The sequence below is a fragment of the Epinephelus fuscoguttatus genome, linkage group LG8, assembly GCF_011397635.1.
Source record: "Epinephelus fuscoguttatus linkage group LG8, E.fuscoguttatus.final_Chr_v1".
NCBI classification, from domain to species: Eukaryota; Metazoa; Chordata; class Actinopteri; order Perciformes; family Serranidae; genus Epinephelus; species Epinephelus fuscoguttatus.
The window spans coordinates 42504672-42576760 of NC_064759.1; positions in this window are offsets into that span (position 1 = coordinate 42504672).

A 72089-nucleotide genomic window follows, 5' to 3' on the forward strand; every position below is an offset into this window, starting at 1 on the left:
ACCTTTGAATGGACGTAGCATTTCTGACAGCAAGTGGTAACTGGTTCCAGAGGTAGGAAAAGGCTCTGCTGCCAGCTGATTTGTGAGTTTTGGGAACAGTGAGGTAACCAGCATCTTGTGAACAGAGGGGACGGCGAGGAGACTAAGGGATGATTAGGTCAGAAAGATAGGGTGGGGCCTGACCATGTGAGGATTTGTAGGCCAACAGCAGGACTTTGAAATCGGACTGAGCTGGAGCAGGTAATCAATGAAGGGATTTAAGAACTGATATGCTCAAATTTTCTGGTATGGGTGAGGATTCTGGCAGCAGCATTTTGAACAAGTTGGAGCTTTTTAGGAGTGCATGCGGGTAAGCCGGAGAAAAGGACATTGCAGTAATCACGTCCATGAATCAGGGCTTCAGCATCGGCTGTGGTGAGCATGGGATGGATCTTGGAAATGTTACAGAGGTGAAAGAAGGCTGTTTTGGAGATTTCCTGAATGTGAGCATTGAAGGATAGACTAGAATCGAGAAGGATGCCCGGGTTTTTGACAGTGGGACTTATACAACCATTAAAGTTGAGGGTGAGGTCAGAATGAAGGGAGAATTTGTTTTTGGGGCCAACAATGAGCAATTCGGTTTCATTGGGGTTTAGTTTTAAGAAGTTATGTGAATTCCAATTTGTGACAGCAAGTAGACTAGATTCAAGGTAAGTGATTTGTGAATGATCATTGGGAGTGAGCAGTATGTAAATTTGAGTGTCATCCATGTAACAGTGAAACTGAATGCCATAGTGGCGAAGAATGGGTCCGAGAGGGAGCGTGTATAGGGAAAAAAACAGATGGCCAAGAACAGAACCCTGTGGAACACCAAAGTTGACTGAAGAATAATCAGACAGAGAGGTTTTATATGAGACACATTGAGTTCTGTTAGCTAAGTAAGAGGTGAACCAAGAAAGTGCAGAGTCACAGATGACGAGGTGGGTTGATAGATGGTTTAAAAGGATGGTGTGGTCAACAGTGTCAAGTGCTGCACTGAGATCTAGCAGGAAGAGGACTGATGATGAACCAGAGTCAGAGGATAGTAATAGATCATTTATCACTTTGGTGAGGGTGGTTTCAGTGCTGTGAAGTGACCTACAGCCAGACTGATGGGGTTCAAAGAGATTATTGGAGTTGAGGCAGTAGGTTGTTTGAAATTACTTTTTCCAGTACCTTGGAGAAGAGTGGAAGGTTGGAGATGTGTCTAAAATTGTCAAGATTAGGTTTCTTGAGCAGAGGTTTAATAACAGCTGATCTGAAAGAGGAGGGCACAACCCCAGAAGAGAGAGGGAGGTGTTAATGATAGTGAAGCACAGTGAAGTGTTGTGAACACAACCCAGGAAGTCCAGCAAAACTCCTCCCTTAGCTCCTCCCCCTGCCCAGGTGCAGTATAGACCTCAGGCCTCAGCTGGCTCAGTTCAACCTTTTGCTGGTCCCTGGTGGTGGTTGCCTGCTGTAGGTGGTGAGTAGGGCCCCCATTTTGTGTTTTCTGGTTGATTTAAAGTTGTTCCCCCACTAACATGTGCCTTTTTCTGTTTTAGGCTCACCTGCTGCTGTTCTGTTTTTGTTAAGTTTGCCTTTTCTTTCCCTATTTCCTTTCTTTTTGGACCAGCTTCATCTGTTTTGGCCTTATTTACTTATGTTGCTCATTTTGTATGGTTTTGATTTGTTCTTTTGGTCCAGATTTATTAGGTTTGCTTACTTTACATACATTTGTGTTTGACATCTTTCTTGGAGTGTATGTTTTGAGATATTGTTTAATTATCAATTGGGTTGTTGGTGTTGTTGTTGGTTTTGTTAACTTTTGATTCTCTTTGTTTCAGAAAGTGTCTTTTTGTTGATTTTCAGTGCGGACTGGGTGTCCTCAGGTGGGAGGCTGGGCACCATGGTGAGAACCTCACTCCTGTTGCATGCAAGTAGGCACTGGGGCTCTTTTAGTACATGTTTTGTTGTAGTGTTTGTAGTGTTGCCCCCCAGACTAGTGAGACAGGGTACTTTTCCAGTCGTCTGCCCCCACTGAGGCCTCAGCCCACTGATTTTAGTTTATTATACTTATTTCATTAGAGTTTTAGTAATGCTATAGTTGGCTTCTTTCAGATTGTTTCTGTAAATAAAATATATTTTCTTGTACCTACCTGGTTTGCAATCTTTTCTTTCAGCAGTTCCAGTTTCCCCTTTTTTAGGTTTCCTTTACAGCATTATAAATAAAAATGTGTTTTATTTATCTACTGTCTCTGCCTCATCAGTATTGACCCTGTGCCCTTATAGAATTTGGTTTTCATATCCTGGGGCGCAAGTCCCCAGGTGGCGTTGTCGGTCCCTAAGTTAGTTTCCTTCCCTCCTTAGTTATTTCTATTTTTACCCTTTATTTACATTTATAAAACTCCACTCCTTGCCACATAGGCAACAGTTTTTTTAGTTTAGCTGGAAAAGATAGGTTGTAGACTTAGCAGATAGCACCAGAGTAGAGAGGGTGTCCAGGGATAGCAGGGTTCAGCAGCCATTGTGGGTAAAGAACTAGTAATCTGATTTCTGACATTGTTTTGATTTTTAAATCAATGTATAGGCTACGCATTGTAGAATGCAAAAATTAATCTAGGCCTGCAACAATAACAAATGAAAATTTGAATGTTAAAAAATAACCATTCATTTCCAGATAATTTTATGTTGAAGCCTTATGGAGCCACTGGACAGGATCTAAGGAGTCGCATGCGGAGCCACAGGTTGCCACCCCCTTACATAAACAAACCATTGGGTTGAATAAAGATTTTGTAGTAATGAGAAGATTATACAGTTCACAATCTTTGTTTATAACAAGACTCCATTCAAGCTGTCTGACAGTGAAGAAGGAGACATTTGTGGTGTTGGTTGCAAAATGCACAACAAACACACAGTCCATAATCTAGGTCCATTAACAATCAGATGAAGTCAACTTTAAAATTCAGCCATTAAAAGATTAAAAACCTTGAAACATTTACTGCCCTGACCTGTATTTAGTATTTCTGTGTTTTGTGAGGCTATCTTGGAGAGAGACTGAATGCTCTGTCACTGTAAGGATCTTTGAGTGTCAACCTGCCTGTCTCTTTCTGACTGGCTGGATTCGTTGGTGTGGCTGGGGGAGTATCTACTGCTGATTAGCCCGTTTCCAACAATCCTGCTTTTTAAAATGACCAGGTTTCAACAGTCCAGGGACAGCAGGCTGACACTGATACATTGGCTTTGTCCTCTGCCACCAAACACTTCTGTAGGTGCTTTATGTGTTAAATCTTAAAAGATATTGTCAACCCTAGAGCCCTAGTTGGTTAAATAAAATAATCCAAATTTTTGTGAGTAGCACTGAGGCCACAGGGATCAGAAGTCATTATCTTTGTACTTTTTTCTCTAGTTTTGATTTAGTTTAGACACTCAGATGTGGTAAATCTGAATCTGAAGATAATATGTGATGTGTTCCATGGTCATGATTGTTAAGTGTGCTCATCATAGCTGTAGTTGATTGGTAAGTAGCTTCTTTGTTTTGCATCCAGTTGCCGGTTTTTCTTAATGGATGACCTCACAACAAGTCCAACCCTTGAAAAGTTGGATTGATGTACAAAAGCTGTTTTTTGTGTTCCCGGTCCAGCTCTCACCGGGAACAGGTCCAACTTACTGCCAGCAACAACATCCAGAGCCTTGAGAAAAGCAGGGCGAATCTCAACCCCCCCCCAGGGATCCGTCACCGCGGAGTTGCTTCACTACCTCGACGACTTCTGCCCCAGAAATTGGACGACCCATCCTGAGCCCCCCGGCTCTGTTTCCTCACTGGAATACGTGTTGGTGGGATTGAGGAGCTCCTCAAAGTATTCCTTCCACCGCCCGACAATGTCCCCAGTTGATGTCAGCAGCTCCCTGCCCCCACTGTAAACAATGTGAGCAAGTTGCCACCTTCAGGGGGGCCTGAGGCGCTGGATGGTTTGCCAGAACCTCTTTGGAGCCAATCAATAGTCTTTCTCCATGGCCTCACCGAACTCCTCCCACGCCCGAGTTTTTGCCTCTGCGACTGCTGCTGCGCTCCGCTTTGCCCGCTGGTACCCATCAGCTGCCTCCGGAGCCCGACAGACCATCCATGCCCTGTAGACCTCCTTCTTCAGCCTGACAGCTCCCCGCACCTCTGGTGTCCACCAGCAGACCCTCACTGCTCGTTTGGGCCTGCCAGGTCTGCGCGGCGTCCTCCCCTGCCATCCGAACCAACTCACCACCAGGTGGTGATCAGTTGACAGCTCTGCTCCTCTCTTCACCCGAGTGTCCAGAACATACGGCCGCAGGTCAAATGATATGACTACAAAGTCAATCATCGACCTGCGACCTAGGCTGTCCTGGTGCACATGCACCGATAGGCATCCTTATGTTCAAACATGGTGTTCGTTATGGCCAAACTGCGACCCGCACAGAAGTCCAATAACTGAACACCGCTCAGGTTTAGGAAGGCAGGCCGTTCCTCCCAGTCACGCCCCTCCAGTTCCTACTGTCATTGCCCACGTGAGCGTGGAAGTCCCCCAGCAGAACAATGGAGTTCCCCGTCGGGGCACTATCCAGCACCCGTCCCAGGGACTCCAAAAAGGGTGGGTACTCTGAACTGTTGTTGGGCGCATAAACACAGACAACAGTCAGGACCCGTTCCCCGACCTGAAGGCGCAGGGAAGCGACCCTTTTGTCTACTGGGGTGAACCCCAGCGTACAGGCAGAGAGTCTGGGGGCTATCAGAAAGCCCACCCCGGCCCTCCGCCTCTCACCCGGAGCAACTCCAGCAAAGGAGAGAGTCCAACCCCTCTCAAGGACTTGGGTTCCAGAGCCGGAACTATATGTCGAGGTGAGGCTGACTATATGTAGCCGGTAGCGCTCAACCTCTTCCACAAGCTCCGGCTCCTTCCCCCCCCAGAGAGGTGACATTCCATGTCCCAAGAGCCAAATTCCGTAGCTGAGGATCGGACCACCAAGGCCCCCGCCTTGGTCTGCTGCCCGATCCACGCTGTACTGATCTCTTCCGGATCCCTCTGCGGGTGGTGGGCCTGCAGGGGGACGAGCCTGCATGTTACTTATGTAACTTAACATTACAAATTTAACACGACATATTTCACATAATTAATGTGACATACATGAGACGTCATTTTGGTAAAATAAGTATATTGGTATTTGGTTTCACAGAGGGCATGAACAGAGGTCTCCTGGATGAGGAGGAGGACAGTTTCTTTCTTTGACATCTCTGTCCCATTGAATGAACACAAGGTAGAGATTGAAATTATCTTTCACAATGTTTTTAAAAGCTTAAAAAGAAACGGTGGTAAGAGTCATCCCAACATGCAGTTTCATCTGAACACCACACAGTGATTACACAACCCCTGAATGATTATAGAGTATCTGACATGGAACAGGGTTTGTCAAGCATCAGTGTCCCCATAAACATTGTAACGTATCCTCTGGGGACCATAACTTTCCATTTTAAGTTTCACAAAAATGGGGCTATTAGTTTTGAGATGTCATGCACATAGAGGACCATTTAGAAGCATGTGAAAACTTTGCCTTTGGGAAAATTTATATTGTTCTTCTACTTCTGCGTTAAGATTAGACATAATTAACTGTAAATAAACATACCTGTGCAAGTTTTGGCTACGATGTGGTAAGGTAAGAAATACCTGAGAAAAACGTCAGAGAAATGCAAGATATAACCTGTCAGAGCATTCCTTGTTTCAGGAAACGATGTGGTTTAACTTCCATCCTGGGGTATTTCCACTGAATAGAACTTCCTGAAACAAATAGGAGGGTGTTGGAGGGTGTGTTGGTGTTGATGATGAGTGAAAATAAAAGTGTTACCTGTGGTTAACCAGGTGTTATTCTTAATAGTCAGGAGCTAAATAATTAATGATTTTGTGAGTTATAGTACATTTTCTTTATAACACAGAATTATTATCTCAATACATGGGTTTAACATGAGGGAAAGCAGTAGGGAAGTCTGACAGAATGGGTTTGGCAGGGTTTTCTTGCAATTCAGCTTTGTGAAAAAGCTGTAATGGCACAATGTGTTGTCTGAAGGGTTGTCCAAACAACCATCCATAACCAGAATAAATACAGAACACAGAAAAGTTAACAACTGGATTTGACATGCTGTGGTGATCTACAAAAGCCTTCAGTGAAATGAAACCCAAACATTTACGCAAATGACTAATTGCTGATGAACAGTGGTGCCAGTAATGACTCAGCTCCCTGTGTCAGACACATTTACTCTGCCATTAAACTGGTTCCAGATCTGCACAAACCCACATCCAAATAGTTGTAAACAGTGCTTCCTATAAGCCAGTCATTAGTCTTGCCACATCACAACCTGGCATGTCCATTCATGGGAAAACTGAGGCGCTGTGGCCATGGTTTGAAAGAAAAAGCTGAAGGGCATGACACTCCACCCTCCAGCAGCTACCTTAGCAGCTCTTAGCTGTTAGTCTCCGGCTGCTCTGAGAGTTTTTAAAGAGCTCTGCCTGAAAACCACCCACTGAAAATGTAGTCAGCCGATGTCTTTTTCAGCTGCAATTCACTTTTATCTTTTTCTAATCTCAATTGTTACTGCACAACAAATACTTCAACACATAACATCTAGAGTCACAACAGATTACAACTAGAGATGATTTTTTGATGGGATCACACCAGCTGCCATGCAAAACTGGTGTGTATGGTGAATTGGAACATATGACATGATAGGTGGGTTTGCCAAAACAGGTGAGCTAATTTCCTAATTCCTACCCCCCTACTTCTAGCACCCTGGCTCAGACCACACTGGCCATCATTGTGATCTCAGTTCCAGCCTTTAAACTTGCATAACTGCATCTTGCACAGTTGTGATTCTATGTGTTGACAAAAGCTTTCCTCAGACAGACATGGGAAAACACCTGGAAAAGTACTCAAAACTTCTCCTGTGGTGATTCCAGCTAATAGGTATCTTCAGGACCACATTTTGCCATGATGCCACACACACACAAACACACACACACACACACACACAAACAGACTGACTGGTAAAGTGAAAATAGAACCTGCCACGTCGCGGCTGTTAACAGCACAGTACCATTGCATTTTCATGTCAGAGTTTTGATAGTATTTGTTTCACCCCATTTCTGATGTATTACATTGTATCCATGAAGCATCCCATACTGGTTTAGCTTCTCCTATAGGAACAGGTCAACAATAATATTTAAACTGTTAAAAATCTGCAATAGTGTCTTTTAAAACTGTAATATTTGAATCTAGACAATAGATGAAGGTCCCGCACACTGCTCTTGCTCAGCATCACAACTTCTTGGTTATACAAACGTTTTGGTCGCTCCGGACCTTTATCAAGAGTCAAGAGCGGTGTGAGGGATCTTCCTTTTCAAGACTCAAGTAATACTTTCTGTGCGCCTGCATCTGAGACAACTGGCTGTGCAAATATCTCCCTCTGAGCAAAACTGTAGTATTTAAACTACCTTTAGTGCTCTCTCATGGACTGTGCAAAACCTCACATGCTTATCACAGCTGCTGTGAGTCACTTTGGAGTGTGTGATCTGAAGGAGGTGCAGTGTGGTTTAGCAATGTAGGGACCTAACGGGAAATTCAAAGGACATGACAATGGGATTAGGTGAGTCAACAGTTGTCACAAGGTTTGTAGTCTCAGGTGCACAAGGAAAAGCAGCCCACGATTGTCCATCTGAAAGGATTTTGGATGCAGCCTTCTCAGATTCCTGCAAATGATCTCATCCCAAGTCATTTCATATTGCCACTTTGTCTGTGGTCTTTCATATCTACATATTATGCGCTAGGCATCCTCCTGCATCTGCTGTTGACATTCCGGGATGCTGCAATCAATGACAGGACATCAACAAAAGCACATGGTTAGGTTTGGCAGCACAGTGGTGGTGGTAGAGGTGGTGAAGATGAGATGAGAAGAAGATAGAGAAGTGCCAATGATCTGGATGAGTAGAGGAATGAGCCTTTGTTGAACTTGTCCTAGACTCTGGATACAATGGCTGAAGGTGAATGGGGTGGAGAAGGGTGCGACAATTCTGCCAACAATGACAGCTGAAAGCAGCAGAGGAGAGAACAAATTTAAAATTTTGCAGTAGCATCCTGATTGGCTCATAGAGACTGTGGCAACGCTTGATTGAATAACTAGAAGAGTGAACACCTATAGTCAGCTGATTAGAGGAAGCAGTGGGAGTGGGAGGGAGAGAAATGTGAATGGAGGAGCACAAAGAAAGTCTCCCTGATTGAATTTACCCTGACCTTCATTTGATGAATTTGGAATGAGCACAGGCAGATGGTCAGACAAGCAGTTCATTTGAAGCATACTGAGACCTTGAACCTGAATCCTTCAAACTACATGTTTAGGAAATTTTGGTAAGGTCATTTGAATTAGAATTTGTTGTTACTACAACTTTGAAAACCATTCCCTTTGGCGGTTCAGTGTGCAGATTTAACTTCAGTTCAGGGTTAGCAATGTGGTTTGACTCATTAGCTAATTAATGTGAACCATGGCAGACACACCCCTTATATGCAAATTCTGTTGGTGTGTTTGAAGATAAGAAGGATCTTTACTGAGCCACTCAAGATTGTTATTGTACCCTCTCATTCCACACAAGTTCCCTCCATCTGCTGGCTGTGCCCTCATTGACCCGTCCTTTGCTCTCTGTGTTATCTGAGGAATGCAGAAGACAGTATGACAATCTTGCCCTGTGTTGTTACTTTTACACAGTACACCACATGAAAGTACAGTGACATTCCTTCTGATAGGGCGGACTGTGCTGGTATGTGGAGCTGCAGTTGAACCATGTGCAGAATGTTGTAGTAGTCACCTCGCCTGACTTGTGATGTGGGTGTGTCTGCTGACTCATAGCAGACCAGGCTTTCACGCCATCGTCTATATACAGTAATTCTTCCAGTAGGCTTCCATCAGACAGCAGCACACTCCAAAGTTGGCGCCAGACGTTTAGAGAACTGCTCATTCTCTTTCTGTGCTTCACTTCACTCAAATCACCTCTTTCTCTTTTTTTAGATCTCATTCTTTCAGTCTAAGAGGGTTCACATTGACAGAAATGGCAGAAAACTAAATAAGGATTCTATATTTAAATGGAAGATTCTTTTGGATGTAATTTTGCACTAACTGTCTAGACTCATTTTAATACAGCTCACTTAACTCACTTGTGTTTAAAGCAATCTGGTCCGCCTCAGTTACATCCAACCATGTCCTACACCTTACCATCCTGTTCAGACTTTAGAGTTATGTGTACATTTTCTATATTATTACATCATAACTGGCAGAGTAGCCCTGTCCAGCCTCAAAAGCTCCTTTGAATGCATCTGGGGAATAAAGCCTTGTTTGTCCAAATTTGGTCAATGTATGTGGCCAAATTTGGTCATTAGTGCTTTTCAAGATACTTGATGGTTCCCCTCCTGGTGTGTCAAGTCTGCCTGTTCATAGAAGCCTTCTGTTGTCTTTTAGCAAGGACGTTCAGTCATAAACTCATGAATTTTCAAATGGCATTGGCTCACGTGACCTAGGTATGGTAAATCACGATTGTTAATGATGACCTGCATTGTGTCATCTTCTTTACAAACCAAATCCTATGCCATTACATTAATAAGTAGAGGGGCACTCAGACAGCACAGACCTCCACCAAGGCCAAATGCCCTATCTCGTAATGTTGAAGGTGCAATATACGACTTTTAGAACATTTAAAAAGTAGTAAACTACTTTTATTATTATTATTATTATTATTATTATTATTATTATTAATTTCCCTACTGGCTAGCTAATCACTAACCATTCTGCACTGTGCACTCCCACGCTGGGTGTACACAGGAGACAGGTACTCAGACAGCAGTGCTCATAGGGGACAGTATGAACATCCCTGTGTGAGCACACTGTCAGCTCTTTTGCTGTTGTTAGCAATGTTAGTGTGTTAGCACCACTGATAACCCTGGTTAACACCTGTAAACCAGTGTTGGGCAGTAATGCGATACTAGTAATGAGATGGGCCCAGAGTTGGGCAATAACATGTTACTAGTGGCACATTACAGCCCAAAACTGGTTTATAGGTGTTAACACACACTAACATTACTGTAATGCGTTACAGTAATAATATTACTTTTTCCAGTAATGAGTAGTGTAACTACTAATGAAATTTCAGTTATAATATTACAAAAACTCCAAAACCAAACAACTCGTTACAGTGTTACTTTTGTAATCACATCACTACTGACTTGAAATACAACAGTCACATCAGCAGACCCATTTTCATAATCACTGTGCTGCGCACACACATTACAAAGCAGCAAGCTAGTTGGAAATGCTTACCTTAGCGGCTCGAAATATTCCCATTACTTTGTTTTTGTCAGGAGGAAAGATGACAAGAACGCTGTTGCTGCAGGTAGTTGGACTAAAACTTTTTCCACTGCAAAAAACACATCCCCAAACTTTCGGTCTGAAACACCTCGGATACTACAGTTGACAACACAACAACGTAAAGCTCCAGGAAGTACACCCCACCAAAGGTAAGCTGTCCTCGGCTGCGGAGGTTGTAGCCCTGCACTGGCTAAACAACCAAAACTGGATTTTAATCGTAGATAGCTGCAGCTATAAAGTTATGAAGCTTGTGGCTGGAAATTGTGGTGGATGAAATGTTGCTCCACAAGTGACTCTCCGTCTTTCTGGCAGAGCCTTGGAAAAATACTGGTCACAAGCAACAGAAAGCACCAAGGTAAAAAGAAGCTACCTACATACGCAACTACCAATTACCAAATACACTAATTATATGGGGTGTAACGATAAAGTAATATAATAAGTAGTGTAACAAATTACTGTTGGCATGGCGGCACGGTGGTGTGGTGGTTAGCACTCTCGCCTCACAGCAAGAGGGTTGCTGGTTCGATCCCGGGCATGGGAGCCCTTCTGTGTGGAGTTTGCATGTTCTCCCCGTGTCAGCGTGGGTTCTCTCCGGGCACTCCGGCTTCCTCCCACAGTCCAAAGACATGTAGATTGGGGACTAGGTTAATTGATAACTCTAAATTGTCCGTAGGTGTGAATGTGAGTGTGAATGGTTGTCTGTCTCTATGTGTCAGCCCTGCGATAGTCTGGCGACCTGTCCAGGGTGTACCCCGCCTCTCGCCCGATGTAGCTGGGATAGGCTCCAGCCCCCCCCCGCGACCCTCAAGAGGATGAAGCGGTTAGAAGATGAATGAATGAATGGAGTCATAAGTAAAGTAATATTACTACTTTTGAAAAGAGTAACAAGTCATGACTTATATATTACCTGTTTGCTCTGTTGCAGTTGTTAGCACTGTTAGTGTGTTAGCACAGCTAATAACTCTGGCTAACTCCCATTAACACTGTTAGCTCTGTTGCAGTTGTTAGAACTGTTATTCTGCTAGCACTGCTGGTGCCGGTGCTGGTGCTGCTGATAAATCCAGCTAATTAATTTATCTGCAGAATACAGTGGAAATATAAGTAAAACCATGGTCTGTGAGTTTCTGCCAAACCAGTGCTGTTAAAATGCTGCGCAGTTAAAGTGGAAACACACAACTTAATAAGTGATCCATTCATTTTGTTAACAAGGGGGGCGGGGTCCCCCCTCATCCCCCCTCAAATTGCCTACTGTGCAACTGACAGATCAAATGATGGCAATCCTGACTAACCCAACTTTAAATTAAAAATATGACATGGCTATGAAATGGAATGAGTAATATCAAAAGTAAGCCTGAAATCAAACAAGTCAAAAGGGTTAATCTAAATCAAGTCACTGCTAATAATTTCAGATCAGAAAATGAACCCCACAGCTTCGCTTTGTGATTATGGATTAAATGTTTGGTATTTGGGTGCATTGCAACAGTTGGGAAGTGTATGTGTAACTCAAGGGGACCATGCAGACCATGTGATCATTTACAGGCATAAATCTCTATGAATAAGATAAAGGAGAGAAAAAACAAAACAAAACAAAACAAAAAAAAAAAACAAAGAAAAACTTTGTCAGACAGATGTTATGATGGCAGTTTTATTTTTGTTTGAGCTCTGGAGAGCCAACAACATTTTCACTCTGTGTGACAGTCACACCTGCATATTGTAACAAGCACCCAACTATGCAAACAGGAGAGAGTACGCCTACGTCAAAGAGCTACTGTGGTGAAGGCCAGCTGTTACATAACAGTGTAAAAGTCAGGGGAAACTCATGATCCAGACTGAGGAGTTTTACGTAAGTCAGAACAGGTGACGAAGGGGCACAGGGTAAGCAACAAGATAGCATACTCACAGGTATGTTTAACTGACACAGTAACCACAGCTCTGACGGGTCAAACCTGGGGATGAGAGAGTGATCGAAAATACAACTAAGCTTACCTTACTACTGTGGAAAAAAAGCATCCTCCCCAATTCACTGATAAACAAATGGTCCCAGAAAGTCATATCAGTCATTAGCTACAAACACGTATGGTAAGATACAATAGGAAGTGAACTAGCTAGCCACATACCAATGAATTAGCAGCTTCACCCTGAAGTTGGGTAATATGTCCATCCTAGCAAAAGAACCAAAACACTTGTGATGTGCAGGCCAGAGTTTTTAAAACCTGCACCAACCCAGCCCATTATGAGAACCAATTTGTGCCCCCAACCCCAAAACATTTGTATTAATGATTCATCCAGACCTGACCCACAAACCTACAACTGTAGATGAAAGTTCCTGGTAATGTCAGTTACAAGTACCAGGCTGCTGCACCCATAAACAGCTATATTTGCCATGAAATACAGGAAAGAATGATGAGACATGGAGACGTGTCTGGACTTTGCTGAATCCTCCTCAGTTATAATTATTCACAATTCACAATCATAACACATTCATGTTATACTGTTTGCATTGATCTTTTATACTTTTAATCAGCATTTACTACTACTGCACATTTTCTGTCTTTTTTAAACATATTTCCATGTTAATAAAACACATGTAAAATAAACCTTCAAACCTCAAAACAAGTATTTGTCTCCCAGTCCAGTTCTCATATCTCTAAATGAATTTTCCCAATAAGTTTGGCTAGTTTTGCATCTTAAATGCACTGAAACACAGATACTATTAAGTATCACTGGACTTTTGCTAGACAGTATTATGAAACATATTTACATTATCACTAATTATGTTTAAACGTACACTTAAACCAGAAACAGTGGTGAAACACATTCACATTTACACTTTAAACCAATTCTAACACTACACACTACAAGAGTGTACTGCCATTACTGTGACTCGCGGCAAGCAGCCTCTTTACAAAAACTGAAACAAATTCATTTTACCATTCATTTTACTTTTCTACTTGAACTTAAATTACTTTTTTTCAACATTTGTTAACAAACTGCAGCACTTTCTGTGGGTTTTTGACACATCACTAACCTGAAATACAGGAAAGAGACCGGGAGACGTGTCCGGACTTTGCTGAAGCTTCTTCAGTTATCAGCAGAGCAGTGGTCATGGCCATCTCGCACTGCCATCTACTGTCGTAAAGCTGCTATAGCAAGTTAGTGACTTTAACTTAAATTAGGTTACTCTTTTACAGACATAAACGCAGTATCTTCAAAATAAAAATAAGGTACAGATAAAAACTCCAAACATTCACAATACATAATACACAATAAAACAAAATGAATTGCATTCACATAAATGTGAACACACATTAAGTAGGCATCACATGTCCATTGCCAACCCTGTCTTGATGTTGGCTATATTGTACATTATTTTTAGTAAATATCGCAATAAAAAACATGTGATTTCTGTTTAAAAAGTACAAACACAGTAAGTGAAGACAGTGAGTATTTACCTATCTTTTAAGTGGCTACAATTCCAGTATGATCGCAAGCTGATAACCTATGTGGTTTGTTTACATAATATAGTGCTGATTTAAAGCAGCTATGTGGAACTTCCCATTTTCGTTGATTATAATGCCCCTTTTGGTCGAAGCAGTATGACACCCACAGCCTGGTGTCGTAAATTTCTGACTGCAGCCTTCAGCTTCATTCGTAAAATCTCAACTGCAACTGGCAATTACCGCATGCATTTGTTTTGGAAAGCGAGAGGAAAACATAAATGTTCTGGTGTAGCTCTGAATTTCTTAAAAACTGAGGACAACTGTCTGCTGTATATTTGTGTTCATGGTCACAGTCACAGATAATTTTGTGGCGTTTGTTGTAACATTACTAGACAAAAGCAGTTCACATCAGCTAACGTTACATTTAGCTTGCTTATAACTTCCATGTCGTCATATATTGAAGTGAAACAACATCTAACAAGTTGCGGTATATTCTCTAAATAAAAACAAAAATTACATACCTGTCGATTAGGAAAAGGGCCAACTCGGGATCAGTTTTAAAACCTTTCAAATCTCTCAGCTCTCTCCACTTGGTGAATGCCGAAACCGAGGTTTACACACGTTTGGGCTCGAGCCCTATCACTGTCCCGTTTAGCCTTCTTCTGTTCTTCTGCTCTTTTTCTTTTAGATGGTGCTCCTTCTTTATCTGCCATGCCATCGAAAGTACAACCAAGGCCTTATAGACACATCTGGTAAAACTGTTATGTGTTCAGCAATGCCCGTTGAGTACTGCTTACTCGAAGAATCCTCTCTGTTAACACGGCTCTTCTTCTCTCAATTTATTGGCGGATCACAAACAACTTCCAGGTGCATACCACCACCACCTACTGTACAAGAGTGTGCAATGTGTCCGAAATCATTCACTACTCCCTACTACATATCATTTGGCATGTTTCTTAAATCCTACTCGTAAACACGGCTTCTTCTGTGTTTTAATGGCTGCCGGCCGCTGCGGACGTGCAGACTTACTTCTGCCTCCGGGTCCCGTATTCTGGTTTGTTGACTTCCGCTGTGTCCGACCCGAGCCAGGCTACGCTAAATAGCCATATAGAGAAAGGCTTTTTTGTCGCTGTTGGGTTCAAATAAATATGCAGATCTTCAAGGAGGGATGATACGAACTAGGGACAGTTTTATAAATGGTAAAAAGTTCCACACAGCTGCTTTAACAGATTGAGTGTGGAAAGAGAAACACTAGTTTGCTTACTGTAAGGACACAGTGTTAGGCTTACATAATCTCAGAGGGAAATATTTTTAACGTACATTATGACCAGAGAGATTGAAATATGTCAGACTTAAACAGATTTTCCGGGTCAAATAACAGTAATAGAAATCCTGAGCGCAGCAGTGCTGATGATAACAGGAGAGAGGGGGGAAGAGACGGTAGTTATTATAAACCTGCAATATTTTCTAACAAGCTTACCCATGCCCGTGGTTCAACATGCGCATCACTACTAAATAAACTGAACATTTAGTACTCATCATTACAATCTGAAACCACTTTAAAAAGAGCTCATCTGCTGCAACAACAGGTGTATATATTAGGGATGCATGATTTTGGATTTTTTGCCAATATCTGATATGCCAATATGTAACAACTCATTTGACTGATAACTGATATTGATATATCCGCTTTTTTCCCCTGCAAATTAATCAAGTCTCTTCTGTTGTGGAATTAATATGCATGCATACTCTTATCCTGATGGCCCACCAGCAGATGGAGACATGAAATACAATACTTTTCACTGTATGTAGCAGCCTCCTCAATCAATACGAATCAGCGATGAATCCCTAGATGAATCGATTGTAGAGTCATGGATTCGGGTATCGCGAGAGCAGCAATCGGTTGACTGGCTTTAACAGGTTGCATCTCGAAAACAACGCAAGAGCCGGCTGCTCTGTAGCAGGCATTACTGACAACAATAATGGATGTAAACATCAGCGCCAGCTTGACCGGTGGAGATGAGGAACAGAAGCTAATGCTGGTTGGATAAACCAGGGAGCAGCCAAGCTGCAGCAGAAACTAAAGGCGAATCCTGCCGGGTGTGGGTTGAATGGGGGGTCACAGACACAGACAGAAATACGTATTCCTGTCAAATACGGCGGCGCATGATAACGGCTTACCGGCCAGCGACCGAGAAGCCCGGCTCCAGGTCCAAGAAGTCTTCATCAGTGTCATGACTGCCCAGAAATACCAGCCAAGCCCTGGCAGCACTCAGGTATGTGACGTGTCAGAGGAGAAACGAGCAGTTCACATTTTCACAAACCTCACCGCACTTTAGAGACAGTTCTTTACTTGTCAGAGGAGGAGAGTGGCTGGTTGATTTTTATTTTATTTATTTATTTTATTTTGATCCCCCCTTATGTTCATCACTTATTCATGCTGTTTTTGAAGTATGAATAAGTCAATAAGTAATTTATTCCATTGAAATATCATTGACATATTATAGAAAAGTGATTTATCTTTTTATAAATGACAAACACAGAGTGTAGCAAACACAGAGAAATAGTCTGACATGCTGTCAGTGATAAGCTGCTAGTCATCACAGTCCATGATATCAGCTAATAACAGGAGATGTCAGATTCTGCCCCTACATTGCATGTTATTATTTTATTCTGCTTTATGTTTATATTGTACAGCGTTATAATAAACTTTATTCCAGACTCAAGTCCATATAAGATACATACAAAAACACAGACAATACCATAAAAACAACACAACAAGTAGGTTTAAAACACTTAAATTTTACTTAAAGTTTAAAACTTCTTCTCATTTTTATATTGATCCCATCCAACAAAATGATGTTCATTCAGCAAGTCTTTTTTGGTCCATGTCTAAAAATAAATACATTTGACATGTGATTTTGTTGTTGTTTGTCTTTTTATTTTATTTTTGCCAGTGCCATACAGCAACAATGCTTGGGGATGTGGTCTTTTACAAATTTGAAAATACTGTAAGAATGTCACTTTTATAGAATTGGCTTCTTTATTTTATAATGTATGATTAATGTCTACATCAACAAATGTTAACCATAGAATCGTATCGAATCGTATTGTTCCTACACTGTATCAAATCGTATCGAATCGTTCTGTCCTAGGAACAGCTAAGATACTGTGCAGAACTCTCAAACTCCCAGGCCTCTGGTAGAGGACCCGAGCTTGAGGATGATACAAATACCACCCTGAGAGGGTGATTTATATATATATATATATATATATATATATATATATACACACATATACATATACATATATACATATATACATATACATATACATATATACATATATATGTATATATACAGTACAGGCCAAAAGTTTGGACACACCTTCTCATTCAATGCGTTTTCTTTATTTTCATGACTATTTACATTGTAGATTCTCACTGAAGGCATCAAAACTATGAATGAACACATGTGGAGTTATGTACTTAACAAAAAGGTGAAATAACTGAAAACATGTTTTATATTCTAGTTTCTTCAAAATAGCCACCCTTTGCTCTGATTACTGCTTTGCACACTCTTGGCATTCTCTCCATGAGCTTCAAGAGGTAGTCACCTGAAATGGTTTTCCAACAGTCTTGAAGGAGTTCCCAGAGGTGTTTAGCACTTGTTGGCCCCTTTGCCTTCACTCTGCGGTCCAGCTCACCCCAAACCATCTCGATTGGGTTCAGGTCCGGTGACTGTGGAGGCCAGGTCATCTGCCGCAGCACTCCATCACTCTCCTTCTTGGTCAAATAGCCCTTACACAGCCTGGAGGTGTGTTTGGGGTCATTGTCCTGTTGAAAAATAAATGATCGTCCAACTAAACGCAAACCGGATGGGATGGCATGGCATGTCGCTGCAGGATGCTGTGGTAGCCATGCTGGTTCAGTGTGCCTTCAATTTTGAATAAATCCCCAACAGTGTCACCAGCAAAACTCCCCCACACCATCACACCTCCTCCTCCATGCTTCACAGTGGGAACCAGGCATGTGGAATCCATCCGTTCACCTTTTCTGCGTCTCACAAAGACACGGCGGTTGGAACCAAAGATCTCAAATTTGGACTCATCAGACCAAAGCACAGATTTCCACTGGTCTAATGTCCATTCCTTGTGTTTCTTGGCCCAAACAAATCTCTTCTGCTTGTTGCCTCTCCTTAGCAGTGGTTTCCTAGCAGCTATTTGACCATGAAGGCCTAATTCGCGCAGTCTCCTCTTAACAGTTGTTCTAGAGATGGGTCTGCTGCTAGAACTCTGTGTGGCATTCATCTGGTCTCTGATCTGAGCTGCTGTTAACTTGCGATTTCTGAGGCTGGTGACTCGGATGAACTTATCCTCAGAAGCAGAGGTGACTCTTGGTCTTCCTTTCCTGGGTCGGTCATCATGTGTGCCAGTTTCGTTGTAGCGCTTGATGGTTTTTGCGACTCCACTTGGGGACACATTTAAAGTTTTTGCAATTTTCCGGACTGACTGACCTTTATTTCTTAAAGTAATGATGGCCACTCGTTTTTCTTTAGTTAGCTGATTGATTCTTGCCATAGTATGAATTTTAACAGTTGTCCAATAGGGCTGTCGGCTGTGTATTAACCTGACTTCTGCACAACACAAGTGATGGTCCCAACCCCATTGATAAAGCAAGAAATTCCACTAATTAACCCTGATAAGGCACACCTGTGAAGTGGAAACCATTTCAGGTGACTACCTCTTGAAGCTCATGGAGAGAATGCCAAGAGTGTGCAAAGCAGTAATCAGAGCAAAGGGTGGCTATTTTGAAGAAACTAGAATATAAAACATGTTTTCAGTTATTTCACCTTTTTTTGTTAAGTACATAACTCCACATGTGTTCGTTCATAGTTTTGATGCCTTCAGTGAGAATCTACAATGTAAATAGTCATGAAAATAAAGAAAACGCATTGAATGAGAAGGTGTGTCCAAACTTTTGGCCTGTACTGTATGTACTCAACATCTGCTACAACTCTCAATTATGGAAACCTTCAAAATATCTTGCTATGCAGATGACATGCAGATTTATACAAGAATATCACCAGGTGATGGTGGTCCAATGCAATCACATTAAATCAAATAAATGCACCAATAGCTGGGTGTAAAAAGTACTCTGGAGCTCCCCAGCGTACTTTTGCTCCCAGCACAGGCAGGAAGTTCCCAGTGCTGGTGGCACAGGGAGAGACCAGGTGCCGTTCAACTGCACACACGGCCCACAAATCAGCAAAATTTCATTTTAATAAGTTTCTTTTTGCCACTGCCTTTATCAAAAAAACATTTGTGGCTATTTAAACTGTTTTTTCAACACTGTTTTTTGTTTTTGTTTTTGTGCTTTATTCCAATTTAGCTTATTTTTACCTTTTTTTCTCATGTCCTACATCATCCTACCCTTCCATCATGTATCTGTTTTAAAATTGCAGTGTTTCTTTTACAGCTGGTGTTATTAATGTGGTATATGTCATATAAAGTACAACTTATACGCTGCCTCTCCACAGCAAATCTCTCTGAGCCTTCCATTTTACAGTATTCATAAAGTGATGAATAGCCCCGTCTAAACCAAGTTTACTCACCCTTAAGACACAAATCTTTATGCCATATATTTCTGTTATTATACACCATCACAAGAAGAATATGAGTTGTAATCAGGAGACATAAATGACATATGGCAATGAAATGAATAATTTCATATGTTCTATACTGATATGGTAGTATTAAACTGGAAGTCACATTTAACCATCCACGATAACATCACAATGGCTGGTATTGTCACCTCATGAGTCTGTGTGTGTGTGTGTGTGTGTGTGTGTGTGTGTGTGTGTGTGTGTGTGTGTGTGTGTGTGTGTGTTGGTTCCAGGTGTGTTTGATTCCAGATCAAATATATTTCACAAAGACTGTCAATACAGTAAACAGTGCTAAATATATTTGTGGAAAGGTAGCTGATGTCACCTCTCAACACTGTAAACTGTTGTATGATTTCTGGCTGGGCTTGTAGGGGGCACAGGGAGTGTCTTTCTCTCTCTCTCTCTCTCTCTCTCTCTCTCTCTCTCTCTCTCTCTCATATTTAAAGTTTTAAATAAGGAAATGTGTCCAACGTCACAAAATCAGCTTGTTTGCAATACACTACAAATATATGATCATCATATAAATACACCAACTTACTAGTGTCATGTGACACGACCTAGCTGGTATCTGTCTGCTATTCATTCACCATTCACCTTGTACTGGTTGTACTTGTTCCAACATTCTACCAAACAGTACAAGGCCCAGTTGTGATTAGATCAGTGACTAGATTGGAGCCAGGGATCGAACAGCTGCCCTTCAAATGAGTGGACAGCCCACACTTCCTCCTGACCTGCAGCCACTCTGTTCAGTTTCGGACTAAATGATATAATCCCTTATTGCTGCACATACTTGAGACTATGAGTGTGAGTGTTAGTATCATCTGAGCATTTCTGAGTTGGAGACACTGGGTTAAGATTGGATAGAAAGAAAAGTAACAACGATTATAAATAGATAGAAAAGTAAGAACACAGGGAAGATAGAGCCAAGAAGAGACAACTGTTTGGATCGGGCTGTACACTCCCTCCCTCATTTTTATGAGGGAAGAAAGGGGAGAAGAAACTAAAAGAAGAAAACTAACCTAACTTGAATCGAGGGGGAACTTAAGTTTGGTCAGTCCCTTGTTGTTGTACATATTTGGTAAGGGGAGGTTAAAAGCTTTGTTGGGTTCATCAGGTGGGTACTCTCCTTTACTATGGGGGTTTCAATGATAAGACTGTAACACCTCAACATCTGGTTTCCCAGATACGCACCCTGCTGCTTTTATTCTGCTGTCGTAGGTGCTATTTTGGCGCCCAAGTGCTGTCTCCCTTTTTAATCCAGAGCCATGGGCTTGCCTGTTCGGCAGCGCTACAGAGCGCTTTAATGGCCTGACCTTGGGCTTGGTCTTGAGCAGCCTGGTAGTTGTCTTGCCCACGAAGCTTAGAACAAAGCTAATGAAGCTTAGAACCTTTAGTATTAAGCTGTATATTGGTGTATTAGCTTTAATTTCCTCAATTTAAAAAGCCCAGTTGGAATGCTGAAAAATAAATGATATTTTATCTTGTATTTCAGTCAAAACTCATCAATTTAGGATGTAACATGCTGTATACATTAAGTCAAAGTTCCATTAAACCCAGGGTTAGTGTCCATTGACACCCCACCAAGTATTCCATGGTAATTTAAACAGGTGTGTGTGATCTCTCTTTGATAAAGCTTATAGTTAGCGCTGGCTCAGGCTTGCCTTGTACCAGCCCTCTCTAGTTTATCATTGTTTACATTCACCTGAACATTGAAAACCATTTTGATACTTCTGAAAAAGTCTGATGCTTTCATCTGCCTTATCTTACAGCCTTCCAGCAGAAGAAGTTTGCACAGTTGTCACAGACATAGTTCAACTTTAATTTTGGAAAGTATATTTTTTCACTTATGATGACCATGAGATGAGGGCTTGAAAGCTCAGGAAATAGTTTATTTTTATATGAAACTACTATTTCCAAGGTTATCACTTTTCACACTCAACATCTGAATATAGTCGTGTAAAATTCAACTCAAATTGAATTTCAGTTTGGGGTTAATTTAAGCACTGTATGAATAACTGTTAGTGGAAGAACATAATAACAACATTATTTCTATTTAAACATTACTACAACACACAACTCAGATAGCATTTAGCACAGTTAAAAACACATTTGATAATCAAAGTAACTGTTGATAGCACCCATTAGAAAGTCAGTTGCCTTTTATATTGCAATAAAAGACTTCTCAGAAGTGCAAAATACCAAGTTCAAACTGGATTTCACAGTCTTTAAGGTTAAATCAGGAGATCTAACTACACAGGGTGAATTTAGTTCTTTGTCCTGTATTCTTGAGTCACAGAAATGTAAGCAGAGCTCACATCAACATCTGTCCAAAGCGATTTTCACCCCATTCAACTATTTTTGTCATCTTTTGATAACTTTGCTGACAATCTGAGGATAAAATTTAACTACAAACTACAAGGAGACAGAGATCTCTCCCCAGAATAGAATTCAGGTTGGATGATGTAATCTAGAGATAAAACCTGAGACTGTCGAGAAAAATTACAGAATTAGCTGTCTCAGTAAGTGCTTCAAAACAACATCCGTTTACGTTGAAGTGACAGCTCCCTCTGGTGGCCGTATGACTCGAGGTGGAGGAAGTCAGGTGATGTTATTGGAAAGCAACAAAGTCTCTGTATGGAGGAGGGTGGATGGATGGGTCAACAAAACATCAGACCTTAACCTTAACAAAGTACTTATTTTAACCTAAAACATGATCTTTCACTAACATTAGCCAAATCCTCCAAATTCCAGTCAAGATGACTTCCCTCTATATCAGCATATAGAGGTGTTTTCTGATCTGACACCCCTGTCAGCAGGGGGCTCATCTGTGTCGACTCTTTTATACTTTTATACCTTTCTCCAAGGGATTCTGTGTTTTCCCATTGACTCATACACCTGGGATCCCAGAGCCTCCCTATAGGAGGTTTTCAGTTTGTGAGTAAAGCTGCCAAAAAGACATTTGTCTTTTTTTTTTAGGCGTTCCCTGTGATTGCGGAGCTGCTAAGGAAGTTTGGCTGGTGGGCAGAGGCAGACACCTTAGCACACCTGGCTGGAGAGTATGTTTTGATAGACATCCACAGAACTCCCAAAGAACACACAATTTGTTTGGGTCAGTTCATGTGGCTATTGGACCTGATAAGCCTGTGTGGACACAGTGGTTGTAGTGTTCATCCTGTTTGCTTTTGCTCAATGTCCTGATAAAAAAAACAATGAATCTCCCTCTTCCACTCTTCTGTTTTCTGACTTTTCAGGTGATGAGACAAAAATGAAAAACAGGAAGTTAAAAGGCTGCTGCACTTTTTCAGCTCTACTGAACAGAGGAGATGGTATTGCTTCTTTTCTTTTAAACCCAGTTCCCAGAGATTCACAATGAGACGTAATCGTTTTAGATCGTTGTAGAGAAAAGTAGCAGTGGTGTGAACTGACCGGTCTGAGCTTGGCTCAAGGTGACTGATGGTATCACCTGCAACTCAACTGGTCAAATCGCTGATGGCTGATTTTAGAATGTAAAGCACGTCTCCTGTTTCAACAGCCAATCGGCTTGTCATCAAGTCTGCTGGTCAAGTCGAAATGACTGCAGACGGTGTGTATTTGCTTGCTTCGGCAGGTGCTCTGTCACTGCTGAGCCCTCTGTTTCCTTCCTCACAGTGCGCCGGTGTCAGGTAAACTGGGCTTTACTGCTTTTGGAATGTAAAAATGAACATTTCAACAAACTAAAGTAGCTTCAAAGTAGAGGCATACAGTATTGTTGCAGTTTCTGCATCTGTATTTAGTTAGAAGGCAGGAAGTAGGCGTGGTTTACACTGAAAGTCATATTGAATTAGCAGATTTTATTTTCCAACATAACATTCAACTGTTTTGTCTTCAAAGTATCAAATTCATTTCATTCATTCATTTTACTTGGTGGGGTGTCAATGGACACTAAGTCAAAGTTCCATTAAACCCAGGGTTAATGTATACAGCATGTTACACCCTAAATTGATGAATTTGACTGAAATACAAGATAAAATATCATTTATTTTTCAGCATTCCAACTGGGCTTTTTAAATTGAGGAAATTAAAGCTAATGTACTGATATACAGCTTAATACTAAAGGTTCTAAGCTTCATTAGCTTTGTTCTAAGCTTCGTCAGCAAATCAACTACCAGGTTGCTCAAGACCAAGCCCAAGGTCAGGCCATTAAAGCGCTCTGTAGCGCTGCCGAACAGGCAAGCCCATGGCTCTGGATTAAAAAGGGAGACAGCACTTGGGTGCCAAAATAGCACCTACGACAGCAGAATAAAAGCAGCAGGGAGCGCATCTGGGAAACCAGATGTTGAGATGTTACAGCCTTATCATTGAAACACCAGTGAAGGAGAGTACCCACCTGATGAACCCAACAAAGCTTTTAACCTCCCCTTACCAAATATGTACAACAACAAGGGACTGACCAAACTTAAGTTCCACCTCGATTCAAGTTAGGTTAAGGGTTAGGGGGGGCGAGTTAGCTCCGTTGCATTTGATAACATTGTTGAACGTAAACAGAAGTGACGCCCAACAGTGCTTAGCGTGCCTCTAAATTATAATATACACTCAACAAATGAACGTATGAATGAATGAATGAATGAATGATTCTGTTACGTGTAACGTCCAATAGAGGGAGACGTAGCATTAAAAAAAAGCACCAAAAGGAGGCACCGTAATGTGCGTTTTGTTTCGGTCTGGTAGGTATCGGTTGTATAGGTACCGGTTCCATATAAACACTGACTTTCGGTACCCAACTCTAGTAGTATATTGTACACAAAGTGATTTTGTCAAATTGGACACATTTCCTCATTTAAAACTTTAAATATGATAGCGAGAGAGAGAGAGAGAGAGAGAGAGACAGACAGACAGACAGACAGACAGACAGTGAGACAGCGAGACAGAGAGACTCTCTGTGCCAACTCTCTGTGGAAACAACACACACACACACACACACACACGCACACACACACACACCTCAGGGTTTGGAATAAAGCCCAGCTCTGTGTTCAGCTCCTGTTTGGCATGGATATGAAGTTTAGGAAACTAGCAGTCACTCATACTGGCTCTGACAATGGTTTATACATTTTGAAGCCTGCAGTTATTCAATTATTATCAGCATATGCACTGCCAATTTTAGGATTTTTTGTTTGTTTGTTTGTTTTGCAGTTTTGGTGACCAACAGTGTAAGTGCAATTAATAATTTTAAAAAAATGAACAAATAAATGCAGGCTCCATTTGTCTGGTGTTACTTTGTGAGCTATGGCAGTAACCACCTTGTAGAGATACTTTCAGAGAGAGCTGTAACATTGAATCAAAATGAGTGCTTTTCTCTGTAAACAACTTTATACTAAAGATTAGTCAGGGCAAAATTAAGTATTCCAAAAAAAAGTTTATTATCTTATTACCTAACCTTAACTGTACCTTAGGCAGACTGTTGTTGCTGAGACCACAATCTTTCACTTGGATTTCACTTGGATTTTTTTCTTTAGGTTACATGAGCACTGGTGTAAGCAAGTGCCAGGAGCAGCAATGTCTATCGTTTTTTAAGGGTTTCTGTACGGAGTCAAATGCACAGTGAAGGTTTGATATAGCTTCCTCTATCAGTGGTGCACAAGCATAAAGAATGAAAATAAAAATATGTTTTACAGTTTTCTTCAGAGGCAAAGACATCATAAGTATAAAACAATGGACCTAAAATTGAGCCTTGTGGCACACCATTTTTTAATCTTAAAAACTCTGAATTCACTCCTGCAGCATTTATACATTGGGTTCTATCAGAGAGGTAATCCTGAAACCATTTAAAGAATGCTTCATCAAATTCCAGCAAGACCAATTTATCCAGAAACAGTCTATTATTAACAGTATCAAACGTCTATATAGAAGGCTGCACAGTGTCTCCTATGATCTAGAGCTAAAACTACATCATTTAGAACCGCAGTGGCTACTGTAATGGGGCTATGGCTGGATCTGAACCCAGACTGACAGGGACTTAAAACAGATTTTGCAGACAAGTACAGAGTTGTTCATTTACAAAAACATTCCAATACTTTAACTAGGCATGATAGTTTGGAGATAGGCCTATAGCTTTTAGATCATTTGTGTCTTCTCCTTTATATAGAGGAGTCACCAGGGCTGATTTCCAGACTTTTGGAATTGAACCAGAGCTGAGATAGAGATAAAGCTGGTTGTGGAACAAATATGTAGATAGGAGGAGATATTAAGGGGTGCAAAGGTAGTGGCCCAGGCTAAGCAAGGACAGTGGTTGAATTGGGAAAGTGTAGAGAAGAGGAAGCTTAGTTGGAGGGACCTGTGGAGTATGGAGGAGAATCATATTAGATTCCTGGTAGGGGCTACGTACGATGTGTTACCAACCCCCCAGAACCTAAAACTGTGGGCAAATGGGAGCCCATCATGCCCATTGTGTTCAGGTATTGCAACCTTAAAGCATATTTTGTCAGGCTGTAAAGTTAGCTTGTCACAAGGCCGGTATACATGCCGACATAACCAGGTGTTGAAAAGTTTAGCTGCAGGCATCGAAGGGAAATGAAGACAGGCAAATACAGAAGGTTTTAAGAATAGGAGTTTAACAATTCAGTTTGTCCATGTGCGGGAGAAGTACAGAAGTGATAAGTTAGTAAGGAGGCAAGGGTGTGGCCGCCTAGAAGGGGCTTGTGATTGGGAAATGCAAGTAGATTTAGGGGAAAAGCTTGTTGTTCCTCAAGCAATAGCTTGTACCAATCAGAGGCCTGACATAGTGTTGTGGTCAGTGAGTCAACGGATAGTTTATTTCATTGAGCTGACAGTTTCTTGGGAAGACTCAGTGGAAGAAGCCTATGAAAGAAAAAAGCTTAGGTATGCAGACGTAGGAGCAGAAGCTGAGCAGCGAGGATGGAAAACTAGGAGTTGTCCAGTGGAAGTGTGGTGTAGGGGATTCATAGCAAGATCAGCTGTCTTGCTCCTGGCGGAACTCGGAGTGCGGGGACAGAGTTTGAGGAAGACAGTGAAGGAAATGTCAGATGAAGCAGCCAGAGCTAGTCAGTGGATTTGGATAAGGAAGAATAATGCCAGTTGGGGGCCAGCAGGGGGAACTACTAAGCAGGGTACATAACTCCTTGAGATCAGGTGGAGAGATCCACCAGTCAGTCCTCTCATGAGAAAATCCAGGAAGAGGAAAGCTATTTAAGTGTGGGAGTGGCATATTTGAATCCCTTTTGTTTGAGACCATGCTGCAAGGTGAGTGTGTTTGCTGATCCTATGAGTTTATCTATCTCCTTTAACTTAAGCTTATATTGGAGTAATGATATGTAGCATGTGAAATAGAGTATGGTGAATGTGCTAGGAAAGGTAGTATCAGCACGGTCTCTACCTGGAGCTTGCATGTACGGAGCCTGGGTTTGGTTGAAGGTGGCAGTGCTGTTTGGGCTGAGAAAGCCATGTGTAAGTAAGGTAAAGGAGGTTGTTGGGTTGGTGCGGGGAGCAGTGAGACCTGGCAGTGAGATGCCAGAGATCACTGTCTAGCCTCCTGGAGGTGTCGTGGGACCAACTAGATGAAACACTAGTGAAAGGAGGTTCCCATCTGATGACCCCAAAGACATGTTAGTTATCACTGCTCACTGGTCTGTATAGTTAAGCCTTGCCATAATTATCATAGGGCTTAGGAGGTTTTTGTGCTGATCCTTTTCTAGAGCACAAACTTCTTGTGTTTATTTGAATGTGATGATGTGTGCTATTGGTAAGAATGAGATCTAGTAAGATTTGATTCAGTACAAATATCTTTTAAGTCATCAGCTGCATGAGACATCCAATCTAGGTTAAAATCTCCTAGGATGAGAGCTTCAGAACTGATCAGAGAGATAAAAGATCTGATAAACTGTTCAGAGCATCTGGACCAGTGGAGGGTGGAAGATATACACCCACAATAACCAGAGGGCAGCCATGTGGACTCAGTTTAATGGTAATGGCTAATAGCTTGAACTGATGTGGGACAGAGTTGGAGACACTTAAGTTGTTACTAGCATAAATAACCACCCCACCACCTCGTCTAACTCTGTCAGCTCTAAAAACACTGTAACCAAGAAGATTAACATCAGAGTCAGAAACATTGCTATTTAATCAGTGTTATGCCCCACCCTTATGGGGCGAACAAAACTCCAAACACTGACCCATAATGATCACATGAACACTATTAAAACAATCAAATCCATGGGATTTATTAGAATGAAAACAAGTAGACAAGACAACAAAAGTCCCACGGTAAGAGGCAGCAGGACCAGCAGTCCCCATGCCAGAGCCTCTCTCCTCTGCTGCTGGCACAGGAGCTCTTAAGAACCTCCTCCATGCCAGGTGTGCTGCACCTTGTTAAGTAATGCAGCACACCTGGGCAGATTGACAAAGGAGGGAGAAGGGACAGCAGCACAGAACACATATACAGCCGTGTAGCACCCTATAATGTAATAATTTCCTGAAAATGTAATAACGTCTGAAAATTTAATAAAATGTGCACGTAACTCGATCGAAAATGTAATAAAACCCAATAATGTAATAACTTCACCAATAATGTAATAAAATATCCTGACTGATATTGTAATAACATTTTTACCGATAATGTAATACTTTATTACATTATTGGGAATTTATTACATTTTCAGGAGGGTCTTTTTTTTTAAAACTGATAATGTAATACTTGACAGATAATGTAATATATATATATGTTCATTTTCAGTCCAGAGTTCTACATTTTGAATTTTAAGAATCTAAGAATGTTATATACACTGGATTTGAAACGACAGAATGACTATTGGGTTAAATTGCAGACCTTGAGTACCATACAGCCATATGCACATATGCAGATACTCAGGGACATGCAACTACATCCTGGTCCTACTGAGTGGGTGATGGACTTACCTCCTTGGGAGACCAGAGTTCCAGAATTGTCTTGTTTTGCACAGAATCATGAATCAAGGCCATTTGTTTTTTTTTTTAATCAGATTTCAGTCCAACACATCATACAGCTAGGGTGCTTGCCTTCCTCAGGGTGAAAACAAGCAAAAATGTTTGGGGAATAAAGCCTGTCTATTTTGATGGACTTGCATTGAAGCTCTAACACAACCTTGTTGTGCATGCATTCTCAATGTGAGAAATGATCTGATTTCAGTAACAGAAGAGTCAACTATTAAAAACAGGGCTTCAAAAGCCATTCTAGGTATTTTAGGAGAGTCTGTTTTTCAGCATTGTATCAAATACAGAATAGAGGCTTGCTTTTACAATAGAAAACCTGCTCCCTTAAATCTAGTGGTGAATAGTATTTGACATTTTCAGGAATGCTTGAATGTGGTCTAAATAAAAAGATATACCATGTTTTTAACTGATTTTGACCTTTAACCAGATTCTGAGTTGTTATGCACAGCGGACCAAGAAAAGCATTATGTCCAAATACTAAATACAGTTGTTATACAGGTTGGATGGAATGTGTAATGTGTAATGTGTGTGTGTGTGTGTGTGTGTGTGTGTGTGTGTGTGTGTGTGTGTGTACGCGCGCGCGCACACACGCACACGCTATCTTGAGTCTAGGCAGCATGTCTTCTCAGAAGGAGGAGTGTGAATGTTGATGAGGGTCACAGTGCTGTGGAATTTCAGTTTCTGTGGCCTAGAACAAAGAGAACAGACTGCATGTTCCACTTGTTAATGGTTAATGTGTTTTAAGGCTGCTTCACCCTGATGTGGAATGTCAAATGATCTCCTGCAGTAGCTGCAGAAATGTTCACTTAGGAAAATAACATTATATTTGAATAGGGTTGAAAATAAAATTTGGTAATAATGTGGCACTGAAAAATTAGAAAATGTGGAAGCACTTGCTGATAGCTGCTATCTGGCACCTGACCATTGCCTTTGCTGAACCCATGGTACCCACACAACATAGACCAACTACATATCATAGGTTGCAAGGAAGACTCATGAATAAAAATAAATTATGTTCTGCTCAACATTTTCACTGCAACCTCAGGGTAACGTGTAGGCTAATGTCTTGCACCAGTACAGCCTTCAACCAGTCAGCTTAGTAGGAGAGAGAACCATTTAGACCCAGACCTTGGTTGGTCCATTTGATCAGTTTGCTCCTACCAAAGCTCATCCTGCAAAAACAGGTAGACATTTTACCACTCACGAATCATTGGAATGAGATATAGCTATCATAGATCAAAGAATTCCCTTCAGGTTTTGGGCCTCAAACATTGCTCTCTAGAATTTAATATTTCCCCCTGAGGGATACAAGGGGGTGCATGCTTGGGTAGGAGGAGAGGGATGATATCAGTCTGACTTTCATGCAGGGGACCAGAGTTTGGTGTCTCATCACAGAGCTGCAATAATGTTTGCTTTTTTTACTGAAAGCAACCACCCTCTTTACCTAAAGTCAACTGTGTCATAGGTAGAGTGCACAGATATTGTAGAAAGCAAGACTTTGGAACAGGACATTAAAAAATCAGCGTAATCCAGGGATTTGCACAATCTTTCAATATCAACATTCTTGTCATGTAATAGGGTTGTAAAAATACTGAAACACTCCCTGAAACACTCCCTCCTCACCACCCCCAAAAGTATTTCAGCAAAGGGTAGACAACATCATGTATATTTATCCAAGTGTGGATTGTAGTGGTAGCAGAAAAAGCAGGGTGGCATTTCTCTCCAGCCATGTCCTCCACCTACCTCTGGTCGAAAGGTAATGCTCTGAATTTACCAGTCCATTTATGTTTTCATCCATGGTCATGAGCTTTGGGCAGTGACAGAAAATGTAGAAATGACAGCTACAAGCTTTCATGTGATAACAAGAAAAGTTTCTTGTGATAACAAGATCATTTTGACACTTTTACAAGATATTTTCATGTTATAACAAGAAACTGTCACTTATTCATTTTGTCATAACATGAAACTTTTTTTTATTATAACGAACAAGATTCATGTTATAACATTTTATTATAATATGGAAATATCTTGTAAAAATGTGAAAAATGTCTTGTATGGCAAAAATTACCTGATACGCTTTTTTCTGGTTTGGCAGTTTTCTGCTTCAGTATGTTTGATCCCTAACGTCATATAACTTGTTTATAGGAGAACTGCACCACTGAGTAAGCTGCTAATATGGGTCCTTGTGTTTGCATGTTACATTTGGCCTTGTGCTATTCAGTTTATCCGTTTCTGAGTTGAGTTGTTTAAGAGTGGATCTTCTCTTTAGAAATCTTTAAACAAAACAAAGTGAAAAGACAGTCATCCTGATAAATAATTTGAAGTCATGCCATCATTAGCGCATTGGTTACTTCTCCATATTCTAGTAGTTTTGGCACCAGCAAATGTATGTATTATGGTAGTTAATAAAGGTTGTGCTGGGTTTTTACCTTCAGACAAATATATGGGCTTGCTGAGTTTTATGAGCAACTTGTTTGAAGGTTGGTCACTTGATTTTCTGCGCTGGACGTTAGTTTGTGTGGCTGCTGGTTGCTTGTGGAGCTTCGTGTTCATGATGCCAGGGCCTGGTGGAGAAGAGACAACCTCCCAAAACTGTCACTCTGACTTGTGAGGATACAACTCTGACTCCCACCCACTGACATTAAGCCAGTGTGTGAGAGTGTGCCTGTGTGTGCCAGAGTGTAGAGGGGATATTTCTGAATTATGAGGACATTTTGTGCGTTTGTCACTGTTTGATGGCTAAGACTTGGTTTTAAGGTTAGGGTCAGAGTAAGGATTGGAGTCAGGCATTTAGTTTTAATGGACTGGGGTAGACATTATGTCAATGTGTGTGTGTGTGTGTGTGTGTGTGTGTGTGTGCGTGTGTGCGTGTGTGTGTGCGTGTGTATCAGTGGATTTGTAATGTGAGTAAACCCCATAAGGAAGCTGTGCACTCGTTGACACTCTATCAGCTTTCTCCAAGGAGGAGGTGGTGTCGATGTTTAACCTTGTGTCTTAATATAGCTTTGGAATGTCTTCACCTGGAGCAGCCAAGGAGCAGCGATCACAAGACCTGACAAGTTTCCAGACCACCAGGGATCAATCACTGCATCCTCATTTTAACTGTGGACAGAACCAGGGCCGGCCCAAGCCTCCATGGAGCCCTAAGCAAAATTGGATTTGGGGCCCTCTATTACTGCCAATAATACTGAATATTGATCATTCACACACCTACTATAAGTTATTTCATGTTCTACTCTGTCATTAGGGATACACTTGTAAAACTATATGTGAGAACTTTTTGTTGTAGTTAGATTGTATTCCACAGTGATTAAGGCCATGGAAGCAGACAACAGATTTGCAAACTTGCTGAAAAATCTTTCAATTAATATTTGGCAAAGTCAGCAGCTCCCCCTACTGGCCACACAGAGAATCAATACATAAAACCTTAAAGAGCAGCCCGGCATGTTTTACCCATCTATGGTTTTTAATCTGAAATGGTAGTGAATTCAGCTACAAGAGCAGCCTGGGGTTGATTTACACTTAGTATTCAAAGTGATATAGTACTAAGTGGGATACCGAATGTCATCTAGGCCAGCTAAAAGTAACATAAAGCAATCATTTACTGTAAACACAATCTGCTTTATTATTTTTTGTTTTAAATAAACTGCAACACAGAGGGGGCAGTGGGCACAGTGGATGGAGCAAAGGATGGAGATGGACCTAAGATGAAAAACAACAACAAAAGCTAGTCGTGTTAGATGTCATATTACACTTGAAAATTATGCTGCTTATTTTCTAAGAAGAATAGTACAGCTAGAGCTTGTAATAAGAAAACAATCTGCCAGTGGAACAACTGAAAATTGCTTGAGAAGTTTTGAAATAATATGCATTTGTCTAAAAACATGTCCCTTTTCATATGATTATATTTTATATTAAAAATTATTCATCTCAGAATGTTCTGCAGTACACTGAGCAATTACAAAGACTGTTTAGTTGTTAACTTACCAGGTAGAGCTGAGGTTGCAGCAGACACAGAGGGGACAGTGGGCACAGTGGATGGAGCAGAGGATGGGGCTCTTGGGGGCCCCCTAGTGGTCACAGGGCCCTAAGCAGGTGCTTAGTTCCTCTTATGCCTTGGGCCGGCTCTGGACAGAACTACGCCCTGCTTCACATTCATCTTCAGAAGAAACTGGGCTTCGACTGTTGGCCACTAGGATCAGCGCAGCGAAACAACTGTATTCTGCTACAAACCACTAAGCAGCTCCACCTACATAGAGAGTTAAAATTTATTTCTTTAGCTGTTGCCGTAACAAAGCTCTAATATGTGTCGATGGACAACATTTTGTTTACTATCACGTACGTTTCTTAATTTTCTCCCTGCAGTCCGTTTCTCCCTACATGTATTCCAGCAAGTTGGAATTATGTTTGAATCTGATAAGTTTTTTTCATGGGGCAAGTGGTGCAAGAAAAGTAATGCAGTGATAGTGTGATTTAATATGCAGAGTTATGAATCTCAAAGTTTTCGTACCTATGGCCACTAATACTTTGAAGTCCGTAAAGGACATCACAAAAACATTCACATCCTGTCCGATATGATGTCAATTAATTAGAAATATTATCAAACCCATATATCAGTTTGTTCTCAGTCTCCAATTCTGTTAATTATGATAGATTGAGTTATTAAAATGCTTTAAATGTGATCTGTAATATATGTTCATGGTTCAACCTCCATTTTACATGAATTCTTGTGTAAATCAGAATCATATCAGTTCGCTGCTGCAGAGCAGACCTGTCCTCTCAACTACATCAGCTAAATAAATTGTGTTTGACTATGAGGTTAATATTTTCAGAGGAAAGAAACACAAAGACAACAGCTTTCAATAAAGATCAGTCAGATGTAGTCAGGGCTTCATATCTGTACAAATGTTATTTTAAGAATCCTCATCCAACTGACCACAAGTCTTTGCAATGCTAAATACTTTAATAATTTAAACAGTCCAATATTTATTCTCTGACAACTTAACTTTACCATCAGTCACACAACATGTTTTCTGGTAACAGAATAAACCTTCAATCAGACAAATAAAATTGGAATCGCTGAAATTCAACAAAAATAAAAAAGTTTATCTAGTAAGTCATCTTGTTGTGTCAACATCTAAATCAATCAGCTGTTAGATAAAGTGAGAGCCAGGCATTTCCCATCATGCTCTGGGTTTGGCAGTCGGTGGAGAACAACTGCAGCGCCTGGCTCGAAAAACTGCGGCTGCCTGGCTCTCGCAAGATTACTGTTGTCCACTTTTATAAGATGTCACAGCAGGTTGGACACAAAACTGACTGGCATGCATTGTGCAGCAATCTCCGATGATGGAATCTGCGCAGGCCTCACACATCACGACCAAGCCTATTGACTTTTGGTCATGGACTCTCCATGTCGACATATGACGTGCAAGATACCTTGGATGAGTTTGTGGTTGACATTCTGGGACACCGTGTCAACTTCAGCCTGTTACATGCATTGTCTGTTTTCAAAATAAACTTATATTTTCACAGGAAATGTACAGTTTGCATACAGTCTCTTTCAAAATAAACACACTATGTTGGTACAACACTGTGAACAGGGTTTGGCTTTACATTCATACAGGGATGTGAACACTGGGCTCCCAGGTGAAAGTTGGTGGTTACTGGACCCATCCACCATCTGTCCTGCCAAACCTAGGGCTCTAGTTTCCCGGCGCAGCGCAGCATGGCACAGGGTGGCGAACCCCACGCAGAGCTAGTTTCGAGCAGCGCAACCCGAGGTGCGCTTAGTTTGGTAGTTTGGCAGACCAAGGTGCGCTGAGATGGGTGTGGTGGCGCAGCAGGGGGAGGTGTCGACAGATCCAGCTTGGCGCAGTGACAGTTTCGTGCCAAAAGGCTTTGCCGAAGGTACGCTAAAAGCTCGCCAGCTGAAAGCACGTCTACTGTCAGCGCAGGGGTAGTGCAGCCGGTGTAAGCCGAAGTTTGGCTGACCAGCGGACAGTTCGCACACGTCACCAAAATCTCACAGGCAGGTTTCCAGAATGTCAGGCACATTAACAATGCAATAAATACCCAAAATAATACTTTTCAATGCAACTATCTGCAATCAGCACATAAATGTATCTCTATATCGACTGTCCCGTCACATCTGATGTCAGATCAAAGGGGATTGGCACCGTTTGGCACGTTTGGCATGCATAGTGGAAACCCAACCTGATTTGATTAACAAAACTAATGAGTTCATATCCCTCTCAGCCAACCACAAACAGCCACAGCATCCGATAGGGAGTATATTTCAGCATCTGTCATCATAGAAAAGCCAAAAGAGACTGTGAGAGAGAAAGAGAGAGCGTGCGCGCACAAGAGAAACACAACATTGATTTACAATCGTGGTGACCTCCTCCCAGGCTACCTTTGCATCATCAGCCCGTGGAGGTCTGCTCGCAGTTCCGTATATTTGGACACTGCAAGCTTGGACCTCCCAGACCAAAACATCAGTTTACTCCTGGGAGAAGTTTGGCTGTCTGACACTGCTGCTCTCTTCTGCCATGGCGAATTGAGTAAACTGTCATTACGCATTTAAGGGCGAGGAGAGGGGCTCATTTGATTGGTGTGATGTGTGTAAAACCCTCTCCACGGCCTCTCTCCTCCCTCTTTCCGACTTGCGCAGGTAGGAGGGACGGAGGTGGAAAAGAGGAGTAGCTGCGGCAGGCGCACGGTGTGCCAAACATGCAAAATCCTCCTGGCCACACCCAGTTGGCAAAGTGCAGGTGCGCTGCGCCCCCGCCTCGCCCGGTCTGCAAAACTAGAGCCCCTAGTCTGAATTTCACCCCATAACTTACTTTGTTGTACCGCTGTGTTTCCCCTTGATGCTGCCGGGCACTGTTAAATAATAACGGGGACTGAACGCCTATCATACCAACGTGAAAGGACGGCTTTTTCCATCAGTGTCTGACGCCAGAAATCACTGCCCAGATACTGGTATTCAACGACTTGGGTAATTGATATGCTCAGCTCAATGCATTTAATTGTCACTCAGAATGCCAGTGCGCACTTTGGTTTTGTCTTGGCAAAAAAAACACATGGTTAGGTTTAGGCAAAAAAGGCATGTGGTAAGCAACGCCAGTGCATCATCAAAAGCACATGGTTAGGTTTAGGAAAACAATATTATGGTTTGGCTCTACCTTCATACAGGAAGGGAACGCCAGGCTCCCAGGTGAAAGTCCGGGATTTGATGGACCCATCCACCACCCTTCCTGCCCACCCTAGAGGACTCTCCAGCTCCATATATTACATAATTACTGGGAGTGTTTCAAACTTACACCATACAGTGGCAAATCATACCGCTGCGTCAGGTGCCGTCAAGCTGCATTATGAACTGAGGCCAACTGTCCACATATTGACAGGTTCCCTGTAGCTGACCAGAAGCATATCATAACACTGCGAAAGGTTCTGTCTGGCCACGTTACAAGCTGACGCTACCCGATCATACCGTCCCAAAGGTGACTTTTGGTGTCTGAGTCCAATCCCAAAATCATTGACAAAGCAGCAGTATTTGAAGACTTTGGAATGTGAACAGGCCGGGGTGACAGATTTGTAAATAAAATGCAGCAGCGTAGTGACACTGCAGACATTTCGCACACCAGACATACTGTTACTGTTACGCTGATCTGCGAATGTGGTTTATACACTTCACTGATAAACCAGAGAACTGTAGAGTAGCACTGGGTTTCATGATCAGTCAAAGTCTCTCTTTCCACAAACACTTGTGTACTATGCATATTGCCCATATCCCAGTAAAAAAGGGGAAAACACCATATTTTTAACACTAAGTTTAAACTTTCATCATAAATACATGGATTTTATAATAGGGGAGACCAGGGATTGTTGTAACACTTTTTGTAGTAGTATCCAAACTGCAAACCCCAATCCATCCATGACACAACATTTTAATGTAAAATCTACACAAATGCCCCAGATTGTCATAATGAAATAAAAACTTCATATTCACTTGACAAGAAAACTCATCCCTTGTGAACAACAGAACACTGAACGATCACTGAACGGGGCAACACATTCCGCTATACCTCAAAGAGAATATTATATTTATTCTCATTATGATTATTATTATTCTCATTTATACAATTTAAACTGACATAAGGAAATGTCAAATAACAAAAAAAATAGTGATTTTATACTTGAAAATGACATTCTTTGACAAAAATGCATTTTTTCTCAGCTTTTTGGTCAAAAATGTTTGGGGTTTTTTGTTTTGTTTTTTTAATTTGTTTGTTTTCAATGAAAATGCACAAATGCAAGTGTTGATAAAAAAGAAATAGAATAAAATAGAATATGTTTTATTTGTGTTTAGGTCTCTTCTTTAGTTTCATATATATGCTCTCTACATGTTCATAGAAGAAATTATTATGTGGGTCTTGAAATATTAGTGAATATGATCAAAAATGCTGGCAGTGGCTGGCTGGTCCAGAATATTTTGGCTTTGTTTTTGTACAGTGGCAGGGAGTGAAGACATGCTGTACATCTTTTTACACAGTCACTGGTTGAAACCACTGGAGCCACTCTGTTGCACAAGTTTTGTCTGGAAAGTTGTAGTGCAGTGTAGTTATCACCCTGTAAAGGGCAACATCAACCCAAAACTTATGCTTTGCAGGAGTACAGATTATGTTTGCTGTTCAGAGAGACAAATGCAAGATTTAGCTTTGAGTAAATGGGGTAATATACCCAGTATTATGCAATAACCCAACATAAGTTATGCACAGTCATGAACTGTGCATTTAGAAATGTACTGAATACCTTGTGTGGAATAGGAATGTTTCGACTGGTGTAAATAATAACAATGTGCAAAGGAAGATTATGCAAATCCCCTTCCTCAATGAGCAACTCAGGATTCTATAAGACATAAACACTACCAGATGTTTTCAGCATACACAACATAAACATGCCTGGATGATGTGAGGTGTGGCTGTGCTGCTGCCGTGGTCCTGCCTGATGCCTCCTACTGCTGCTGTTATCATTAGTCATAATTCTACTGTCAAGATGAATATGTTAGTCTAAATGAATCCACTCCTCCCAGTCATAATAATACCCACATTCCTCGAGGCAGCGGCCGAGGAGGGGGAGTTGCAGCCATTTTTAACTCTACTCTATTGACCAGCCCTAAACCTAAAGTAGACAGTAGGCAGTATAATTCATTTGAAAGCCTTGTTCTTCGTGTTTTACATCTGACCTGGAAAACCACTCTGAATTTGTATCTGAATTCTCAGAGTTTTTATCCAGTTTAGTTCTTAAATCAGATAAAGTTATTATTGTAGGTGATTTTACATTCATGTTGACGTTGATAATGACTCCCTAGCTACCGCGTTTATCTCATTATTAGACTCCATTGGCTTCAGTCAGGGTGTACATGAACCCACTTACTGTTTTAACCATACCCTCGATCTAGTTCTACATGTGGAATTGAAAATGATAACCTAATAGTCTTTCCACAGAATCCATCTCTATCAGATCATTATTTAATAATTTTTGATAACTTTCTACTTGATTACATGCCACTCAGCAACAGTTACTATACTAGGTGTTTATCAGCTAGTGCTGTCGCAAAAATTAAGGAAATGATTCCATCAACGTTAAATTTAATACCATGTCCTTCAGTAACAGAGGTTTACCATGCTGACTCTCCTGAATTGATCATCTTGTTGATAGCACTGCAGGCTCGCTGCAAATAACACTCAACTCTGTAGCACCTCTTAAAAAGAAGTTAACCAAGCAAAGAAAGTTTAGAAAATTAAAACAAATATCACGAAAATTCGAAAGGAACTGGCGATTAACCAAACTGGAAGAATCTCGTTTAGTCTGAGAAGACAGTCTCACAATGTATAAAAGAGGCCTCCGCAATGCCAGAGCGAACTATTACTCAGCATTAATAGAAGAAAATAAGAACAACCCCAGATTTCTTTTCAGCACTGCAGCCAGGCTGATTGAGAGTCACAGCTCTATTGAGCCTTGTATTCCTTTAGCCCTTAGCAGTAATGACTTTATGAGCTTTGTTAATGACAAAATTCTAACTATTAGAGGCAAAATTCATGACCTCCTGTCCTCAATCGGAACCTACACTGTAAAACCTGATGAGTAAAGTCAACTCAAATAGTTTGAGGAAACCGATTGCCTTGAACCATTTAAGTTTAATAACTTGAATCCTTGAAGTGGAAAAAAGTTCTTAAATTGAGTTTTAATGACTCAAGTATTTATAGTTAGGCTTACTTAATTTAATAAATGAATTGTACTGAATCCATTCTTTATACTGAACTTAAACCATATTCATTACCTAAACTCATTTGTAATATTTGTATGAACTCATTAAAATGATGTAAGTAGTATGTATATGAATTAAGCATGACTAAATTAAAGGGGTTGTGTTACAACAACTCAATATGGTATAACAGCTACTTAAATCATTTAAGGAAACTGATTGCCTTGAACCGTTGAAGTTGCATTAACTCAAGACAAATACTCAAGTAGTTAGATGCAATGAATTTATTAAACCAAACTGTTTTTAGCACAACATGGCAAATTCCACAGCTGCCAACTACATTACTGATAAAAATCTCAGTGCTTACAAACATTTGCAAACATTTTTTATGAAAGGAGTCATCAAAAGTTCACATTTTCTCTGAACAAAATGTTGAGTTTGCTTAACAACTGGCTAGTTGGGTTTGAAATTGACAGTGAATAAGCACCAAACATTCAATCTAGGAATCCAGAGTCTGTCTATTGCCAATAGACTATCAATAATCAAAAGACATCCATGCCAACACTTAAGCTTTCGGAGCTCTGCTGTCATCAACGCTGGAAATTAAAATTGTAATTGAAATTAAAACCAATAAGTGCCAGTTTTAAATCACAGCTACTCAATAAGTTTCCGACCACACCCACTCTGACTTTACCCTAGCTCATTTTTCAAGGCCTGCAACTTTGCTTTGAGCTGCTTTCTTCCATCATCAAGATTTAGGAGGATGACCTGGATAAACTCAAAGAAGCCGCTCAACTTTGCCGGATAACTCAAATTGAGAGCATAGATCAAGTCAAACAACACCACGAGTCCAAGATTTGAGAGACATTACAACCTGTTCCTCCAGGATAACAGACACATGGTGAGGGTGAAAAGGAATCCCTGAAACAGTGTCCTCTTCATCCACCACAGCCACCAGCACCACTGCACCCTCCTGGAATGCTTCAGACTCCTCCTCCTGAAAGATGGAACACTCATGAGGTCCGGAACGCATACAAACCGCGTTTCAACTACCATAGGCTAATGAAGCAGAAATAACAGTACTCTTGGGAGATATAGTAATTTAGTGTACTTACAAACATTTACAGGTGTACAATAAGGAAGTTGACAACAATGGTTGGTAGGGATGAGACTGATTAACTCCCGCAACGTAATCTATGACATGTACCGGCTTTAGGCAGTACCTTTGATAGTCCGCTAAAGGGTTGGGTACAAATACACTGCATTAAAAAGGTGTTGTAAGTGATATTTTTGTGTTAAAAACTGTTAAATGGCTCTATATTGTTACAGCAATCACTGAAATAGAGTGTTTGGTCAGTAACTGGGGAACTCCCCCCTGCTATATTCTCTCTCACTCCTGTAGTCTGCATGCACAGCAGAAGTATCTCTGCAACTGAAACTCATGGGTGGTGTCACTGGATCTGAAGAGAAAAAAATACCTATAGTGCTTTACAGCCATTGCAATTCAACTCTGTTTCCCAGAAAATGGCTTCACAGTCAGCTAATGGAGCCAACTGTAATAGGCTGCATCAAAGTGTTTGTAAAATTAGTTGCTTGACAGTGCCAATAAGAGCTTATGAAAAATGAAGAGTGATGGAGAATAAGAAATTACCTTGTAACTCTTAAAGATCTCTGATGAGTCTTCTTTTAGGTAGAGTGGCAGGCCAGCCTGGGCTGCTGTTCTAGGTGCTGTGATGTCATTCTTATCCTTTTATATGAGAGAGAGAGAGAGAGAGAGAGAGAGAGAGAGAGAGAGAGAGATTTAATAGCAGTTTCATCAATTCAGTGTTATTGCAGTTACTTGCACCTTCAGTAAACATATTAACACACTTACCTGCTCCTCGTATGCCATCAGCAGATCTGTCATCTTCTCACCAAAAGCTCCAGTCCTTTTCTGTTTGTAGAGTTTGAGCAGCTGTGGCGTGTGTCTATCAAGAGCAGCGAAGAAGGAATATTGTAGGTTTTGACTGGCAACCCTATGGAATTCGCCATAGACCTGTACCAAACACAAAAGCATAAAGAAATATTCCATAAATAGCCTAAATCATGACAAACAATTTTCTGGGCATAAATAATTCAGCTGCAATTAAGCTATTTCAAAGTCTCCATGAGTAATATTTTAAGTAATTTCAGACATTTTTATGAGTTTGTTTCCCTGATGAAATCAACCTGAGGACATCACAACTAATTTCTTAAACCAAATCATGAAATAATTGTGTTTGTGTGATATCACCATTGTTTTATTAAAGTTTCTCAGTATATTTTTACTCACGTGGGTTTCGGAGAAGAGACCAGGCCATCTGGCTTTGAATTCTGCGATGGGACGAGCTAAAGTCACAATCTCTTCACGTCGGAGTGCAAAGGTGTGTTGCATGTGCGTATAGATGAGAATCATGTCTCTGTCAGCTGGTGTCTTCTTGAATTCTTCCACCATCTCCATCCTTTGGGTCTCAAGGGTGTCCTTGTTCTCGCCACGGGGATAGTTAGGAAGGAACTGGATTTCCCCTCTTCTGGGTCGTTTAATGTTGGGCCGCGGTGACGCACTCTCTGGGTTGCTACGGCTGCGCTTCCCTGCGTTCACAGCCACATCTTTTATGCCAGCTCTGCTCAGCTTCGTCCTGTAGTTGCCCATCTTGAAGCGCACGGTATTCTTCCATCCTTCCCGTCCCGTTTGGGAACCTCTCTCTTTTAGGCAGGGGTGTTTATTCACAAGGGCATCTGCAGTCTTGTCTAACTGTTTGGTACTTGGATACCTGTTCTATCTATATATTTCTGCAGCCATCACATCCAGGATGTTATGTTTTTGATCCCTGGTCAACCTCAAGGTTTTCCCTTCCTTCTCAAACGCACAGTTGCCCTCTCTTAATGCAAACTCCACCTCGTATGAGAAAGTCGGAATAACAAAAACCTCAGGCCATCTACAGAGGTGCTCAGGTGAATCTGTATTATCTGACAGTAACACCGTGTCATCTGTGCTGACTGAACTCAGATCGGACTCCATTACTTTGACTATCTTCACAGTTGCCTTAGGTGGCAAGTCCTCTATGTTAACTAAATTGCATAGGGCATTGTCAAATTCGGGGTCTTGGAATTGCAGGCGAAAGTCATAGTTCAGGTTCAGCTTATTTTTCAGTTCAGTTATGAGGGCATTCACAGTCTCAGGGCGAGAGGGCACGTTAAGCCTTTCAGCGTTGACTTCATCAAGGATGACCCTTAACTTAAGGACATCAGGTGTTGCCATTTGTACAACTGTGCATGGGACGCCTGTAACATAAAAGAAACACTGCATGGGTTGGCTTATGTTCCAGGAGCTACCTGCACAACTATAATTAGTATCTTTTGCCCCATATATTATTTAATCAGTGGAAAATACTACTCATGTACTGCAATTCTATTGCTTTGTCCAGGTACTCCAGCTGTGTATGCAGATGTGACAGGCTGTTGACTGCTCGATGTGCAGCTGCTCGTTTACTCAGGAACTGGAATGAAATGTTAGTTGTGAGGATTAGTTTGCTTGACACATTGTAGGCCAACAATGGTGTTTGGTCAGTCAGCTGATATACAGCTTTCACTGTATGGCCCGTTCTTTCGTTAACTGCCAGCTCATATGAGCGCAAATGGTCAACATACCAAGCTTCAAAGTCTTTCAGTACAAAGAAGATCTCACTGTTAATCAGTAATATGTTTTTGATCTCCTTAAACTCAGGCAAGGCGGCGCGTACCCCAGTGCAGACAAACATGCCGACGACAAAAAGTGTGCCATCAATGGTTACACGTTTTGCCACATATACACTCTTGCTGTCTGTGATGCTCAATATGAGTTTGTGTATATCTGTGGGCAAAGACTCAATAAAGACAGATTCCACTTTTGAAGTCTGGATTGGTGGCTTTAAAAATCTCGGTGATGACATGTAGAATGCCATCATTTTTTGGTGCCTCTCTGCCATACTTTTATACACGTTTTTGAAGTTCTGTGTGTCCCGCATTATTTTCTTGAAAACTTTGTGTTTCCCTTCAAACCTCATTGTCCAAAGATGCACCAAAGGACCAAAACACTTAATGAGGTGAGGGGAGTGCTCGATGAAATGATGCTTTGGCCGTAACTGAAAGTTAGGGAAGACCTCATGAAGGAGCTGCCTGTGATCTGCAGTCTTGCAAGCCATGTATTGTATGGTCTCATCTGTGAAAGTAGGAGACAAAGCAAGCTCGACTATGTCTTTTAGCTCCATTAGGACCTCCCAAAATCTGTCCCCTTCTGGAACCCTTGAGCCAATAAGAACAGGCAGCAGTCTAAGTAGAGCGTGGTTCTCATGCCTGTTCCCCCCGTTGTTCTGTGAGAGGCAAATGTTGGGGGAATTGGGTGGGGGCAGTCAACCTTGTCAGAATGTTGGTAGTGAAAAGAAGAAATTGCTTTATTTAGATCCTCCAAAGAGAAATATTTCTTTGTCATCATACCTTTCAAACACAGGGCCAGCTCGACAGGAACCACGCCTTTGAACAGGTCATGCAGTAGGTCAGGTGGAAATCCTGTGATTGGGTGGAAATATGAGAGATGGTCAGAAAGGACACAACTGTTTTTAACACCGTAATCATTTTCACAGCCATCATTTTGTATTTCTTCAACAAGGCAATCATGTTGATTTTTTGTTCTCATTTCACAACTACCAGTGGTTGCATCTGACGTCTGTATGTCTGCCTTGGAAGTGAGGCAAAATTGGCAACAGTGTAAACCCATAAAACTCTCCTTGAAACCAGCTAGCCCATGTGCAGCAAGGTTATCGGCCGCAACACAGTAGACTGTACCTTTGAGACATTGACCAAGTGTCTCGACATAGACACCTTGCTCTTCCAGAGTCTTTAGGTCATTCAAAAGGGGCGCGAACACTTTTGCATATCCAAAAGTCCGTACATCACTCGAATTGCACAAAAGGGTAAGCTGTGTACAGTGTAGTGCTGAGCGATACTTCAGTGGCAGGTTTGTTAATGTCCAATAAACTACACACGTTTTGTAAATTTTCTTGGAGGTCCCGAGAGGGTTTACAACTTCGAAATCATCAACATATAGAATAAGAGGTAATTTGAGGTCCTTATCAGAGAGAAGTGGGTTTTCCTGACAGTAAGAACCATCTCGATATGATGAATACTGACCAGGAAGTTGTGTGGTAGCTTCTTGGACTTTCTCAAATACATCTGCTTTTTTCAGCAACTCCTGCAGAGATGAGAGAATGGGCACATACATACAGGTATGCTGCGAAGACTCAATAAGGTACTCCACAGGCTTAACAAGTGGAAACTTATTTTCGTAATATGACTTCCTCCTCTTTGCAGTTGACAATGGGGCTTCAGAGGTAATTGATTTGTGCAAAATGTTACTCTCTGAGACTGCCTGGACAACATCACTTACAACTGTGTCGGTAAATGGGCAGTTATGTTTTTTCAGTACCTTTGTGACAGCCTGTTTGACAAGAGGCTGTGAGAGTGAAAACAGTTCATCCACATGCTCAATGATATCCTGTGTTGCCCTCTCCGATACATGGAGAATTGTTTGCATTTTCAAAAAGAGGGCTGCCAGATTATATTGCAATTGGTCAGCTAAACCCTCAGTGCTGTTACCTGCGACTGGATTGGGATTGTTTTCATCTGAAAGAGCTGCATCTTGTTCAAGTTCAATGTCAACATCCTGGGAATCATTTGATTCATTTGGCACTACAACTGACACATCATAATCTGAGGCATTCTGATGTTCTCTGCATTTGTGAGAGTTATATGTGGAGTAGACATTTGATTTAAATGTGCAGTCCCTAAATGGGCATGGCACAGTTTGCTTCAGTTTTAAATGTCCCCTTAGATGAAGAAACATGGCCCTCTCAACAAATGGCTGCTTGAAATCACATAGCGGGCAATGAAATGCTGACATGCTAGCCACACCATGAGAATCACTGCCTGCTAACCTTCTCTCAGCCTTCTCTCAGGCCTATGTACTCTTGACATGTGTATCTTCAGTGCATTAAAACTGCTGAAAGTGCACATACAGTTGTGATATAAGCATGGTAAGGGAGAAACTGTAGAATACTGTCCGTGTTGGAGTCTGCAATGTCTCAGTAAGCATACTTTGATGGCACTAGAAAAACACAAACAGCTTACATTTCCACATGACTTCGGTCCCTGGATTCAGCCACAACTGAAATGAAAATTAATTCACATTAGAACCATAGACTTAAAAGACAATTAAAAAAAAAAAACTTTGGCTGAGTTAAGGCAGCAGTTTGGGTTTCAAATGTAAGCAACAAATATATAAAGTACCTTATTTAAACTCAACTGCTTACTATTTAGTTGTGAAAATCTCAGTGGTATTACCCTAAAAGCGCCTCTGGGAAGGACAAAACAGACTCAATGTAAGCAAGGCCTATTAGGTAGCAAGCTAACCACAAAAAACTGTCAGTTCAATGTCCCTTGCACTCTGGTGATTTTAATTTGGTTAGAGAATAATGTGCTGGCGTCGAAAACTTCAAACAGTGGTGAAAATTCAACTTGGTTTGAAGGCTAACTAGCTTAATGTCGAGAGAACGTGTACGCTTTCAATGGCAAATTTATCAGTGATGGTAACGTCAGCTTGCCTGACGCAAAAAAAAGCATTAGCTTGAAAATACTAAGCTAGCAAGCTCATAAAAGACAGAACAGCATCACCTGACTTGGTTTAACGGAAGCAAATGATGATAAACCACCGAAAATCCACACTGCCAGTGTATCTGTTCAGCTTCGGCCTCGGATGGGTGTGTGTCTCCACAAGTATATCTCTCCAGCCTCGGACGGGTGTGTGTCGAATCTCAGCCTCAGCGAGTGTTTTTTCTTTCTTTCTTTTCTTTTCTCCATGAGTGTATCTATCCAGCTTCAGTCTCAGACAGGTTGTGTCGAGTCCCTGTGCCGTGTGCACCATGGAGGTATTAGGTGTGCAGCGCGCTTCCTGCTTGAACTGCTCAGCTCTGCGTGTGTGCGCATACGTCACATGTTAATTCTGCTCTTCCCCAAACTGTTAAAAATCACTGTTTAAAAATAAAAACGTTTTATGGTGTGACAACGCTGTGGTTAAGGTCTTGTTAGGTCTAGGCATAAAAACCACTTGGTTAGGGGTGGGAAAAGATCATGGTTTGTGTTAAAATACCCGTTTTTGTCGCCACAAAAATACCCATCGTCATAGCAACAGTAAACAGTCACAAAACAGGATAAGCTCAAAGTCACTTTCTGCATCAAATCTATCATAAAACCTTTTTATTTAAAACAGACTAAAGCTAAAATATGAGATATGGTGTTGATAAGAACATTTACAATACTGTCTATAAAATCAATTTAGATCAGACAAGTTAATATAACTCATTGCAATTGTTGCACATAACTTGAAAATATACCAATAGCTGATCAAACTCCAAATGACTGAGTCATTATGGCAGCAATTCAATTTTGAGTTCATGTTAGTTTCACTTGAGTAACAAACTTTCTATGTCATATGAGTTCTGTTAGCTCAATTCTTTTAAGATATGCTGTTAGGTTTTACAGTGTATCTGCCCTCAAACACAGCTGTAAGACGTAATATATATTTTTGATAGCTTCTCCTGGATTTCTCTTCAACAACTGACCTCAATGGTTTCTTCATCTAAATCATCAACCTGTCTCCTAGACCCCATCCCAACTAGACTACTTAAGGAAGTCTTACCTTTAGTTAACACTTAGATATTAGACATGATCAATATATCTTTCTAGGCTATGTACCACTTTTAATTTCTACTAGCTATTTGGGACTAATTTTGACCTGATAAGTATAAAAAATTAAACATTGTCAATAAGAAAGTCTCAATGTCCACTGAAACTGGTGTGGTATGGACCCAAATGCAGTACACAGGCGCTCAGGAACAGTTGGTAATGAGCTTTATTTTCACCACAGCAAACAAGGTACGGAGCAGATAGAATAAACACAGAATAAAGTTCGTTCTTCGGGCTGAAAGCCCTCACACAGTCTCTGGGACTCAGACGAGGGGAAGAGACGCGGCCGGAGTCGGCCGTGGAACCGAGGGGAAGCTCCTTAGCCCCCAGCACCAAACAGTTCAGTTCTCTTTTGGTGTGAGGGGGAAGAGAAGTAGCTTACTTCAGCCGATGACGACGAGGAGGAAGCTCCGTGGCCTGAAGAGCCGGCTGTACGTGCGGAGGTGCCGACGGGGAGAGAGCAGAGGAGTGGTCGGAGGCAGGCGGGGGGATCGTAGCCAGATGAGCAGTCCGCGAAGGCAGAGGCACCGATGGGGAGCAGGCAGGAGGATAGACAAGGCCAGGCGGAGGAGTCGTTACCAGCCGAGCAGTCAGATACCAGAAACGCTGAGGCAGAGCACGAGGTCAGGGACAGAAGGTGGGTGAGTTTACCAGGAGGCAGACGAGGAGAGCAGGTCGGGAACAGGCAGAGTCGGCACTGGGAGATCAGACAGGAGATGAACGCTGGAATGTCTCGCATGACACTGAAGAACAATCTGGCAACAAGTGAGAGTGCTGGAGAGGCTTATATGCAGGGCTGATTATGATGAGCTGCAGCTGTGTAGGCAGGTGAGCAGAGTTGGGCTGATAAGGTGGGCGTGGCTGACAGGTAGAGTGGAGCAGAGGGAGGGAGAGTGGAAAATCACTGCAGCAGAGTGACAGGAGGGGAATGAGAGACAGGGACTGTGACATCCTCAAACAAGATGAGAATTAAGTCCCAATGTCTTTCAACGAGCTGATGATAAATTCCTTAAGTTTTCAAATGAGTACTTTGTAATAGGTAACATCATTAACAATCACTCTGTAAATTTCCATTGCTATGCAGATGATACACAATTGTATTTATCGATGAAGCCAGAAGAAACTGATTAATTACTAAACTTCAAAAATGCCTTAAAGACATAAAAACTTGGATGAGCTCCAATTTCCCTATGTTAAATTCAGACAAAACTGAAGTTATTGTTCTTGGCCCCAAGCAACTCAGAAACTCTTTATCTGATGATATAGTTTAGTAATATTTGACCAAGTAGTAATATTTGAGTAATATTTGACCAATATTTGTCTTTTAACTAACATTTAAAAAAAACCCTCACAGACTATGTTTTTCATCTGCATAATATTGCGAAAATTAGGCCTACCCTGTCCCAAAAAGATGCAGAAAAATTGGTCCAAGTTTTTGTTACCTCAAGGCTGGATTACTGTAATTCCCTATTATCAGGTAGCTCTAGTAAGTCCTAATTCAGAATGCAGCAGCACGTGTACTAACAGGAACTAAGAAACAAGATCACATTTCTCCTGTTTTAGCTTCTCTGCACTGACTCCCTGTAAAATCCAGAATTGAATTTAAAATCCTACTCATAACTTACAAAGCTCTAAATGGTCAAGCTCCGTCATATCTTAGAGAGCTCATAGTGCCATATTATCCCACCAGAACACTGCGCTGTGAGAATGCAGGGTTACTCATGGTCCCTTAAGTCTCCAAAAGTAGATCAGGAGCCAGAGCCTTCAGCTATCAGGCTCCTCTTCTGTGGAATCATCTTCCTGTTGCGGTCCGGGAGGCAGACACCATCTCCACATTTAAGACTAGACATAAGACTTTCCTTTTTGATAAAGCTTACAGTGAGGCTTGCCTTGTACCAGCCCCTAGTTAGACTGACTGAGGCCTAGTCGGAGGACCCCTCTATAATACACCGGGCACCTTCTCTTCTTCTTCTTCTCTCTCTCTCTCTCTCTCTCTCTCTCCTTTGCTAACACTCATGTCCTGTTACTGCATCTCGCTAACTCGGCTGTACTGCATGTCACTAACTCGGCTTCTTCTCCGTGTGCCTTTGTGCTCCACTGTCTCGCAGGTTAACTTATATTGCAGCAATGCCTGAATAGTGTGATGTGTGTGGTTGTGCTGCTGCCGTGGTCCTGCCTGATGCCTCCTGCTGCTGTTATCATTAGTCATACTTCTACTGTTATTATACACATATGATTATTGTCACATACTGTTAATTTATTATGTTGATCTGTTCTGTACGACATCTATTGCTCGTCTGTCCGTCCTGGAAGAGGGATCCCTCCTCAGTTGCTCTCCCTGGGGTTTCTACCGTTTTTTTTCTCTGTTAAATGTTTTTTTTTTGGGGGGGAGTTTTTCCTTATCCGCTGTGAGGGTCCAAAGGACAGAGGGATGTCGTATGCTGTAAAGCCCTGTGAGGCAAATTGTGATTTGTGATATTGGAATTTATAAATAAAATTGAATTGAAATTGATATACTGTCATATATTAATATATACCTACAACACATCGTACCACATTAGCTGTTATTATTATTATTATAATATTATTGCTTAAATTATTGTTGATGTAAGCTATTATCATTACTGTCTATCCTGAATATCTCTCTCTTTCTCTCTGTCTCTCTTTCTGTCTTATTCTGTCATATGGATTACCGTTAATTTATTATGTTGATCTGTTCTGTACGACATCTATTGCACGTCTGTCCGTCCTGGAAGAGGGATACCTCCTCAGTTGCTCTTCCTGAGGTTTTTTACCTTTTTTTCCCATTGAAGGGTTTTTTTGGGGAGTTTTTCCTTATCTGCTGTGAGGGTCCAAAGGACAGAGGGATGTCGTATGCTGTAAAGCCCTCTGAGGGAAATTGTTATTTGTGATATTGGACTTTATCAATAAAATTAATTGATTGACTGATTGAAACGAGAACATTAAATCAGTTGACTCAAATATGTATATCTGACATCTGACAGTTATTCAGTACAAATTGTTTGGGATTGAGGGATGTGGGGACATAGTTTCTGGACATAGATGGGTATGATATGGCATAGTACTTTCATGATAAATGTAAAAGCAATTGTGTAGGAGCAACTGTAACACACGGCATTAAAAAACTAGAATTACTGTCCCACGGTTGTATGCCTCCACACACCAGTCAAGTTTCTCTTACAGTTTGCATGCATGTCTGTGAAAACACAAATGTTTCACACACAGAAGATCTATACAATCAGCACAGTTTCAATGTGGGCACCCATTATTAGTGTCACCAATTCATTATCTGACCAAATGTCTCCCCCTCTGTTCCTGAGATATGACACAGCAATGAACAGAAGTGTGTTTTATGCAGAATATTATGATGTCACAGTGAAGTTGATCTTTTGGATCTAACATGTCATAACTTCATTATCGTATCCTATTTGACATTTGTGTAATATATATAGTTATGGCCAAAAACATGTTTTGTGAAGTTGCACTGACATAGACTATTAACCACCAAATTCTAATCCATTTATTCTTCAATCCAATTGGACGTTTGTGTCAAAAAAAAAATTCTACTCAAGATATCACATTCAAGAGAATGAGAGAGATGCAAGATCTCATTGACCTTGACCTTATGATCACCAATATCTAATCAGTTCATCCTTGAGTTCAAGTGAATGTTTGTGCCAAATTTGAAAAAATACCAAGTAGTCAAATAGCCTACTGTATGTGCAATACTATGTAAATGAAACTATGTCAGCATGCTGTAGTCTGAGGAAAGTATTTGAAAAATAGTCACAAATGTAACACAGCAGGAGGATTGTTGCTGTTGTAATAAGATAAGAGTCAGTCAAAGGGAAAGAGTCAGATTAAAGATTTCAAAATTTAAAAACTTAAAAAACTAGGCATGCAAAAAAAGTACAAAAAAAAACAAGAAACAGCAATAATTAATAATAATAATAATAATAATAATAATAATAATGACCAGTGGATAAAAAGTGAGCAATGGCCATCTCAGTGCCAGTGCACAGTGGCAGTGTTGTCAACCCTTGGGTGACCTCCTGGGGATGTTTATGGATCAAAGGCCCAGGTCATATTTTCAGTGCTGTGTGGGAATCACATGCTCTGTGAGGTCGGCTGATCATGGAAAACATTTCTGACGTCTGCAAATAAATTTAGGAGGGGGCATGAAGGGTTTGTTAACCCTGACACTACAACGCAGCAGCACGTGTACTGACAGGCACTAAGAGGCGAGAACACATTTCTCCTGTTTTAGCTTCTCTGCACTGGCTCCCTGTAAAATCCAGAATTGAATTGAAAATCCTACTCATAACTTACAAAGCTCTAAATGGTCAAGCGCCATCATATCTTAGCGAGCTCATAGTGCCATATTATCCCACCAGAACACTGCGCTCTGAGAATGCAGGGTTACATGTGGTCCCTAAAGTCTCCAAAAGTAGATCAGGAGCCAGAGCCTTCAGCTATCAGGCTCCTCTCCTGTGGAATCATCTTCCTGTTGCAATCCGTGAGGCAGACACCGTCTCCACATTTAAGACTAGACTTAAAATGGTAATGGTAAATGGACTTGCATTTGTATAGCGCATTTCTAGTCATCCAACAACTCAAAGCGCTTTTTAGACTACGCATCACATTCACCCATTCATACACTGGTGGCCAAGGATACCATACAAGGTGCCACCTACTACTCAGTTTTAACACACTCACACACACCAATGGAACAGCAGGAGCAATTTGGGGTTCAAGGATTTTGACATGCAGACTGGAGGAGCCGGGGATTGAACCGCTGATCTTTCGATTGGTGGATGACCCGCTCTACCTCTGAGCCACAGCCTCCCACTGCACTGAAGACTTTCCTCTTTGATAAAGCTTATAGTTAGGGCCGGCTCAGGCTTGCCTTGTGCCTAGTTAGGCTGACTTAGGCCTAGTCTGCCAGGGGACCTCCTATAATACACCGGGCACCTTCTCTCCTTCTCTCTCTCTCTCTCCCTTTTGCTAACACTCATGTCCTGTTACTGCATCTAGCTAACTTGGCCGTACTGTATGTCCCTAACTTGACTTCTTCTCCGGAGCCTTTGTGCTCCACTGTCTCACAGGTTAAGTTATATCGCAGAGGTGCCTGGGTTGTCAATTCAAAGTCAAATTTATTTATGTAGCACATTTCATACACCTGGTGCAGACCCAATGTGCTTAAAGCAGCTGTGTGGAACTTTTCGTTTTCATTGATTATAGCGCCCCTTTGGTCGAAGCGGTATGACACCCACAGCCTGGTGTCGTAAAATTCTGACTGCAGCCGGAAAATTATTACTCACCCGACTGAAAGCTGTCCATCAGCTCCTGCAGGCCTGGGGCGTTTTTTCCAGTTCATCTTAGGAACATGAAAAAAAGTTTCAATCACACCAGGATTAGTGATTGCTGCAAAATTTTCATTCCTTGTGATGCACTCTCTGCAGTGGTTTTCCTCCTGATGATATATCTCCCCAACGATGGTAGCACCAAATCCCATTCTGTGCAGCAAAATGGGAGTGGAGGATTCAGCCTCTCTTCTCGCCTGCTCAGCATCCAACACCTGGAGTTCCTCATCTGTGTACTCCGGCTCAAACAGGTATGGCTCTGGATCTGTGTCCGCTACAAGAAACTCGCGTTCAAAGTCATCCATTGCAGCTACTAAAATCCGGAGATATCGCTAGGCTAAATAAACAGCTGAGTTTTACAAGCTACGTCTGTGCCTGCTCACCGGTGTATCCCTCCGCGGATCACAGTGCAGGACGTACTAACCCCCTATAAGCACAATGCTAACCGCTGAGACCCAGCCACTGGATGTACAGACACAAAAAAGATATCGATCATGTTGTCTCAATATGAAAATGATAGAGAAAGGGCATAACTCCCAAATCATCGGAGTATTCTTTGATGTGAAGATACACAGTGAAGCTAGCGCTACTAACATTAGGTCAGTCCAAGTAATTAGTGGAAACATGCTAACGTTACACACAAGTTAGTAGTGAAGTAAGACGTGTTCATAAATGTTCTGGTGTAGCTCTGAATTTCTTATAAACTGAGGACAACTGCCTACTGTATATTTGTGTTCATGGTCACAGTCACAGATAATTTTACATGATGCTCCTTCGTTTTCCGCCATGACATCAAAAGTACAACCAAGCCCTCGTAGATACATCTCTGGTAAAACTGTTAGGTGTTACGTGTTCAGCAATGCCCGTAGCGTACTGCTTACTCGACGAACACTGTAAACACGGCTCCTTCTTCTGTGGTTTAATGGCTGCGGGCCGCTGCGGGCAGCTGCGGGCGGCAGAATCACTTCGGCCTCGGGTGCCGTATTCTGGTTTGCTGACTTCTGCTGTGTCCGACCCGCGTGAGGCTACTCTAAATAGCCATATAGAGAAAGGCTTTTTTGTCGCTGTTGGGTTCACATAAATATGCGGATCTTCAAGGAGGGGGGGTGTTACGAACGAGGGACAGTTTTATTAATGGTAAAAAGTTCCGCACAGCTGCTTTAAACAGAAATAAAATGAGACAGCATAAAAACATAACATACTTAATAGGTACAGAAAAGCAAAATAAAACACACAAGATTAGAAGGTTGCACAATCAATAATGTATCTATATTTGTATTCGGATAAAAACCGGACATGGGCGTGGCTTATACCGGAAGTTGTGTTACATTGTATTTTCTAACTTTATATTCATTGGCAATGCAATTTCTGAGCATTCAAGGCATCAAATTGATTTAAAATTGGCATATGGTAAATTCTTAAATATATTTCCATATCCTCATACTTCACTTTTCAATAATTCATTCATTCATTCATCTTCTAACCGCTTCATCCTCTTGAGGGTCACGGGGGGGCTGGAGCCTATCCCAGCTGACATCAGGCAAGAGGCAGGGTACACCCTGGACAGGTCACCAGACTATCGCAGGGCTGACACATGGAGACAAACAACCATTCATGCTCACATTCACACCTATGGACAATTTAGATTTACCAATTAACCTAGTCCCCAATCTGCATGTCTTTGGACTGTGGGAGGAAGCCGGAGTGCCTGGAGAGAACCCACGCTGACACGGGGAGAACATGCAAACTCCGCACAGAAAGGCTCCCACACCCGGGATCGAACCGGCAACCCTCCTGCTGTGAGGCGAGAGTGCTAACCACCACACCACCGTGCCACCCACTTTTCAATAGTAATAATAATAATCTGTTTTGCATTGGGAATAGTTTATATAAGACATAGTTTATATAAGAATACACACATAAGCCAGCCCAGCACATACACAGGGCAAATATGGAGTGTGGACTGGTGGCTGGAGAGGTGCCAGTTCACCTCCTGGGCACTGCCGAGGTGCCCTTGAGCAAAGCACCGAACCCCCAAGCGCTCGGGGCGCCTTACCAAGGCAGCCCCCTCACTCTGACATCTCTCCACTTTGTGCATGTATAGGTCCTGTTTGTGCATGTGCATGTCTGGACCTATGTGTTTATGACAAAAAGAGTGAAAAAATTGAATTTTAATACTTTTAATAAAGTATATTAAAAAAAATAATTAAAAACTCCCAAAAACAAACACTTTAATGGGGAAGAAAAAATGGTAGAAACCTCAGGAAGAGCAACAGAGGAGAGATCCCTCTTCCAGGACAGACAGATGTGTAATAGATGTCACACAAAAATTAAAATTAACAGTAATCCGTATGACACAATGAGACAGAAAGAGAGACAGAGACAGATGGTAATGACAGTAGCTTACAACAACATTAATGAAAGTAATAATATTATAATAATTACGGCTATTGTGGTACAATATGTTGAAAGTATATAATAATATCTGATAGCATACATATGTGACAATAATCATATGTGTATAATAACAGTAGAAGTATGACTAATGACTAATGATGGCAGCAGCAGCAGGAGGCATCAGGCAGGACTACAGCAGCAGCACAACCACACATGTCACACTATCCAGGCACTGCTGCAATATACCTGCGAAGCTGAGTTAGTGACATGCAGTACAGCCGAGTTAGCGAGATGCAGTAACAGGACATGAGTGTTAGCAAAGGAGAGCGAGAGAGAGAGAAGGAGAGAAGGTGCTCGGTGTATTATAGGAGGTCCCCCGGCAGATTAGGCCTAAGTCAGCCTAACTAGGGGCTGGTACAAGGCAAGCCTGAGCCGGCCCTAATTATAAGCTTTCTCAAAAAGGAAAGTCTTAAGTCTAGTCTTAAATGTGGAGACGGTGTCGGGCTCCAGGACCACAACAGGAAGATGATTCCAGAGGAGAGGAGCCTGGTAGCTGAAGGCTCTGGCTCCCGATCTACTTTTGGAGACTTTAGGGACCACGAGTAACCCTGCATTCGCAGAGTGCAGTGTTCTGGTGGAATGATAGGGCACTATGAGCTCTCTAAGATATGATGGAGACTGACCATTTAAAGCTTTGTGAGTTAACAGTAGGATTTTAAATTCAGTTCTGGATTTTACAGGGAGCCAGTGCAGAGAAGCTAAAACAGGAGAAATATGATCTTGTTTCTTAGTTCCTGTCAGTACACGTGCCGCTGTGTTCTGAATTAGCTGGAGAGTTTTTAAAGACTTGTTAGAGCTACCTGATAATAGGGAGTTACAGAAATCCAGCCTCGAGGTAACAAAAGCGTGGACCAATTTTTCCATAAGGAAATTGGTGCTCATCCAGGTATTTAAGTCTTTAAGGCATTTTTGAAGTTTAGTAAATTCATCAGTTTCTTCTGGCTTTATCGATAAATACAACTGTGTATCATCCGCATAACAATGGAAATTTACAGAGTGATTTCTAAAGATGTTACCTAAAGGAAGCATATATAGAGTGAATAGGATTGGTCCGAGCACAGAATCTTGCAGAACTCCAAAGCAAACTTTAGTATGTAGAGATGATTCATCATTAACATGAACGAACTGAAAACAATCAGATAAATAAGATTTAAACCAGCTTAGTGCAGATCCTTCTCAGCCAATTAAATGTACCAGTCTCTGTAGCAGAATTTGATGGTCAATTGTGTCAAATGCTGCACTAAGATCTAATAAAACAAGTACAGAGATGAGTCCTTTGTCTGAAGCAATCAGAAGGTCATTTGTAATTTTAACTAGTACTGTCTCAGTGCTATGAGGCTCTCTAAATCCTGACTGAAATTCCTCAAATAAATTATTATCATGGAGAAAATCACATAGCTGGTCTGCAACTACTTCCTCAAGGATCTTTGAAAGAAAGGGAAGATTAGACATTGGTCTATAGTTGGCTAACCTCAGGATCCAGGGTGGGCTTTTTTTAGAGGAGGTTTAATTACAGTTACCTTAAAGGACTGTGGTACATAGCCTGTTAATGAAGATATACTGATCATGTCTAATATATGACTGTTAACTAAAGGTAAGACTTCCTTAAGTAGCCCAGTTGGGATGGGGTCTAAAAGACACGTTGGTGATTTAGATGAAGAAATCACTGCGGTCAGTTGTTGAAGAGAAATCAGTGAGAAGCAATCTAAATATATATTAGGTCTTACAGCTGTGTTTTAGGGCAGGCAGGTCCTGTCTGAGGGCAGGAGTTTCACGAATTTTGCCTCTAATAGTTAGAATTTTGTCATTAAAAAGCTCATAAAATCATTACTGCTAAGGGCTATGTAGCGGTTCACAACTGCCAGTGGCTAGATTAATGGAAAGCTGTTTCCGAAAAGGTAGTTGTGGGTAGAGTAGGAAATTTTCTTTATTGTTATTATTTTCAGTAATTTCATTCTCCTGTTGCCCTTCGTTTCAATGGGAAAACAGTTACTGTAATACTGTAATAGCGGTGGGCCTTGATTTCATCAAAGTATGCATATTAAGCAGGCACATTATGCCCTCTGCTTCACAATGGTATTTGCTCATTTCAAAGAAAGCAAGTTGTTCTCTTCGTCTTCATTCATAAAAATGAATAAATTCACATGCGTATCATGCCGTTATCACCAGCTTGTCTGCTAATTGCTCACCTTTATCACTTCATAATCCATAATCATGCATCACCCATGATTATCTCCTCTTGGTTATCTAATCACAATTTCTGTCTTGCTGATTCAATTATTTTTTACCTTGCTTGCATTTATCATGCTGCTCACTCATTTAATGGTCTTCAGGACCTCACACAAATGCACAATCACGGTCTGTGGGACCTCATGCTGTATGCGCAAACACCCATGGTCTTCAGGACCACTCGCTGTATGCTCATAGGTAGTCTCGCCACCAGACAATCAGAGATCTCCGCCTTCTGACAGTCTGGGGACACTCCTTTCTAAAGTGTGTTTAACACACCGGAGAAAAAGGTCGGCAACAAAGCAATGCCTCTTGCATTTTTGAAAAGTACACGCCCTCCCGGAAATGTGCGCTCCCCCTTTTCTCGTCCACAAGGACACAAACACACAGAGAGCTTGAAAATGGATGCCGTGAGATTTAACTCCGTTTTATCAAATGTGTGCTCAGTCCACAAGATTGTGGAAATGAAGGACTTACAGTGACTTTGTTTAAAACTTTTAACGAAGTTGGACTATGTTTTACGAGCACAAGAGTTCAGCGAGCCACCGAAGGACCGCCCTGTGGATTTACTATTGGTTCTGCAACGTAGGGAGTTTTTTTAAACTCTGAAATTGTATCCACCCGTCTAAACACAAAATCAGGGAGAAAAACATCAGTCTTTAGTTAAGCAAAGCGTCTAAAGACTGACTTGTGAGTCTAGCTCATAGGTGGTACGCGGGACCCCTCCACACTTATTTTTTGTTGGTCATGCGACCATTTATTTCTGTTTGGCATGTTGACTTAATTTCCGTTTGGTCGTCGGACCCTATTTTACTTTAACCATTTTATTTAAGTTGGTCTTATGACCTTATTATCTGTTTATTATCACCATTATTTCTGTTGTCACAGCTTACTTCATCTCTGGCTTTTATATTATGTAGTGGTTAGACCTCAACACATTTCCATACTGCTTTCCTTTTCAACACTTATTTTACATCTATCATTTTTATTAATTATTAATCCCCGAGGGGAAATTCAATTTTTCACTCTGTTTGTCAATTACACACAGGTCTGAACACACACATGCACAAACTGGACCTATACATGTACTCAGTGGAGAGATGTCAGAATGGGCTACCCATGACAGGCGCTCCGAGCGGTTGGGGGGTTCGGTGTCTTGCTCAGGGGCACCTCAGCAGTGCCCAGGAGATGAACTGGCACCTCTCCAGCTACCAGTCCACGCTCCATATTTTGGTCTGGACGGGGACCTCCGGTTCCCAACCCAAGTCCCTATGGACTGAGCTATTGTCGCCCCACTACAACTAGTTATTGGCTCCATAGCTGTCATTCCAGACATATTCCTTCCACACATTTCTCATCAGAGTTGCATCTCAGTTAGGGCTTATTTCTGTCATATATGTAACTATGCACACATTCATTCCATAGTCTTTCATGTTTTGTTTTGTGCGTGTTTCTCTAGCTACGCATCTCCCCTTAATTTTCTCTGTACTTATTTATTAGAAGCCTGTTGCCTGCTGGTAAGGTAAAGATCACCTCCTGTCAAATGGTCGGTTGTCCCTCTCTCTTCTTACTCCTTCATCCTCCTTAAATCATACCATCTCTACAGGGTCTAATTGCCCAAGACTTTCCACATTTTTATTCACATGTTGCTAAATATTATTTTACCATAAAAATGAGTCTCTCCTGATTGAAATGAAACTCAGTGTAACTTTAGTCAGGAAGACTTTCTCAGTGCTCATCCTTTCACATTTCTCTGCATCCCACTCTCACTACTCCCTCTAATCAGCTGACTATGGGTGTTCACTCCTCTTGTTATCCAATCAAACTTAGCCACAATCTCTTTCTCTCAGCCAATCAGGATGCCACTGCAAGATTTAAAATCTGCTCTCTTTTCTGCTGCTGTCAGACATCATTTTAGGCAGAATCTTTGCGTCCTTGTCCACCCCGTTCACCTCCAGCCATTGTTCGGCTATGGATTTGTGGCAAGTGGAGGGTGGAAAAAGATTTGTTGCCAGATAACGCCACCTGGGGAATTGCGCCCCCGGAAATAGTTAATTTTAACAATGTTAAATGTCGCACGAGGTCTGAAATTACCACAGGGCAAGAGACGGTTTATAGAAAATATACCACCAATTTTATTTCAACATCAATCAATAAAATCCAGCTGTTACACACAATAACTGCACTTGGGCCAAAAAAAGGGGAATGAATGGATGAGTGGACAGAGCTGGGGGTTACAACGGCAGACCAGAACCAAAATCAAAGAGGAGAAACTAAATCAAACACCCGTGGCACCACACACACACACACACAAAACTGAAGATCTGTGAACAAAACCCACCACCAGGGATTGGGTCGCCGCCTTGGGCCCACAGCACCTGTCCACAAGGAGAGGGAGAATTAAAACAGGCCTCACAGTGAACAAACAGCTGCCTTAAAACACATACATGCTCACACACACACACACACACACACACACAAAAACAACAAGGAAGTAAATAAGAAAATAAACAAAAGAAACCAAAATACCATTAAACATGTAATAATAAACTCAACAAATTTACATACAAAATAAGTCACATGAACATGAGGTCAATCAATAAATCAATAACAGCTAGTGGCAATGTAAGTCCAGACGCCAGCTCAATAAAGAGCTAAATGGCCACGGAGAGTCAACAGGCCAAACAGCGCCACACAAACCCAAGGACCAAGACCGGGTACGGGAGATCCAAAACAGGCCACGAATTAAAGAGCAGAGCCAAAACAGCAGCGCCGTCCAGGAAACGGTGGCAGTAAATTCCACCTCTCCGAGCCTCACCGGCACAGCCTCACGGAGGGCCAGAGTAGAGATACTCTAGGGCTGCAGCACAAAATAATGACAATCAGCCAGAAGCGGAGAAACAGACCAAAGAGAAAAGAGGCGGACAACGCCGACTTACCACCTGGAGACACAACCGCACCCAGGAGGGCTCCCAGCAGGGCAAACCCGGCCCCATGCCACCAGCAGTCTGCCACACTATATAGCGGCGTGGTGTGGCGTGGCGCCGCCCATCAATCAGTGCTTCAGATAAAATCATTACAGCGCCCTGCTGCGAGAGGGAGTACACAGTGCTCCAGCTACGGATTCATCACCCTCCTTAAATCATACCATCTCTACGGGTTCTAATCACCAAAGACTTTCTGCATTTTTTATTTATATGTTCACGTTAATAAATATTCTTCAGAACTAACTTCAGAAGTCCCTTTTAGGGCAGTGGACTTCCAACATGGATGGTGGACGACACATGCATCATTTGCCCCCTCTGGAAAGAGTTGCACACATGGATAGATGCAAACACAGAGGCACAATCACACATAACCTTATTTGTACCCTCCATAAGGGCCACATGAAGGTCACCTGGCTGGTCGACAAAGTGAGAGGCCCAGAGCAGCACAGGACCTTCTAGCTTACTCTATTTTTAGCATCTAAGCTAATCAGGCAGGATCAGAAAACCAACAGTTGTCTATTTTGGCACTCAAGCCTAGCAATGTCCTTTGGTTGATTTTGCTATTACAGCATAGCCTGTATCTGACCACTCCACTGAAAACTACTGCGAAGAATGGCTTCCATTTATATCCAGGGAAACACAGTGAAGAGGGCCATCTGATACGAGAGTGACATGCTTATTTTGGCCAGGCGACAAAACAGGGAGTTGAGGGAAGGCTGCGCTAAAGGAAGCCAAAGTCTGGAGCCCCCTATCAATCTGACTGCACATCCCTGTCACAACACTGACTGTCCAACACACAAACACTCACCAAGCCACAATAACACCACCACGGGCCTTGTGTTCTCTTTAAATCCTTGCCTAGTCATGTCATGAATGTTTTCTGACCTGTATATTCCCACATACACCACTCACCTCTATTTGATATCCCTTGGCCTGGCCTCACCTGTTTTGTGGTTGTCACAGTGGAAGTGACATATTGTTGGAGCACCACCCAACCACCTCTCCAGTGGAAATAGTGTTCTCTTTTTTACCTCAGCTGTGCACTGGTTTTCCTGACTATCTGTCACAAGTTTGACTGCAGCAATTTGTTTGCAGTTGTTTCTGCACTGGCAGGAACGAAGCAAGGGAAGAGCTGACTGAGCTGCTCCTGTAAGCTCTACCATTAAGCAGCAGATGCCAGTTCAAGTTAATTCATCATAAAAGCACCCCTTAACTGTCCCCAATGAATAAAAGCTCTAAAATTATGAGTCACCAAGATCAGATTTTATCAATGAAATTGTTCACTTAATGTCATCCACCTTTGATGTAACTGCATATGAATGCATGTTTGGATGATTATAATTGCACAAACCTTATACATGTAATGGTGTCTGAATTGTATGGGAGTTGATTTTGGTCAATCAAACTTTCACTAAATATCTACAAGATTTAATTCTGTTCCAGAGATCTGACCCAAAGAAACTAAGCTCTGATTATTTCTGATATTATGCACACATGGAAATTTTGTCACCAGGTCACCAAAAATACAACAAAGATTCATTCTCTGGGGACAATGAAGGTGTAATATCTTCAGTAGTTGCTCATGTAATGCCCCCTAGTGGCCTCAAATTTGCACAACTTTTATTTAGGACAAGACTCAAATGTGTGATTTATTTACAAGTCAGGATAATTGGTTTAACTTTACAGCATAATTAGTTGGTAATGTAAAACATCAAAGAAATTAAATGTTGCTTTATACCTCTGTAGAGGTGGATCACTTGTGAGTTAAGACATTTTTCCTGACAAGATGAAAAAGAGGAAACATTACCCAAACCACACCATTAGGCTTCGTCGTCTGAGGACTATGACAGATGTTACTATGGTCACTAGCTGTGTACTGGCCAGTAGTTGTGGACATATCTTGTTCTGGACCAAAGCTCTCAGCAGAGTTAGCAAACAACTGAACAAAATCGCTTATTCTTGGATCCCTCCGCTGACGGAGCGAAAGAAGACAAAAAGACAGTGGCAGATCTAGTTAAGAAAACATCAATTCATGCCCATGAAAACATATCGTTTGAACTGAACTCTCAAATCAATAATCAGCATAAATTGAAATTTCAGCTCTTCCCAATGATATCAAATGTTTCTTATTCCTTTTTTTATGATACGATACAATGTGATATGATAGGATAGGGCAGAACATTTATATATAATCTAATTTAAACTCTTCAAACGATTGTCCTTTTGTTTCTTTTTGCTGAGGAAATGTAACATTTTTACCGATAAGAAATCCATTTTGTAAATTACTGTAAATGGCAATAAAAACAGCCTTGTTTGACCACGATGCATTTTGTAGTTTATCAGCAGGTTTTGAAATAGTTTTCAAAAGCCCAAATATTACAAAATCTCATCAACCCAGAGAGAAGCAGGCTTTCACCCAAAATGTAGCAATAATCTCTTTAAATCGACCCAACAGGATCAACATCAGCAAAATGTTAAAAACACTGTACACAGTGTATTCTGTAAGCCTCTATGTAAGAACAGGTGAAGAGTTTGTGTGCGCAGAGCTCTCTCTACACTCAGCTGTCAATCATCAGTCCTGCAGAGAGGCTTCAGAATCAATTATGCCCAGTGTTTCTCATGCTTGGTGTTTGCTTACTGAAACATTATCACCCCCTAAAAAATATGGCTGCCCTCTTACAGCTGTGAAACGGTATTAGCTCTGTATCTGTCTGTTTCTTTGTTTACTGGTCTGCCTTCATCCACGTGTACTTGCTCTTAGTCAGTTGTTTAACAGAGAAGTTATATATGTGTGTGTGAGTTGTCATCACTCCTGCTAACAGAATGTGAATTGCACAGTATGTTTTCATTTTATTTTTAGAACAGCCATACATATACTGTAAACAGTGATTTATGTGGAAACTGGTTCAACCTCCATTCCTCAGACTTCTTCTTCGCTTTTACAAACCATTTGGGGTAAAAAAAAAAATTAGTATATGGAACATGGAAAAGAGAAAACTTAAGGAGTGAAGAAAATAAAAAGAAAGAAAACAGTATATATTTTATAGCTCATTTGCTCAGTCCAAATATAATCTTTGTTTTATTCTTTTTTTAAATTTGCATTTCGGGCTCTAGTTTCGCAGACCAGGCGGGGCGCAGCGCACCTGCACTTTGCCAACTGGGTATGGCCAGGCGGATTTTGCAAGTTTGGCACACCGTGCGCACTGGCGCAGCTATTCGTCTGTCCCACCTCTGTCCCGCCTACCTGCACAAGGCGGAAAGAGGGAGGAGAGAAGGCGTGGAGTGTGTTTTACACACATCACACCAATCAAATGAGCTCCTCTCCTCGCCCTTAAATGCACAGCACGAAGGTGTAATGAGAGTTTACTCAATTCGCCATGGCAGAAGAGAGCAGCAGCGTCAGACAGCCAAACTTCTCCCAGGAGGAAACTGATGTTTTGGTCTGGGAGGTCCAAGCTCGCAGTGTCCGAATATACGGAACTGCCACAGACCTCCACAGGCTGATGATGCACAGGTAGCCTGGGAGGAGGTCACCCCAATTGTGAATCAATGTTGCGTTTCTCTCGTGCGCGCACGCTCTCTCTTTCTCTCTCGCAGTCTCACTCTGTTTCTTTTCTTTTGACTTTTTGTAAGATGACAGATGCTAAATATATACTCCCTATCTGATGCTGTGGCTGTTTGTGGTTGGCTGAGAGGGATATGAACTCATTAGTTTTGTTAATCTAATCAGGTTGGGTTTCCATTATGCGTGCCAAACGTGCCAAATGGTGCCAATCCCCTTTGATCTGACATCAGATGTGACGGGACAGTTGATATAGAGATACATTTATGTGCTGATTGCATATAGTTGCATTGAATAGTGTTTTTTGGGGTATTTATTGCATTGTTAATGTGCCTGACATTCTGGAAACCTGCCTGTGAGGTTTTGGTGACGTGTGCGCACTGTCCGCTGGTCAGCCAAACTTCGACTTACACCAGCTGCGCTCCCCCTGTGCTGAGAGTAGACGTGCTTTCAGCTGGCGAGCTTTTAGCGCACCTTCGGCGAAGCCTTTTGGCAAAAAACTGTCACAGCACCAAGCTGGATCTTTCGACACCTCCCCCTGCTGTGTCGCCACACCCATCTCAGTGCACCTCAGTCTGCCAAACTGAGCGCGCCTCGGGTTGCACTGCTTGAAACTAGCTCTGCGTGGGGTTCGCCACCCTGCGCTGCGCCGGGAAACTAGAGCCCAACATGTTGTTCAGTTTCCCTTCCCTTTTTGAAAATTGCTATCTCATTATCAAAACTATGGATGCTCCGATTTATTGGCCACAGGTCGCCATTGGCCATATTCGCCTTGTTGACTGCCATAGAAAATCAGCAAATAAGATGGCCTTTAGCAGATGGCAGTGGCCAATGTTTTTCCATGTCACATCAATTTTGCACAGGCTAAAAAGCATGCCTTCCATTGTCCAACAATAAAACGATAGAAAACATCAGAGAGACAGTGTGACGCCCCTCCCACTGTCTTTGAGAATGTTTCAGCCAGTCTCGTCAGGCAGCTGGCTGACATGGGAGGGTCGTTACCTTGATTAGGCTCACCTGGGCTTCCAAGCTATAAAAGCTGCCTAATCTGTTCACTTGGTCTCTCCCTTCCTTTCAGCTTACATCCACTGAGCATCTTTGGTTTTGGTTTGCACCTTCAACACCTCCACAGAACATTTGACACTCACCCATGCATGGCTTTCATGACTGACTTTGCTGATCTACACACTCCATTGATTATTAAGTTAATTTTAGTTTAATAAATTTGGCTTGTTTTAAGTAAATCTTTTGTGTGGACTCCCTAATTGTCACATACTCTGAGCCAGTTTGTGACAGACAGGATGCAGGAAACTTACAATCATCGTGTCAAGGGACACACCATATTGTTTCATTAATAATACTACATTGTGAACTACAAATACGTGTTGACACTGGCAGGAAGAGAGATAGTTAGCTGTTTGCTGTATAGCCTATGGCCGGAACTAACTGCTGACGGAGGTTGCATTGAGTTACATTGTGATGCGTTCAGGCAAAGTATCATATCAAGGAACAGTTCATGTAATATCCTACGAAAATGAACACAGTTTGTATGATATCGTACAAATTAGTGTCAAATGAATTACATTGGGTCCTTAATGTACAGTTACATAATTAACATAAAGTTATGGAGGTTATGTTTAGGAAAAGAAACACACTTAGGTGTCTTTAGGTTTAGGCAAGTAAAGTTACTGTCTCCAGGTTGTCTCCAGGGGTTCCAGGGGAAGACTCAGGAGAAAATCTTGGTTTTTGTGACCCATCCACCACCCAAACCTGCCTACTTAAAAGACTGCTTGGGACTGCTTTCTTGTTTACTCCTGTCAGCACACTGGTCAGATGATCACAGGCTTTCAAAATATGGGATATGGATGAATTGGGGTGTATTAATTTTTGTAGGAAAATGTACAAACAGTTTGTGAGAACTGCCTGGTTAAAACTATCTTTGGTAAAATTAAGTTTTAGCGGAAGACAAATTATAGTATTCTCATGATGTGTTCAAATGTAATCTTGTAAAACACTGTTTTTGGTGAGAAACTTGAGCAAGATATTAGAGAAGGAATTATGATATACAACAAAATAAACAACAAAATAAAACAAAATCTTCATTATTGTCTGTCAGCCAAGTTGTTATTTAAACCATCAGTATTGGCATCAGCCCTGAATCAGTGCATCCCTAATTAAAACCATTTGTGTATTTTATTTTTATAATGCAGTTCACTGTAATGATGCCTTGTAGTTGGTTAAAGGTACCCATCTACTTTATTTCTATATTGTGTTAGTGTGGCTGAAAGAGGTAGTGTCTGTTTAAATTGGCTTTATTCTTCAGTTGTAATTACATTTGTGTATTTCAACACAAGTTTTCAGAGACAGAGACAGAAGAACATCATCTCTGGTAGCCACTTTATTGATCATGTAGGCAGATACTGGACTGCCTTTAGGCCTGAGGTTAGTTCAGGGATGCCCCGCCTCACAAATCAAACATGCTTCATTTACTTCTTATTAGGGGCTATTAGTGGCCCAGGCTAAGAGATGCCATATTTGTTGCCAGGGGCAGCAGGAAGATAGATGTGCATCTCATGTTGATCCAGTGGGACTAATTCCTCCCATTAACACTGCGCCCTGTTTGTTCCACAGGAGAGCACTGCCAAAGTACACAGTTATGTAGCAACAGGTGGAGCAGAAAGCTTTACTAAAATGGAAAAGGAGAATCAGATTAAATGATGGGAATCAAGAGCTCCATTGTTTCAGGAGACTGTTTACAGTCACACTCATTTTAGAATAATTGTGGATCATTTATCTTGGGAAGAAAATTTGTAATTAATAGGATATATGGGACAAAATAAATAAAAACGTCTTGATTTGACTACAGTTGAGGCTAATCGGATTTTTTTTTCCTCTTTGGACACAAAAGTATTGGACATGTTAAAATTCTGACTTGATTTAATGTTAATTTGTTCAATAATGGATAAGATATTTCTTTCTGAACCAGAGATTTAAACCTGCTGGTGGCACTAGAGGAAAAGGGGATCACCAAAGGAGATAGGATCCATCCTCTGTTGACCAGAATGTTTCAACAATTATCATGGCAATGCATCCAGTAGTTCCTGAAATATTTCAGCCTGAAACAAAGTGGTGAAATTCCCAGCTGCAAGCATGGCTAAACAACTATACCACTGTGCTGCACCTACACATGCAGTCACATACACACATAAATAGAATGTTTCTTAGAAGTGCCATTAGCTGTGTTGTTAAGTATTTGTTTTCATCACTTTAGTGTAACATAGCCATCAATCTCTTACAGCTTCTCTCAACACAGTGTCACCACTTTATTATGCAGGCTTGTTCTTACATTACAGTAGAGACAGAGGAACATTTGCACAACCAATTCGCAGTGGTTTGTAGCCAAGAGGATCCTGCTTTACTACATCATCATCGAGGCAGATTGGTAGAACCAGTGACATGGTTTGGTAGCCAGACCTGACACCCAGCTGTCACAGTGGGTGGTATGGCCATCGGCAAATTAACCCATATTGCACCAGTGATATATAACACAGCATGGAGTGAGAAAGCCCAGCTTCAGTCTATTGGTGAAGTATCCTCACTTAACCCTGGAAAAAAAGTGGTTGTAGGCATTCAACTAGAAATGCACAGTCACGTTCCCTGCCTTCTGATCAATATTTTAAGTGTACATTAAATGAACAATTTAATGTCCCATTGCATTTTCAAGATTTGCAGGTGTGGAGTGTACATGTTCTCCCATGTTCTGTGTCAGTGTGAGTTTTTTCCAGGTACCTCCGGCTTCCTCCCGCAGTCCAAAGACATTTCATTGATGGCTCTAAATTGGCAGTAGGTGTGAATGTGAGTGTGAATGATTGTCTGTCTCCATGTGTCAGCCCTGTGATAGTCAGGCGACTTGTCCAGGGTGTACCCTGCCTCTTGCCCAATGTCTGCTGGGATAGGCTCCAACATGAGGTGATGCAATAGTCGGCTCTCGTCCCTCTGCTAGTTCTTTGATGTCACTTTGGTGTGTCTGGCAGAGAATAGAGCACATTGTACCCATCCTCAAATCATTTTCATCATTTTTAATAAGATAAGATACACCTTTATTAATCCCACAATTGAGAAATTCCAGTGTTACAGTAGTCAAGAAGAGAAGAGTGAGATAAAGTTTTTTTTAAAACTAGGCATGCAAAGATACAAAAAATACAAGAAACAGCAATAAATAATGATGATGAGCAGTGGCCTATAGCAGAGCATATTTAGTGCAATAACTGTATGTGCAAAAAGACAACAACAAGGGGGGGCAGTGATGCAGTGTAAAAATGTTAATGAATATTGCTGAGTGACTTGTAGTGTAAAGTGTAAAAGTGTAAAGTGTCCATAGTGCAGTTTATTGTGAGTAGTGCTGGTTAGGTAGCCTGACAGCAGCAGGCAGGAAGGACCTGCAATAGGGTTCCTTCACACACTTAGGGTGAGTCAGTCTATTGTTAAAGGAGCTCTCCAGAGCTTTTATCTCCTCCTGCAGAGGATGGGAGTTATTAGTCCTCAGAGATGACAGCTTGGCTGTCATCCTCCTTTCTCCCACCACCTGCACAGAGTCCAGAGAGCATCCCAGGACAGAGCTGGCCTTCTTGATCAGCTTGTCCAGTCTCTTCCTATCTGCAGCCGAGATGCTGCTGCCCCAGCAGACCACTCCGTAAAAGATGGCTGATGCCACCACAGTGTTAAAGAAGGTCTTCAGGAGCGCCCCCTGCACTCCAAAAGACCTGAGCCACCTCAGCAGGCACAGTCTGCTCTGGCCTTTTCAGTACAGTGCTGTTATATGATTAGTCCAGTCCAGTTTATTGTTAAGATGAACACCCAGGTACTTAAAAGATGTCACCATCTCAATGTCCTTTCCCTGGATATTCACCAGTGTTGGGGGGAGGAGTCTACGCCGGTGGAAATCCACCACCAGCTCTTTGGTTTTACCCGTGTTGATCTGAAGGTGGTTCCTCAGGCACCAGTCCACAAAGACCTGGTTCAGTACTCACCAGAACAAAGTTTAAGGCTTGTCTGTAAAGCTCTGAATGATCTTATATGTCCGACCTCCTGAGAAGCCATGAGCCAGTCAGACCTCTCAGGTCATCTGGTTCTAACATTCTAGCTTAGCCAAGAGTCAATTAAAAGTCCAGCTGAGCTGCACTTGTGCTTGTTGTGAATGGTTATTATTATTACTATGGTTATTATTACTGTTAGTATTATCATCATCATCATCACTTTTATTGTTCTTGTTGGAATTCTGTCTTTCTCCCTCCCTGCCTCCTTCGCTCTAAAGCACATTTAGTCTTCCTCTGGGTATTAAATGTGCTATATAAATAAAGCTGGTCATGCACATGTCAAAAACAACACACTGTAAGCTGTGCCAGAGATGTGTGGTTGTTGTAGTGATTCCCTGACCAACAGTCCATAAAAAGTCATAAATATCTTAATGCCCCTGAAGGTGTCTACAACATCTCACAGTCACAGCTCAGCAGACTCCCCATGTCTCAGGCTAAAATAACACTGGTGGCCAAAATGGTGACCATGTGGTCAAATCTAAATCTGTGGATGTGTATTTGCGTGGGCAGCATGTTTTATAACAAGGAAAGTGAAAGCATGGATTTGAGGAAAAATGCCTGTTTGCGCCACAGGGAACTGTAATAATAGGGCCACAGGCTGGAAGACGTGAACACTGTCATCCACGTTGCACGCCAACCTCAGGGACACAGCAAGCCTGCCAATGATGCTCGGTCAGATAAATGCGGGCCATGTCACATTTCTTTGCTGTAACAAGCTTTTTTACATGCAATTACAGGCATGCGGAATGGGTTTGCTCAGCAATACAGGAGCATTTTTAGGTCCCTAAAGCACTCAGTAAATTGACTGGGTCAGTCCTCATAGACTATTTTTAGGGTGGAAATGGCCTTTTTCCACATGAAGCGTGACAAACGACCTTATAGCAACAGGTCTGCGTGCAGGAGTAAACCAAAGGAGAGAAAATATATTTTGCATATGCTGACATGGCCTATTATGTGCTGCAGTTGGAGAATCTTGTTTCCTGTGTCTTTTGTTCCATCAGGTTGAGGGACTTTTACTCCGACATGTGGCTGTAAAAAGCTACATATTCTTCCTTGATGGACACTTCATTTCCTTTGCTATACAAAAGTGGTTTCTCCCTCTGTAAATTATTGAACTGCATTTTTTTCCACAGGTCACATTCTTGGTTTTTCATTTTTTGGAATGTGGCCATAAAATCAAAGTGTATGACGCTGACCTTGCAGCCACAGGTGGCCTAATCTGTCAGCCTCTTTAATAAGGAAACTGAAAATAATTTTACATAACTCACCAGGAGTGTTATGGCACTGTAATTTGTAACCCTTTTGTTTCTGGCAAAGTTGAGGCCTGGTTCTTATGCAGACAGTTAACTGTGAAATAAATGGCCTTGATCTGTACAAATATAAGGAGCGGTCAGGCAATCAATGAAACATTTCTGAAAGTGTTTTCCTAACTCCTTTGTAGTGTGAGCGCCTACACATTCGAGCAGTCATGCAGGAGCTGTAGATTTTCAGAGTCAACGACCAGAAAATCATCATTCCCACAAAAGCAGTAACCTTATCACCACTGACCACACAAACATCTCTCTGTGTCGCCACTTTAAACTTTAAACAACATCTTTTTCCAAGGCTAACATTGGATCAAATTTAGACATTACAGTAATGGGCCTTTTTCACTGTCACCTTTGGAGGCACCGAGTCAAGACATGCCACGCCAATTTGCATTTCCATCATCATTCTAGATGCGCTGTGACATGCCCGCCCTCAAGTCAGCTAGTGGTGATGTCTCGCCAACCACAGCCAAAGTCTCTGTGTGTTCAGCTCTCTGAACTTTTGTAGCTTCTAACTGAATCTTTGTGGTTTGGAGTTTTGTTTCTCTCCTGCATCCTGTTTTTACTTTATATAGGCTATCTGCTTAATTTCACTGTTTTATGTTCGCTTTTAGCTGTATTTGAAGATGTGTGAAGTTGCTTCTTGGAAAACTCAACATTTTTTTTATTTTGCTGCTTCACAATAAAAGTTTTTACATATACACAAAATGCGATTTTATTTGTGAAGAATCTATAGGAAATTAAATGTGCCTATCACTGAATTAGCAGAACTTTGTTAGCGGCTTTTCTTCAATAAGGCAAGCCTAATAAAACCGCAGGGAGGAAAAGTAAAAGCAGTAACAGCCACAGTGAGATGCTAGATGAAGAGCTACAGACAACAGGCTCTTACTGCACCTCTTCAAACAGCTCACCTTCAACAGGAAAACTTCTTTTTTTTGCCCTGCTGTGGAAAAACACATGCAACAAATATAACAGTAGACTTTAGGGTTTCCTGGTCGACTAGTCGATTATTTGGTTGATATGCTCATTGGTTGAATAATCACTGTGTTACTCTCGTCAGGAGAAAAGTGCTACATCAATAGCTTTCCAGGATTAATCCATTATTTCCTGCGGCAGGAGGGACAGGCTAAGTTACCTGTAAAAATGGGGGTGTCTTCAGCCCCATTATAGACAGAAAGTTGAACTCGTCCATCCTACACTCAGCATCGCGGTGACGCAGACCTCCTCTCGGTTTCTGTAAGCTGACACCATTTCCTTCAGTGGAAATGAAGCTTGTATTTACTTGTATTTCACAGATAAGAAACAATAAGTTGTGAAGACAATAAAGCCTCCACTAAAATAGCATTTTAAGTCTTGTGTGTGATTTATCCTTCAGAGATTTATACTTGTGTGTTTAGTGTGACGGTTGTTTTGTCTGTGAATCTTGTGAGCTGTAATGGAGCCAAACTATGTGCCGTTACCTATGTTACATGTTGCTGTTGTCCCTGACTATATGAGAAGAGGAAAAGATCGCTAGTTGCTAGGCTAATTTATACAATGTAAAATGCCATAGATTTGTGCTAATAACGTTAGCATGTTGTATTGGTGGGGGAAATGTGTTCAGATAAAGACAAGTGTTTGTCAATTCTGTGAGTTATAGCGAAGCTGATTTGTGTACTTGAATATGTTTGAAGCTTTCTCTATTAAGCCATATTTAATGTCTGTTTTGAATCAACTAAACTTTACAGCACTTAACACCGCCGACTAGCATTTTGGAGGTGTAACTGCAGAGTGACACACCACTGGAGAAGTACAAATAACGTGCAGATTTTTTCCCCCCACGACTAATCAATTAGTTGAACATTATGTACGACTTTAGTCGACCAAGATTTTCTTTGGTTGACTACAGCCCTAGTAGACTTTATCCGTGGTTAAGCCTTCTGCTTTTAAACATCATCACTCAAGACAAGCTGTCATCAGCTCAAGACACACCTTCAAGCAGGTAGCCCTGTTGTAATGGAAATGCAAATCCCCGCTGCACTGGGCTGATGGCCCAAACCAAACCAAGCCAAGCCAAAGCATAACTGTCGAAAAGGGGTATCTGTCAGTGTTATTTATATCATTATTATTCATCATGGTGTGCACTCATTGTGCATGCTGTAAGCCATGGGTGATCCTTTTAGTTCCAGTGGTCAAATGGAGTGTGTACAATGTCCACTGCAAGCTTGAAAGCTGAAAATCACACCCCATTACCAATCTGTTTTCTACAGCGGTTATGAGAAGGGTTATGGCAGTTGATGAAGCAAACATTCACCATTTCATTGTTTTCAAGCTGGATAAGATATTAACTCAACAAGTCGTCCACTAGTACTCGGTATCTACTGCAGCATGCGTATCGTAATATCCCACAATGTTTTGCGTTGCTCACTACCACTCACATCACATCTTTTCTCTATAGCACAGCACTGCGACACTGAAGAGTCCTCTGTCCCATGTCAATTTAGAATCAGAACTGAAAACCTGAAACAAGT